This window comes from Protobothrops mucrosquamatus, unplaced genomic scaffold, assembly GCF_001527695.2.
Source record: "Protobothrops mucrosquamatus isolate PMUCROS unplaced genomic scaffold, P.Mucros_1.0 scaffold3489, whole genome shotgun sequence".
Lineage (NCBI taxonomy): Eukaryota > Metazoa > Chordata > Lepidosauria > Squamata > Viperidae > Protobothrops > Protobothrops mucrosquamatus.
In genome coordinates, this window is record NW_015389462.1 from 20872 (window position 1) to 82180 (window position 61309).

The 61309-nt window shown below is 46.8% G+C and overlaps 1 protein-coding gene across 1 annotated transcript; it reads right to left on the minus strand.

Moving 5' to 3' along the window:
• Positions 1–10002: 10002 nt before the first annotated feature.
• On the minus strand, positions 10003–30943 carry TTLL10 (tubulin tyrosine ligase like 10). Its single transcript, XM_029286377.1, has 14 exons — positions 30879–30943; positions 29118–29704; positions 24404–24493; positions 22337–22426; positions 21614–21782; positions 20702–20820; positions 19562–19676; positions 18596–18681; positions 17392–17563; positions 15637–15808; positions 13951–14091; positions 13226–13342; positions 11680–11773; positions 10003–10856 (listed from the first exon to the last, which is right to left on the minus strand). Exons 1-14 carry the CDS (start codon positions 30941–30943, stop codon positions 10003–10005), a joined length of 2871 nt encoding a protein of 956 aa, XP_029142210.1.
• Positions 30944–61309: the final 30366 nt, after the last annotated feature.

The window sequence follows — 61309 nt, forward strand, 5'->3', positions numbered from 1 at the left end:
GCCGGTTTCCTTCACAGGAAAAGTGTCGCTTTGTGGTTTTTTTTCACAACGGCGGCTTACGCCTGGTTGAGCTCGACTTGCTTTCCCCTGTGTTATAAATAAATTTTTTTAAAAAAAGTAAAATATGGAGAGATCGGTGATGAAATGTTGGTGCTGAGCTGTCAGCCCTACTCAATTTTTTTTCCCCGTCTGTTTCCACAAAGGCCCGCTAGAAACGGCATGTGCGCCAAAACTTCGCCGTCCGAAATTTCCGTCTTTATTTCTCTTACTTAGACCGAGGGCTCCGGGAAGTAAGAGCCTGTCGGAAGACTTCAAATACCGTCTGCGCCTGTCTCCCCGGCCACGCTCCAGGAGGGAGCAAAGAGGAGATAAGTAAGGACCAAGGATGGATTTCAGAGGAGAGAGAGAGAGGGGGGCCCATCCAAAATCAAATCTAGTGGGATACATCAACCGTTCCCCCTTTTTTCACAACTTCACTAGTTCCACCCGGGTCATTTTTTGCAGGATGCAAACCCTGTCCCAGCGGTTATTTTTCCCTCGGAGGAAAGGAGAAATGTCGTCCTTGGACCAAGTATGTATTTACTTCAGGGAACCTCACATGAATGGGGGGGGGGGGTTTTGAAGGAAAAGGGTCTGGGGGTCAGCCCTTCGAGGTAGGCCAGGCTGAGAAGCCACCCCTGCGGGGACTTCAAAGGATCCTCGGGGCTAAGCGTGGAAAAAAATCACCCAAACTGGAGTGGTTTTTTTTTTTATGCATTCTTGGCTCTTCTTCAATAAACTGAAACCTTCTTTCTAAAGCGTTCGCCATGTTTATTCCCAGCTTGGACTGAACCCCGATGAAGACTTTTCTTTCAAAGCGTTTTACAAGCTCGCTAAATGAAAGAACACCAAAAAACAAACCCAACCAGCATCCTTGGCTTGGGTGGGACCCGTTCAGATATGCATCTTGGCTTGATTTAAAAGGGAGGTTTTACTGCTGAGAAGGAAACGCAGCGGGGTGCAGCTGCTCCTTATGGGCCTAGAGGTATTCCGCGGTGGCCCGATTGCAAAGAGAGGCCGGGATAAGGTGGGCGCAAGACGTGTGTGAACGACGAAAGGAGAACGTGAGTGAAATCTCAGTCCTACGAAAGGGAAAAAGCGCAAGGAAGAAGATTTCCACCTGTGTTGTTTTTTTTTTAAATCTCAGCGACTGTAAGACCTGGGGACTTCAACTCCCAGAATACCTGAGGAATCCAGGAATACCTGGCTGGGGAATTCTGGGAGCTGAAGTCCATAGGTTTTTAAATACCGGTAGCTAAGACTGAGAAACACTGATTTAAAACTACCCACCTTTGGGCTCTTTGTGATACGAGACAGGGCGAGGAGCAATCTCTGTGAAATGTCTTTTTTTGTTGTCGTTGTTCAGTAACGACGCCCGATCCTTCGTCTTTTTTTTTTTATTTCGTAGTTGCACAGCCAGCGGAAGGGAAATCCTACGATCCGGCCACCGAGACGCTGACTCGATTTGCGACCAGCCGTCCAGCGGGATTCCCACCCGGCACCCTCTCACGCAGCGCACTCCCTTTCCAAAAGAGGCGGGCGTCTTCACCACAAAGCTGGATTCAACTCCGATTGTTGTGGCTACAAATCCAGGTAAATACCAGGCACGTGTGTGAAGGCGCAGGCAAGTTAATCCCCCAAATTTAGAGAGTCTGCAGGGGATAGAATAATAGAGTTGGAAGGGATCTTGGAGGTCATCTAGTCCAAACCCCCCTGCTCAAGGAGGAGACCCTGTACAATTTGACACAAGGGGCTGTCCAGTCTCTTCTTGGAAGCCTCCAGTGATGGAGAACCCACAACCTCTGGAGGCAAGCGGTTCCACAGGTCAATTGTTCTCGCTGTTAGGAAATTCCTCCTTAGTTCTAGGTTGCTTCTCTCCTGGCTCCACATTTTCTTTGCTTTCTCTGAAAAAAAAAAAAGATAAAAAAGGGGAGATTCCTTAAATTTTGAGTTTGCTGTGGTTCACTCCTCCCTAGCAGTGAGCGCCATTCATTTTAAAACGGTCCTCTGAAAATTTCATTGGGCTTTCCTCTTTTTTTAAATTTTTTTTAAAATTTATTTTTTTAGGATTTTTATGGATTCTCATCACTGTTCTCCTCCTGCTGGCCACAGCTGGGGTCTTGGTCTTCCTGTTCTTTCATCGCAGGACGAAGAAAAAGAAACTGGAAATCGCATGCAATGAGATTTATGCTGTCGCCTGCAAGGGTGAGTGTGGGGCTGCCACCGACAGGCCGGTTTAAAATCTGATTTTATTGGCTTCGAGGGACTCCCTTTATGGGTTCACCTGGCTGAATATAAGCTGATGAATTGCATCCTTTTTGATTTAAAAACAGCTCTCCCCTTTTTATATGATTAATACGAGGAGGATGGGGTTTTCTTGCAGTTGGCTAATTGCTTTCTAGTAAAATTTGTTGCAATTCCAGCCAAATGACCAGAAGTCCTCAGTTTACAACCACGATTGGGACTGGCAGTTATTAAGTGAGCGACACCCAATTTTAAGACCCTTTTTGCCATAGCTGTTAAGGAAATCACAGCAGACATTAAGCAATCTCGTTTCCCCATTTGACTTTGCTAGTCAGAACTAGCTGGGAGGGTCATAAATGGAGATCACGTGATCCTGGGGATGCTGCAACCATTGTACACAGGTGCCAATTACTAAATGCTCAAATTTTGATCACTGTGACCGTCGTAAGTGCGAGGACTGCTGCTGCTATTCCTCCGCTGTGGGACATTTGTGCATAAACTAGTCTTGCTGCCATCAATATAACATCCAAGTTCCCAATTTTTTTCCCCTCCAAGTCTTTTTCCATTAAACCCAAAAGAAAAGGTTCTGTTTTTTATCTTTATATTCGCTTTGAGAATCTTCTGTATTAGAATTCTGTGAGTCCTATTTCTTTGCTTCATCATATGTCTGCCATAAACGATAAAAAAGGCCCTTCTTTCCATTTGCATTCCCAACAAAAATTGATGGAGTTAGCAGAGCTGGCTAAACAGCTTGATTAAAGGGAAAAAAATACAATTAATTCTGTTTCTATTTGGCAACGGCTTGTGGACTTCGTGCTTGTGGTGGGAAAAGAGTGAAACTTTGATTTTTGGGCTTTTACCGTTAAGTTTGTTGTTATAGAAATAGTTAGTTTATGCTATTATGTAAAAGTAAAAACTCGAGGTTTGGTGTTATTTATCTTTTTCTACTTCACTCTTCCCTTCCCTTCTCCCTCCCCTATTTTTTTCCTACCATTTTCTTTTGCATTTTATATTATAAACTAAAACGACATAACTGCAAGGCCCTTCAGAGGGCTGCTAAACAAATGGGTGTAATTTGTAGTTTCATTACACGCTAAGAAATGTTTCATTTCAAATTATGCTTTCCTTGCCATTTGCATACCACATTTGGAGTTGTCTTCTCTGAAATATAATTTTCTCCCCCTTCTCCTTTCAGATAAAGAGAGCGATTACCGAATGCCGATCCAAGAACAGGACGTCGGCGTTAAATCCAAATTTGTTCAGGGGTGACCTAAGAAAAAGAAGAATTTTTTTTTTATTATTTCTAAATCAGAAACAGCTCAGAGTTTATCTGAGTTTGTTTTTCAATCAATGCCTTTCTTTTTCTGAATGAATCAACCATCTTTTCCGTATCTTTGTTTCCGTTTCTCCTCCCTGATTTTGTTTGAGGGTTTTTGTTTTTTTGTTTTTTTGTTTTGGTGGTTCCTTTGAAGAATCTGCCTGGATTTACATAATTTTTTTCACAAGCCTTCTTTGTTTTAAAAAAAGAATGTGAAAAAAACGTGCTTGGAAATCATTTCATTCTTACGTTTTTAGTCATTCGAGGATCACAGGAAGTACAATAATAGCCCCCGTGTCTGGCCTTGATTTCGTAAGAAACTTGTGGTCTAATCAGGAATCTAAGAATTATAACAAGGAAGTAACATGGGCCCAGCTGATATCGTGAAATAATTGTGCATATAATTATAATAATATCACAATAATAATTATTAATCTTTGTTGTTCGGCTTCTAATAATTCAGGCTGTAAATAAGAGCAAATAGCTGTTATTTTCAATTTATGGTGCGGAATGCAAGAGAATTCAGTTAAAAGCAAATAAGCTTTGGAAATATAATATTTTAAAAAGAGAAGCTGGCAACGGATATTCTGCTTTTGTAAAAGCAATGCAGTTAACTTGTAGTGTTGTTGTATTTTTTTTTAAGTTGAAGACTCTTCAACTTTTTTGTCTGTTTCTTGAAGGAAACATTAATTTTACTCCCAACGAGGGATCCTCAATTAGAGCCACTGAGTCCCAACGGCTATTCAGAGGATTATATTGGTGCATAAAATGCCAGGTTGGGGTCTGATCTTGTAAAATACCATTTTACCTTCCAGTCAACCCCTTGCTTTGTAGTTTGTTTGTAGATAGAGAAGATAGATGATAGGTAGATAGAGGGATGGAGAAATAGAGAGATAGACAGATTAGGTAGGCAGGCAGGCAAAGAGAGAGAGAGAGAGAGAGAGAGAGAGAGAGAGAGAGAGAGAGTAGATTAAATAGATGATAGAAGTGATGATGATGATAATGATAGATGATAGAGACAAAGAGGTAGATAAATTAAATAGATGATAGAAGTGATGATGAAGATAGAGAAATATAGATAGATCGAGATAGACAGATAGATGATAGATAAATAGATGATAGACAGACAGATAGATGATAGATAGATATAGATATAGATAGATGATAGAGACAAAGAGGTAGATAAATTAAATAGATGATAGAAGTGATGATGAAGATAGAGAAATAAAGATAGATAGATCGAGATAGATAGATAGATAGATAGATAGACAGATAGATGATAGATAGATGATAGACAGATAGATAGATATAGATAGATAGATGATAGAGACAAAGGTAGATAAATTAAATAGATGATAGAAATTATGATGATGGAGATAGAGAAATAAAGATAGATCTAGATAGATAGATAGATAGATAGATAGATAGATAGATAGATAGATAGATAGATAGATATAGATAGATAGACAGACAGACAGACAGACAGACAGATAGATAGATAGATAGATAGATAGATAGATAGATAGACAGACAGACAGACAGACATAGACAGGCAGATAGATATAGAGAGATGATAGATCTGGAAACTCTGATTTTCAGATTCACAAATCTGAAAAAACATGGGTGATTTTGGTGCTCCTCTTTTTGAATTTTGAAATGATCAAGGTCTTCATGAACATTGATAACAGTTTTGCTTTTGAGAATTTTTTTTGTTTGCAAGTCAGACTTGGGGGGGGGGCAAAGTACATCTAAAAATAGGATGAAAATGTCACCCAATGAACGTCTTGGGAAGTTTGATCCAGCGGTTAAGGCACCAGACTGGAAAGCGGGAGACTGTGAGTTCAAATCCTGCCTTAGGCATGAAAGCTGGCAGGGTAACGTTGGGCCAGACCCCTTCCCTCAGCCCAGCCCACCTCACAGGGCTGTTGTGGGGGAAATAGGAGGAGGAAGGTGTGTTGCATATGTCTGCCACCCTGAGTTATGTGTAAAAATAATAAAGACAGGATGTAAATTGTAAAGCTTTCTGTGTCTTTTTTTTTGTTTGCACGAGCGCAACGGCTAAAGCACTTTGGCTAAAGCCAATCTTCTTTTCACTGATCGTCTGATTTCCAGTTGCTTCTGGAAATGCCCCAAGCAATCCTAGAGTTTGGAAATGACCTCACAGGTCATCTAGTCCAGCCCCTGTGATGCAAGAAATTGGCTTCCCCAAATTCTCCGACAGATCAGCCCCCCGCCATCGGTTTCAAGCTTCTGAAAACTCATCGCTTCCATAAGGTCACTTGGATAAAGAAAGACATTAAATTACTGACTGGCCTAAATCTAACTTCAGAGAATGAGCTTAGGGTCCAAAGATAAGTCAGGAAAAAAAATACCTCCGCGTTCTCCCTGCAAATCTGTTTTCCTCTACCAAGTTTCTAAGAGAAGAAAGAAAGAAAGAAAGAAAGAAAGGAAGGAAGGAAGGAAGGAAGGAAGGAAGGAAGGAAGAAAAAGGAAGGAAGGAAGGAGATGGAGGGAAGGAGGGATGGAGGGAGGAAGGAAGGAAGGAAAAAAAGGAAGAGAAGGAGGGATGGAGGAAGGAAGGAAAAATAGGAAGGAATGTAAAACGAGAGAGGGAAGGAAGGAAGGAAGGAAGGAAGGAAGGAAGGAAGGAATCTATGGATTTGAAAAAGATGTTGGTCTCCTTTCCCAGCTTGAGTTTTGATTTTTCAACCTAAATTTCTCTGACTTAGCAAAAGGCCATTTCCCCCTTAAAAGAAATCAAGAACCATCCAACCGGTTCGTTTCTTACAATTGCCACAAAGCTTTCCCTGAAATCTGATGGGCCATTTCCTATTTTATAACAATTTCCTCTTCTTCCTACTCCTCTTTTTTTTTAAAAAAAGAAAAGAAATGTAATGCTCCCTTCGAGTGGGCTATTCTGTACAAATCTGAAAGAATATTTTGAAACGTCAAAACAATCAAAAAGTGGAATATATACCGAAGAAGATAGAAGCTCTCTCTCTCTCTCTGTGTGCATGTGTGTTTGTGCGTGTGTGTGTTTCCAACAATTTTCACAGCCCCTTTCGCTCCTCTGATGAACGACCCACAAAGTCATTAAGCAACAACCTTCAGATCGTACCACCTGATGCCTTTTTCAGAGACAAAACAGAAACTCATCCTCGAAAAATCTGCATATGAAAGAGACTTTGCAGATTCAGAAATAGCTGTGGGCATCCGGGCTTTCTACCTATAGCGGTTTTCATAATTCGGTTTTCGTCATTCTTTGCCAGGCGTGAGAGAGGGGGGGGGACTTTCCCCATTCAAAGCTGCTGATGCTGGTAAAACCTATTATGCTTTGCTGCTTTTCTAAGCCAGAATTATTCGGGGACCTGGGTTACAGTTTATCCTAGCTCAGCTCTTCCAAGGTCTGAATCCAGTTTCGGACTAGGATAGGACCGAGGATATCTTAGGAAGGGGTTAAGAAAGGAGAGGTAATCCTTACAACCATGTTGGTCTTCAAAACGGTCTTGGGAAGCCAAGACTGGACAGCCACTTGTCCGAAATGGTGTAGGGTTTCCTGCCTGAGCGGGGTGGGTGGGTGGGTTGGACTAGATAACCTCCAAGGTCCCTTCCAACTTTTATTATTATTATTATTATTATGGATCGTCGCACAGTCAGCCAGATGTTCAGACTGGATTTGGCATTTTTGTCTACCTATGGAGTCCTTGTACCAAAGACCTGGGATAGGCAGATGTGGATGTTTGATGGTATTAACAGATATTGTTGCAGGATGGAAGCAGTTCCTAGTAAGGCCGCCTTTTGCAATTGACGGATGGCGAATGTGTCAATGCCGATGATGGTGTCCAAGTGTCGCTCCAGTTGTTTTGGGATTGCACCCAAGGCACCTATGACTATTGGTAATAATATTGGTATTGTTGTTGTTGTTGTTATTATTATTAAACTGCCGGCTCAAACAAGGGAGAATCTGTCTTGCGATGCTGCCAACACAGGGAGTCCTCAGCTTACGGCCACAATTGAGCAGAAACATTTCTGTGGCAAAGCGAGCCGTTGGTTAAGTGAGTTTGGCCCCCTTTTTACGAATTTTCTTGCCACCCTTGTTAAGGGAACCACTGCAGCTGATCAGCTAGCAAAACCCGGTTGTGTGAAGTGAACCTGGCTTCCTTGTGACTTTTCTTTTCTTTTCTTTTTTCAGCTTTTCGTTTTATCAGATAATACATTCCCACAATCTCCCACCCGGGCACTTTTCGATAGCGCCGGGGTTTTTTGTTTTTTTCCAGTTTTCTTTCTAACCAAGTTAAACAAGTCAGCTCGGAAGTCACAGAAAGATGACTCAATCAGTTTTCCTCAAGCACGCTTTTTTTTGTTGCTCCAACACGTTTCTTGAGATGGGTTGCATTTTCATGCATGCACACAAACCCCCCTTCTATCTGGGCTTGTTTTGTTTTCAAACGTGATCCCCATGTTGCCAAAAGGAAACCCTCGCTTCCGAAGCCACACCGGGGCCGAAGCAAAGACCCTTCTCATCAAATAAACAGTAAGATCAAAAAAAAGAAAGAAAGAATGGGGAGGGAGCTTTGATTTTTGTGTCTCCCTTTACGAAACCAGACAGACCTCGATTAATGAAGTCTTGTTTTGCTCTCCTTCGGGGTGATGGAAGGGTAGAAAAAGGGAGATTTGTAGAGGCAAATTATTCTGTTTGCGACTGTCCTAGCTTTGTATATGAGAACGGTGGCCTTGTGCGAATAAAAAGCAGAATTTGCATAAATCCCCAATCCTGGATTTAGTTCCTTGGTGTTGTGGGGTAATGAAATTTAGGGGAGGCCAGGAACTTCTTACCGTCAAAATGGGGAATTGTAACTCCCATCAGCTCGGAAGGGTGAAGGATGAAGGCAGTTAAAAGTTCAAGAACCTCTTGACCAGGGGTCTTCAAACTTGGCCCTTTGATGACTTGTGGACTTCAACTCCCAGAATTCCTCAGCCTGGCCAAAGGGCCAAGTTTGAAGACCCCTGCTCTTGATGGCTGTAGCTGCTTGACTTCATCCCTCCACCAAAGATACTCAGTGATGGTGTAAAGGATTCCACCGGTGAGATGTGAGCTAGAGTAACAGCCATAAGTTCTTTAGTGGGAGGCCAGATCTCATGGAAATCTGATTTGCAAAATCAGATCCCACAGGGAAACAGGCGGGAGAGGCCGGGAAGACTGTTGAGCATCCCGGCGGTGCCACCATCCTGCAAGGATTGGGAGGGAGGGCTGGGACCGCCGGTTGTGCGAATGCCGTGGGCCTCTCAGTTACGCCTGGCTGGGCATCCAGGAATCGTCCCTAGCGCATAGGGAGCATGCTGGGAGCATAACGCACACCCCAGGTGAAGCTTTTGGGAAGGGTGGGTGGAGGGGCCCAACCTCTGCCCAACTCGGCAGGATGGGCTGTAGCCTTTGGAAAGCTGACCCGAAGACCTTTTTCGGTGGGGGGGAGTTGAGAATGAGGCAGAAAAACGGAAGCCGCTGGAAGAGAACGACCAAGAATTAGAAGACAAAGTTTGTCCTTGTGGTGGGTCATCCCAAGTCCTGTGTGCTTAATGAAGCACATGGTTGTGGCCACAGGAAGGGTCAAAAAGCCTACTGAAAGAAACTGGAGGCTGGGCATTTCGACCCCAGTTTAGGATGCAGTATATTATTATTATTATTATTATTATTATTATTATTATTATTATTATTATTATTATTATTATTATTATTATTATTATTATTATTATTATTATTATTATTATTATTATTATTGGCTGTGTATTATTCATGCATCACGGGCTGGCTGTGTGATGTGATTTCCCCCTAGCACATCATCACCTACCCAAAGACCTCAACCCGGTATACCTTTCTGAAATGTTGGGATGTCTCAAATCCAGAACCGGAGTGTTGGAAGGGGCCCCAGAGAGATCATCTAGTCCAGTCGAAGCTTTGAAACCACCCATTATTTTGCACTACCTTGGGACGATGGGAATGGTAGCCCAGCCCATTCGGGTGGTCGTTAAGTCTTGGGGGGGGGGGAGAAAAATAATAATAATGTCAAAGGGGGAGAAAAGCAGAACCCAGAAAACTCTCCGAGGCTCGAAAGATTAAAAAATAAAAATAATAAGCTATTGGCTCTTTTTTTTTTGTTGTTTTTTTTTAAGCAAATACAAGTATTTTGCCCCTGTCGTTTTTTTTCAGAGACCCGGAGAGAGACGCAGACGCCGCGTGCCCACCATCCCCTGCCAAGAAAGATGCTGGAACACCTCAGAAAGAATGTTTCTTTCTGCCTTCTTTTCCTTCCCGTTTTTGTTCCTTTATAAGAAAAAAAAGAGAGACGAGGACTTTGGACACGCACCAGACTCCGGACACGGGTTGTGTGGGGATGGTGGTTTTAAGAACCCCGGTGGGAGACCTTTTTCTCCTCCGGGAGCAATTCCCGGCAACTGTGACTCACGGCGACGGCCCTGGGCTTGGTCTCGGCTGCCGGCAGCCTCTTGGCGGGGACCCCGAGCGGGGAGAAGGACTTGGGGAACTCCGGAAGAAGCAAGCTGTTGGGCGGCAGGCTGGACTGCAGATGGAGGGAGAGCATCTGCGAGCTGGTCAAGGCGTTCTCCCCGCCGTTGGGGTTGTCGCTGGCCGGCGGCAGCTTGGTCCCGAAGGTCTGCTGGAACCAGGTGGCGTAGGACTTATCTTTCGAGTTCCCCCGGGGCAGGTTGAGGGCCTTGCCTTGATCCTCGGCGCCCTCGGCCTTGTCCGGGGCGGCCGGAACCGGTTTGATGATGTACTGGTTGCCGCTGGTGCAGACTTGATGCCCCCGGAGGATGGCTTTGACGGAAGGGCAGCAGGTCAGGCTGGGGACGATGGAGATCTGGATCTGAGGCATGGGGAGCGGGTCCCGTCGGACGCCTTTGCTGGGGGGCACAGCCAGCCCTTCCGGAGCGCCCGCGGGCTCTCCCTTGCTGTCTCCTCGGCTGTCTGCCTTTGGCGCTTTCTCGGAGACTTTGGGGGGCGGCGGTTTGTCCGGCGGAAGGTTGGGCACCCCGGGGCTGCTGCTGCTGCCGCTGGCTCTCTCCAGACTCGCCCGGGGGGTCTTGAGGGAACAGAGGGAGGTCTTGCTCTTGGCTGGCAGGGGGAGCCCGTTGTTGGAAGCCGTTCCGTTGTAGAGAAGGACGAAGTGGCAGAGGGACTCCAGAGGGAGGAGGCTCTGGGTCTTCTGAGCCTTGGTGAAGATCTCCACGGTCAGATCTGAAAGCGGCAAGGGAATCGAGAGCAGGGTTCAGTCTAGGGAGGGGGGGGATCCTTAGGGAGAGAGAGGGAGAGTGCTGGGTTTTCCCCAGAAAACTCAACAGAGGATGGCCTAAATGGGAGAAAATCCTGATTGGAGCAAAGAAAGTCGGCCCTGGCCTGAAGTGGCTTTCAAATGCTCTAATCTGGCGTTTGGCAACTTGAAGCTACGGGGACTTCAACTGCCAGAATTGCCCACCCCATTGAGACTTAACTTATTCGCTCAGCAATATCCTTAAATGTGTCTGCGTAACGTCGAGAGAGAGAGAGACAAAGATGCTCTCCCAGCTACAGATAGTCCTCGACTTACGAGCTTTTCATTTAAGGACCGTTTGAAATTACAACGGCACTGGGGGGGGGAGAAAAAGGACTTATGGCTCTTTTTTCACACTTGCGACCGCTGCAGCATCCCCGGGGTCACGTGATCAAAATCTGGACGGTTGGCCACTGACTCATATTTACGACGGTTGCGGTGTCCCCGGGGGACATGCGATCGCCTTTTGCGTCCTTCTGACAAGCAAAGTCAACGGGGAAGCCAGATTCACTTAACAACCGGGTTGCTAACTTAACAGCTGAAGTGAGCAAAACTCATATTAACCGCTGTCTCGCTTAGCAACAGAAATTTTGGGGGCTCCATTGCGATCGTCAGTCGAGGACTGCCTTTATTCGGGGTTTTTCCCCCCCCACCCGTTTTCCGAGCAGACCCGAAAGAAATATTTTGCTTGCCAAATGCCAAGGTCCCACACCCAAGTCCTTCTCAGCCCCCCAGATTCTTGCAACTTACTCAGCGTCTCGTTCACCACCGTGGGGATCACGTTCCTCAGCGCCGTGCAGTTGGTGTGCAGGGCAGGGTTGGCGTTCATTTCCAAGAGCCACACCTGTGAAGGTAGCACTGGTTACAGTGAGGCCTACAGTATTTCCTTCCCTCCTTTTTGTGAGGGCTTATCGAAACTTCCAAAACATCCCTCCTAAATCCCTTTGAAGCATGAGCCCAGAAATGGTTTCTTTGGCTTTGTTCTTTTTGGCCCCCCAATTTTTTTTCAAGACCAGATTAAATATCACACGTGCACAGAGAAGTAATTCTAAAAGGGAAAAAAAAAGTCCAGACTGAGTTTAAAAAACAACATATTTTTGAACCAACAGTTGTGATTGTATGGTTTTCCCCTTCTTGTCCAATTTATGTCCATTTTGGGGGGGGGGGGTTGCATAGCTACAATTGCTGAGCGATCGCCTCTGGCTGGCTTCGCAAGACACCTTGAGCCACAAGTTCATGTTTTATTCTAGTATCTAATAACAAAGCTGTACTGTAGCTATGCTGACTCTCAGAGACTACTCAGTCCTATGCAATTCAATTTTCCTAGTTTCTTAAAAATAAGGAAATTGTATCTTCACAGCCACTTCAAATCTTCCAGCTTTTTGCCACACTTCTGCAAAAAAAATACCATCAAAAGTGGCAGAGAAAGAGAGAGAGAGACAGAGAGAGAGAGAGACAGAGAGACAGAGAGAGAGAGAGAGAAAAAGAGAGACAGAGAGAGAGAGAGAGAGAGAGAGAGAGACAGACAGACAGACAGACAGAGAGAGAGAGAGAGAGAGAGAAAGAGAGAGACAGAGAAAGAGAAAGAGAGAGAGAAAGACAGAGACAGAGAAACAGACAGAGACTTTTTGTCTGTTGCTTCCTAGCTAGGATTTAAGCCCCAAACTGATGTGATTTGCTGATTTATTGGATAAGGTTCTTGCAACGATTTCCAAAACTCTTCCCTGAAAATCTATTTTGTGTTTTGCCACTGGGTGACGCTGGAATTCCATCTCAGTTTCTGCAAAGTTTGTTTCATCCCAGTTTCTGCAAAGTTTGCGGGAGGGAAAATCAGTGAGATTATGATCACTGGAGAAACAGGTGGCGCCTTTGGGAAACGCCAGTCCTTCATCCCCCAAATGTCCCTACGGGACCAACTTAAGCTGATCACAGAATGGACGTGTTTTCCTGGATTTGCAACACCACACAAAAGCCACAACCAGGCTGGGTGGGATGCAACGCAAGCAGGCACCCTCATTACCCACAAAGTGTAATGAGTTCGCAGCTCGGCTAAAATTAAACGGCGCTTTATCACGGGTGGCAATTAATCCAGAATAACAAGATCTAGGATTACGCACAGATCTTGCAGGGGGGGGAAAAAGGGGGATGGGACAAGAGGGGGATTGACTCCTTGGGGAGTTTGCAAAGCGATTAATTAGCCACAGGGGAGACAGAATCTGGCTAATACGATTCAGTTTTGTGTATCTGAAGGTGTGGGGAAATTGTCAGGGAGGGGAGGGAGATCGCAGAGAGGTACCTTAAAATCTTCATCGATCAAAAAGTCGCAGCCGATGAGATCAAAGAAGCCCAGTTTGCATTCCAGCTTGGATTTGACCGAGAGAAAACACTGCAACATGATTTCTTTCATTCTCTTCTGTAAAGCACGGAAGACAAATATTGGAGGGGGTGGTCCCCAAAATCAGAGCCTCCTTTTCGAAGAAAATATGTTATCCAAGGCTTCTTTTGCGGCGAATAAATTGCTAAAGGTAAGGGGTGGGGAACCCCCCCCCCCAAAACCGCAAGATATAGAGCAGCGTCTTTCCAACTTGGCCACTTTAGGATGTGAGGGACTTCAACTCCCAGAATCCCCCAGTCAGCATGAAGTCCACACCTCTTCCAGTTGTCAGGTTGGGAAAAGATGTCTCTAAAAAGTGTCTGTTCCGTTGATTTCCCAGCCACCCACCCCCACCCAGCCCTGGAAAAATGTTCATAGAAGGGGATGAAATACAGATTTCCTACAGTCCAAAATAATCCTGGTTCATTTTGTAAATTTTAAAGTTATACCCATTTTCACAGGGAAAAGCTGGGAGTGGTTTTCTGGTTCTTTTTCCTAGGTTATTTTTTATTTTATTTCTTTTGCCTTTACAGTCTGTTTTACAAGCCTGGCCTTTTCTGGTGGTCTATTTTTCAAGTATGAGATTCTCAGATTCTTAGGCCCGGGGGAAAAAAGTTAAGTGTGGATTTGATGAACAGAAAACTTACGGTAAAGCTGTTAAGGACCCAGTCTCTGGGGAGACCTTTGGCCTGCCTGAACTTCTCGTTGACGTAGTTGTTGAAGCGGTCCATCAGCCACACCGTCTCCTCCTTGACGTGGGTGTAGATGGGACTCTTCTTTTGCACGTACTGAAAAAAAAAAAGCATTCTCCAGAAGACCGGGCAGTATGACAACGTGGCTTGGATAGATGACCTTAGGTGGGCTGCCCGGGTCGAGCCCCAAGCCTAAACAGACTCCGTTCTTTCCCCCTTTTCTGCTCTCCATTCGGTTGTCTATGCCATAAGAGTGGCTTCGCTCGCTGGCTTAAAAAAAATGTATTTTCCTTTCCCCATATTTTGCTGAGGAACTGCAACACAGCAAGAAAGGGGAGTGTGTTTTCTTTGGGTCTCCGCCTAGACATTTGATAAAACGATTTCAAACGCTGTGGGGGTTTTTTCTGAGGCTTCCTGGGGAGAGTTTGGCCAACAGGCAGGCTAGAAATCAAGGAATGATGAGCTGGGGAAGATGATTTAAAACCTCAGCTCTTGCAAGAGAGAGAGAGAGAGAGAGAGAGAGAGAGGGGAGAGAGAGAGAGAGAGAGAGAGAGAGAGAGAGAGAGAGAGAGAGAGAGAGAGAGAGATTAAATAGATGATAGAAGTGATGATGATGATGATGGTGATGACAGATAGATAGATGGATAGATAGATTTAAAATCTCAGCTCTTGCAAAAGAGAGAGAGAGAGATGATAGAGAGATAGATAGATTAAACAGATGATAGAAGTGATGATGATAGATAGATAGATAGATAGATAGATAGATAGATAGATAGATAGATAGATTTAAAATCTCAGCTCTTGCAAAAGAGAGAGAGAGAGAGAGAGATTAAATAGATGATAGAAGTGATGATGATGATAGTGATGATGATAGATAGATAGATAGATTTAAAATCTCAGCTCTTGCAAAAGAGAGAGAGAGATGATAGATTAAATAGATGATAGAAGTGATGATGATGATGATGATGATGATACATAGATAGATAGATAGATTTAAAATCTCAGCTCTTGCAAAAGAGAGAGAGAGAGAGACAGAGACACGGAGAGAGATTGAGACAGAGAGAAAGAAATCTCTAAAGAGAGACAATTCTTCAACTAGCTGCCTTTAATCTTATTAACTATTTAACTTGAGTTAAATGAGGCCAAATTGAGTTGTTGTTTTTTTCCTTTCGCTTAGGCTTCTTTGCTAAGCTTAAAAAAAAAAAAGTCCCAACGATTTTGCTTTCCAAATCCATTTCCACTTCTCTGGGCCAAGCATTCAGCCTCAGAAAAGAGAAGCAGGATCCAACTGCAGGGAAGGAAAAAATGGGATAGGGGGGTAGAATGCCAAATTTGTCAGCCACTGCTGGAATCAAGGAGATAACTTGGTCTCTTGGAAACAAAAAAGAGAGAGAAAATAAAACCCCGGCCTAACGTTGACAGCTTTTTTTTTCCAGCCAGCATTCTCTGCGGAGCACCTGGTGCCAGTGGCTGTCTTTCGCACAAAGCCGAACAACCCGTCTTGAATCGGGCTAACACAAAGGCAATAGCTCGGCCACTGCGCCAGGTGCCCAGAGACAATGCCTAGTGGGCAGAGCCAAAGGAAAGCAGGCCTGCTCCAGATGGCTGGGTTGGCCATTGACGTCCCTTTTTTTTCAGCACCTGGTTGGTCAAATGAGACGTGAGATCGTCGGACTTGGGGTCGTAGTTGAGGCAGGTGAGGCGGACGTAGCCGTGGCCGAAGAAGACCATGTAGGGCACGGTGCAGGCGATGAGCAGGTAAGAGCGGACGTCAAATTTCTTCCCCTCCAGCAGCAGAGGGCGGTCGATGTACCTGGGGTGAAGGAAAGGCAGGTGAGCTGGATGAAAACTAAGACACTGGGCACTTAGCTCCCTTGATCATGCGGAACTACACCTCCCATCAGGCTGTTCTTGCTGCTGGATCTCTCTCTCTCTCTCTCTCTCTCTCTCACATCCACCCACCCACGCACGCACGCACGCACGCACGCACGCACGCACGCACGCACCTATCTATCTATCTATCTATCTATCTATCTATCTATCTATCTATCTATCTATCTATCTATCTATCTATCTATCTATCTATCTATCTATATATATATATATATATATATATATATATATTTATATCTATCTATCTATCTATCTATCTATCTATCTATCTATCTATCTATCTATCTATCTATCTATCTATCTATCTATCTCTATATCTCTATTTATATCTATCTATCTATCTATCTATCTATCTATCTATCTATCTATCTATCTATCTATCTATCTATCTATCTATCTATCTATCTATCTATCTATCATCTATCTATCTATCTATTTCTACCCTTATCTCTGCCTCTACTCTGTCTGTCTGTCTGGGTGCCCGTGCTGCTTTCCCACAGGGTGCAATTTGTATTTTTCCACAGCAGCGACACCAAAGGATTTGTGTGTGTGTGTGTTTTTTCCCTCCCTTTCTCCCATGCAACCCCGAATATCCTTTCTGAAGGCTATAAATAACCATAAAAAAGCTTTTTCTCGAATCCAAAATAGCTCCTGAATCCAAAAGGGTTCGAGACAGCTGTTCCTGCCGCTTCAATTCGCACAACGCGGCCCGTCGGCCGCTTGGAAGCCCTCCTAAACTTCCCAGATAGGAACGATCGAGTAATCTCCCTCTTTCTTAATAATCATAATAATCATAATAATCATAATAATCATAATAATCATAATAATAAAGTTGGAAGGGACCTTGGAGGTCATCAGGTCCAACCCCCTGCTCAGGCAGGAAACCCTATACCATGTCAGACAAATGCCTGTCCAGTCTCTTCTTAAAAACTTCCAGTGTTGGCGCATTCACCGCTTCTGGAGGCAGGTTGTTCCACTGGTTAATTGTTCTAACTGTCAGGAAATTTCTCCTTAGTTCTAAGTTGCTTCTCTCCTTGATTAGTTTCCATCTGTTGCTTCTTGTCCTGCCTTTTTTGCTTTTCTCTCCCCGTTTGTCCAAAGGCTAATCCCACGGCCCCATCGGTGACATCAAAATGCACAAAACCCCCACAACAAATAATTTTAATAATAATAATAATAATAATAATAATAATAATAATAATAACAACAACAACAACAACAACAACAACAACAACGACAGCCAGAGTCCCCTGGGGTGAGATCGGCGGTTCTACAAATTAAACATTTCAGAGGTTGTGGGTGCTCCATCACCGGAGGCTTTTAAGAAGAGACCGGACAACCATCTATCTGAAATGGTATATAGGCTAGGCTGCCCAGGAAGAGGGCCCCGTCGTGTCTCTGTCTGAATCCCCGCTTTGGGCTTTAGCTCAAGTCCAAGAGCATCCGAGGTCGCTCACCAGCCGGGAGCTGGATAGCCGGGCGGCTGCGTGGCAGATTCTCTACCTTTGGACGATTCGTGCCTGAGGCAGTTTGTAAGGCAGCTTCCTATAGCCGGGCTCGTCCTCCATGCCTTGGAGTTTGGCTTGCAGGCTTCGGATCTCCGCTTGGCTTTTCAGGAGAAAAATCCCTCGGCCCTGGTTGGAGCTGGTGGGCTTGCAGATCCAAATCTGAGGTTCTGCAGAGAGGGAGGGAGAAAGAGGCTTCAGCTGCTAGCCCCAGGTTTACAGCCCAAGGGTCAACATCCAGCTCCAGAATCCAAAGGAAGCTCCAGGTTCATCCCGTTTCCGAAAATCTTAAAACGTTTATTGAATACACTGCGGGGTTACGCCGGACCAAAACTCACTCTGAGGTTCCCACAGCGGTTCATAGACTTAAGCAATAGTTTTCCCAGGGATTACATCTTACGTAATTCCTATCAACAAGTCCACTTGCTTATGGTTCCGACAGATGAAACTCTTCAAAGAGCTTCGAGGCATTGTTTACCTTAAAGAATCTTTATTCGAGTAGCATAGCATCGGCACGTACATAGGCCAAGCCAAAATATGAATTCCTCTCCCCTGAGCACATAGTATCAAAGCACAATTCCCTCCTCCAATTAACAGTCATAAATCACATTCTCCAATTAGTTTGAAATGCAGGCTTTCCCCTCCAGTTCTCCAACCCGCTATTTCTTATCATCTCTTATTTCAATAACCTTGGTTCTCACACTAGGATTAGTATTGTTATGTCTAATTAAACTCCCATGCACATTCCTCCTCCTCCCCCCTCCAGTATAATCTAATTCTAACTCTAATTCTAAGAGTAAAACATAAGAAGGAAAATGGCTGCATCTCCATAAGTTGTCAAAGCAAGAACATCCGATGTTAGCAGCGTTGACAACAAAATGCTGTATGTCGAAGGCTACCTGTGCATTCTTTCCACCCGTGATTTCATCTTCTTGTAACGAGAGACGTTGGGGAGCAGAGCAGGGCCAGCTGGGCCGTTCCACACGTGACATACGCCTGGGACATCACAGGAGTCGCGACATCGTTCAAGCCAATGACGTCACAACGCAGGTGACGTCGTTCGCTTGACCGGGCCCGTCCCTCCGTGCCACATTTGAATACCGAGATCGCAACCTGCTCCTGTCTTTCTTGACAGAACCCACTGTTCGAAATAGATTCATTATCTTGAAAAGGGAGACAGAATAAATGGCGTTGGGGCTCACCTCTGTACATTTCAAAGAAGACTTCTCTCTCGTCTTTGGTGTCCAGACGAAACGTCTCCGGGAAAAAATCTTCCATTTTTAGCAATCTGCAAGAAAGGGAAAGGGGAGAATTTTTTAAATAATAATAATAAGCTCACACAGACTTGTTTTAATGAATTTACAGGCCAGCCATCATTTCTCCCACGCACACTAGGGATTAAAAGATACCCATGACTCCTTCATATGGACTAGCATCCTTTCTCAATATAATTTCTGCTTGCTAGAGACAGCACTGTGCTTTCTGCTGAGAACAGCGTGTAATCTCAGCCCAGCTGGCCCCAAAGTGGCTGAGCCACAGATTTCAAAGGGAAGAAATTCGTCGTTTGCCTTTTGAATCACAGTGTTGATAAAAACAGAATTACAGAGCTGGAGGGGACCTTGGAGGTCCTCTAGTCCACCCCCTCCCTCGCTCAAGCAGGCGACCCTATAGCATTCTGGTTAAATGGCTGTCCAGTCTCTTCTTAAAAGCCTCCAGTGGTGGAGCACCCACAACTTCTGGAGGCAAAAACCCTTCCACTGATTCATTGTTCTCACTGCCAGGAAATTTCTCCTTAGTTCTAGGTTGCTCCTCTCCTGGATTAGCTTCCATCCGTTGCTGGTGGACATAATTTCGATATAATGTTTTGGACATCACTGGACATAATTTCAATACAATGTTTCACCCTTCATTAGCAAGCTTGTTTATTCTCATCCTGTGGATTATTGAGTTTCGACGGTAAGTTATTTTATGCAACTGTCAATAGCAAACTGGGCAAATACATCAACGGCGATCAGACATTAGGGAAATAAGCCTAGAACTTCAAACTTTTCTCTTTGAACTTCATGGACGGTGGCATCCTTGGCAGTTCAAAGATAATGTCAAATTGCTTCTCCCCCCTTCATCCAGGAGGATTATCAACTGTAGCCTGTTACCTCTGAGGGGCCTACCTGGCTGCCTGGCCAATTTTCTTCATCACCCGATCATATTCCCTGAGGTTCATCAACAGGCCGATCTTTGTCGTCAGGATCTTGTTGTTTGGGATCTGGTAGAGAAGCTGCTCTCCTGAATGGGCAGAAAAAAAAAAACAGGGGCTCAGGCAGCAGAGGAGATGGAGAAGGCCTTAACGGGCAGCCCTGCTTAATGACCGGTCGCTTAATGACCGCTCCAAGTTACGATGGAGGGATGTGATCTGAAATGAAGATGTTCCCTAGATGGGTAATGGAACGCCTGCAAGAAAGCCGCCAAGCTCAGAGAGCACCAAGGAGCCCACAGTCCTCCCCCTCCACTGCCTTCTAGCACTGATGATGTTACCTAGTTGGGCAATGAAACGTCTGCAAGAAAAAAAACAAAGCTCAGAGAGGGCCAAGGACCCCACAATCCTCCTCCTCCCTGAAAATCCCACTCCCTTCTAATACTGATGATGTTACATAGTTGGGTCGTGAAACATCTGCAAGAAAACAACCAAGCTCAGAGGGCACCAAGGATCTCCTCCTCCTCCTCCACCACCACCCCACTGCCTTCTAGCACTGATGATGTTACCTAGTTTGGTAATTAAATGTCTGCAAGAAAATAAGCAAGCTCAGAGAGCACCAAGGATCTCCTCCTCCTCCTCCTCCACTACTACTACTACTTCTTCTTCTTCTTCTTCTTCTTCTTCTTCTTCTTCTTCTTCTTCTTCTTCTTCTTCTTCTTCTTCTTCTTCTTCTTCTTCTTCTTCTTCTTCTTCTTCTTCTTCTTCTTCTTCTTCTTCTTCTTCTTCTTCTTCTTCTTCTTCTTCCTCCTCCTCCTCCTCCTCCTCCTCCTCTTCCTCTTCTTCTTCTTCTTCTTCCTCCTCCTCCTCCTCCTCCTCCTCCTCCTCCTCCTCCTCCACCCCACTGCCTTCTAGCACTGATGATGTCACCTAGCTTGCTAATTAAATGTCTGCAACAAAACCACCAAGCTCAGAGAGCACCAAGGACCCCCCAGTTCAACTCTGAGCTACAGATATATTTTTTTTCTGTCCGCCCCTCTGCTCCTTGACCTCCAGAAATTCTGAACCCGCCCTTGTTCCTTCCAGCTTGTCTTGGCCTTGGAAAGCTGGCCCATACCTTCTCGGAAGTTGCAATAGGTGTCCCGAAACTTGGTCTCGCACCATTTCAAGACGTAGTCTTCCCTCCGGTTGTCATAAATCCGTTGCCACCCTTTGCTTTTGCAGTAATTACTCAGGCTGCGAGAGAGGAAGAAGATGGCCTTGGTACAAGGTGGCCAATAACCCTCTAGAGCAGGGGTCCTCAAACTCGGCCATTTGAAGGCTTGTGGACTTCAATTCCCAGGATTCCTCTCTCTCTCTCTCTCTCTCTCTCTCTCTCTCTCTCTCTCTTTTTCTCTCTCTCTCTCTCTCTCTCTGTCTCTCTCTCTCTCTCTGTCTCTCTCTCTCTCTCTGCCACTTTTGATGGTATTTTTTTGCAGAAGTGTGGGAGTTGAAGTCCACAGCCAGCCATGAAGTCCACAAGTCCACAAGTCTTCAAGTGGCCGAGTTTGAGGACCCCTGCTCTAGAAATAGAGGTAGTTCTATATAAGCAAGACAGTTGTTCATTGAGTTGCGCCCCCTCCTCTTTTTTCCCCCCAAAGTTGTTAAGCGAATCGCTGCAGTCATTAAACGAATCCGGTTTCTCCCACTGCCTTCGCTTGTCGGAAGCCGGCTGGGAAGATCGCAAAGCGCCACTCTCATAAATACACGCCAGCCGCCGAGCGCCCAGATTTAGACCGCGTGATCTAAAACTCGATCGAGCTTCAGCACAAGGATGACCGGCGCGAAAACCCATCGGTCCCTTTTTTTTGCCTGCCGTTGTAAACTTCGGTCGCTAGGCTGTTAAGCCGAGGGCCACCTTTTGCTGCCTACGTTCTGGGTCCCGCAGCTGAGAGGGCTCCGCAAAGGCCATCTAGCACAACCCCTCCCTGAGGCAGGCTTCCTCGCTCAAGGGTTGGGGGGGGCGGGCGGGCGAGGGCTTTCTGCTTACGTCTCAACCCCATTCGCTCCGCCGATGTAAAAGAACGGCCCGGATGCCGGGGCTTCTTCGTTTCTCCTCTCGTCCAGGTGACTCATTCGGAGCGCTGCCTTCAGAATGGCTCTGGGCTTCTTTGATCTGAATTCATAGGTGAATCTCCCTTCGGCTATTTTGGGAAGCCCTGGAACGAGAAGGAGGGCGGGTGAGCCCTCTTGGGTCCAGCTAGGCCAGGAGTAGGCAACCTTCATAGGTTTTGGCCTCCAGCCCCCTCATCATCTTTTGCTGCTCTGCTCTGCCCTCTTTCCAGAGTCTTCTTCGCATGTTTTTAAGATCGCGGTGGCCAAAACCAGATGCAATATTGAGAGTGTGGGAGACGCAAGGCTTAATGAATCAAGGGTGTCATTTGGGAGGGAGATACAGCTGGCAGGTATACACTGGAGGGCACAACTACTCTTGCACCACCCACTACGCAGCTGAGGGCTCTGCTGTCTCTTATCTGACCGTTCCCTAGGCCCCGGCTTCCCAAGGTCATTCTCACATACCATTACATCAACACAGCCCACCTTTTCCCCAAATATTAAGTGGCGCCAGCAGCCCACTAAGGCTCCTTGAAATCTAAGCAGGGGGGGGGGCTCTTCCCCCCCCAAAAAAAAACCTACACTAGAGCTGGACTGGAGAGATTTTGGCCTCTCCTTCTGTATCAGAAGGGGATGATGGGATGCATCCAATTCCTACCCTTTTGCTTGTATGTCTTCCACTGCTTCAGTGCCTGGCTTGGAAAAAGAGCGCGGTATTTCTGCCTCCTGTTTTCTACGCCCTTGGGATCTGTGGAAGAGAAGAAGGTTAGGGCCTGCCAGGGGTGTGTGCACGGTCTCTCGTACATCAAGTCAGAAAGAAGAAAACCAATCACAGAATCCTACAACCGGGAGGTCCAGAGAGGTCCTCTAGCCCAACCCTTTTCTCTCTGAAGGAGAAAAGCGGAAGAGGCAATTCACCAGCCCCAACAAAGCAGAGAAACGGGTCCGGCTTGGCATTCAACCAGCATGGATTGATAGCTAGGCAAAGGGGCAAATTCAGATCCAAATGCCGGGATAGAAAAAAGAGAGACGTGACTCATTGGGCCAAGCTGGGGAAAAAAATGAAAAAAGGGCGAATTTGAGGTCCTGGTTGGCAACGATAAGCCCCTTTCCCACCCTCAGTTTCTTATGGTCTGGGAACTTGAAACCGGCTTTGGCTCAAAGAGCTTTGAAAACAGTCTGCGAGCGGAGTGGGGTTGGGGGACCCCCGGTTCCAGACACTGCTGAACCCTCCCAGTGCTCATACCGGTGGAGGCTGCTGGGTATTGTAGTTCAGTATTGTATCTGGTGGACCAGCCACTTCCGCTAGTGCTGTGTTTTTTTTTTCAAACTTGGCAAATTTAAGGTGCGCGAACTTCAACTCCCAGAATTCCCTAGTCAGCATGCTGGGATTGAAGTCCAAAAATCTTCTTTTGGCTGGTCTAAATTTGCCACCAATTTCCCCTGGGATCTGTACTTTTTAAGCCAGCAAAAAGCTTCCTTTTTTTATTTTTTTATTTTTTGGGCCGCGTCTTTCCCCTCCCGGATATTTACAAAAAATGCTAACGAAACAAAGCAGCAGCTTTGAGGCGGTTGTTATACGTTCCAATTTGTAGGTGGTAATTCCAAGCCTGTTATTTACAGCATTCGAATTCCCGTGATTCTGGATGGTTTTCCCAGCTGTCTTTATAATACCCACACAGCAATACGCCAAGTGCAATTATGGCTTAGTTCTCTGGGGTTTTTGTTTGGAGGGCACAGATTCCTGGTCGGAAGATGAAACATTCTCTGCCCTTTGAAATCTAGCTTTTCAAGGAATTCCTCTTTTCCTTGAGCTGCTAGATTTCTCTAGCTTTTACACAGTGGCACCCCAAAAAATCTTACTGGTTGGGGGGAAAGCTGGAAACAATGAAGAGAAGGAAACTAGCTCCAGGTAGCCCTCAATCTATGACTACAATTTTGCCCAAAGTTTGTTGGTAAGTGGGACAGGTGTTAAGTGAGGTTTTTTTTTGCCCTGTTTTACAACTTTCCTCGCCACGGTTGTTAAGTCAATCACTGCAGTTGTTAAGTTAGTAACCCGGTTGTTAAGCGAATCTGCATTCCCCTCAGTGACTTGGTCGCAAAAGGGGATCGCGTGAACGCCGGGACACGGCCACCGTCATAAATAGGAGTCAGTGGCCAAGAATTTTGATTAATGTCACAACGGAGTTCCTGCAACGGTCGTTAAGTGTGAAAAGGGGTCACGAGTCGGCTTTTTCAGCGCTGTTGTAACTTCCAACGGTGGACCGGCAGAGGAGGAAGGAGGGATGGTTCTACGCGCACACAGCTGCATTCGCACAAGCGGCGGGCCTGTGCGCCAGCCCCTCGCATGAACGGAGCTTCGTGAGCACGCGCCCACCACTTCTGCGGCCCAGTTTCAAATGGGGGGGGAGGGTTTGGAGACCCCTGGTCTAAACAAAGCGTTGTAAGGCGAGGACTACCTGTGGTCTCTTTCGATCTGTGGATTCACTCCAGCTTATCCAGTTCCCTTTTCTGAATCTACCAAAAAACACGCTCATGTTATCCGCTCATATGACTGGGTTAATGTGCAGTCATTCCGCTCCTTTTAGGCCACGTGCCCAATTCCGCTTGGCTGAAAAAAGGAAGTCAGGCTCACCTCCTTGTGGATGAGTTGGGTTGCTTTGGACCTTTGGATGACTCTGTCCCGGCCGTCTTTTGGGCAGCTTTGTCGCCCGATGGGCCTCACCTGCTTCGTTGTAGTATGGGAACCAACGGAAGCCTAAACGGAGGGCAGCTGCTCTTTCATTGCCATCCAGCGGTCTTTCGCTCATCCATCCTGAAAGCCAGACCAGCCTCGGTCAGCAAACGCCCAGATTTTAATCTGGGTTTTCCCTCCCGGTTGCAGTCCAGAGGAACCAGCTCCACCACGGCATCTGCGGTGGAGGGACTCTGGAACTGGACTCTAAAATCAACCCTGCAAGGTCCGCCTTCTCCATGCGGAGAAGGCACCAAGGACAGACACTGAGACCGGGGTGGGGTGGGGTGGAGAGTTAGAATTTTAGGTCACGCCGGTGGGGTGATTGGCAGGCGCAAAGGAGAAAATGCAAGCTGTCAAGGAAGGCTCCCGTCATCCGGGCCAAAGGTGTCTAACGGTTGAACCACGGCAACTGGACCCAACTTCGTTACTCATCTTAGTAACTTCACCAGTCGGAGCGAAATTAGCTAAAAGGCGGTGTTTCTTGGGAGTTTGTCACGCCAACTTTAAGTGGCTTAAGTGGGATTCTGTATCTGCCCTCCCAATGGACTTTATACAATCGTCCTGAGATGGGGGTCTTTAGCCACACTCAGTTGCTACCCAGTTGTCCCTTGGGACAACGGGCACGTGTTGATTGTCACGCCCCAGCCAATCTTACGATGGACATCCCTCCGAGGGTTAACAGTTGCCTCCTTGACTTTCTCTAACTCCCTCATCCGTTTTCAACTCTTTCCCTTTTTTGCACACCATCCCGGTGTGCCCACCACCTCTTTCCTGCCTAGTTGAGAGAGGGGCACCTGAGAAGCACAGAGGTCTTCGGAGAGTCAACCGGGGAGGGAAGCTAAGGAATTTCTTCCTGCAGACCCTGGGCTCCCAGCAATTCGGTGTGGAAACTACTTCCTGCCCTGAAGCCATACTTCTGGAAGCTGACTTGCGCCCGGGTCACAATGGAGAGGTTGTGATGTCATGCTTTGACACCCCGGTCAGTTGGCCAACAGCTACAGAGCAAGAGGCTGTAACTCAACGGGTAAAGCACAGGCTGGGCAGACTTCAATACCCAGAACGTACGAGGTGAATAGACTTTTTGTGGAAGCAGGAAAAAGATCTCCGGATCCTGAATTTGCAAAGTTGAAAGTTTTACGTTGTCTAATTTCTGTGTCTTTCAATTCTGCAAGACTCGTGAGAGCACCGATTCAACTCTTTTTGAGATGCCCACCCAACGCTTTCGATGTGGATTTGGCTCACTGTCTCTTTCTTTCTTCTGACGGAGGAGTGTCGGCGTTCCCGTTCGAAGTCGTGACTCGTACGCAGCTCAGCCGGGGCTTTGACCGAAGAGTTCCTTTGAAGGACGGAGGCTTTTCAGAAAAAAAAAAGGGTGGACAGAGATTGGATTTAAAAAAAAAATAAAATGCTGCAGTTTCAAGATTGAATTCTGACATCAGGGCAGAAGTGTGAGGGTGTTGTGGAATGAACAAATTTTTTTTATTATTATTCTGGAGTTGTTCTTTTCCTCTCTGGACTTGAATGTCAAGAAGAATAAAATATAAGGAAGAGATTGTTTGTGGAACTGATGGAGTCTGTTTTGCAGCTAAGCGTCTCCAAAGAGCTTTTGAGAAATCTGCTACAACCTCTGTGGGTGTTTGAATGCATAAGCATGCCCCTAAATCTTATTTAATCTAATATTGCTTCTTTGGATTATTTCAGTGCGTGGTTTTAGCCTATCCGAGGTTTGGGAAAGCTGGATTTTTTTCCCATTTGAGAAGACTAAAATGTTCACTAATTCTTCTGCCCCTCTGCTCGGCCAACGGGAAAAATCTAGCAACTCTCCGACTTCTAGGAAAAGAGAGAAGTGCATATTTGGTGAGAGGCTGGTGAAAAAGTGGATTTGATGACGGAAGATACCAATGGCGAAGACACTTAACTATTGCAGGATGTAAAGATGAGCATTTAACCTTTTAATGGCTCTCCCAAGGGCATCGCGGGATGGTTTTTAAGGATAATCGGCTCCTTCCGGAAAAAAGTTTGGTTTATTTTATTTTTCAAAATAATATTTTAGCAGCCGAGGGTCCCAGGAGAAGAGGCAAAGAGACTTGGGAGGATCACGGGTGAGAATTTCGTTCTTTTCATGGATTGTTTTCAGAGGATGGTGGCTTATGGAGTTTGTGACAGTGCGAAAAAAAAAGGTGAGTTGCATTTATTTTGCAGGGACTCCTGGACTTACAACAGCTTGTTTAGTGACTGTTCAAAGTTGCAACAGCACTGGAAAAAAAGTGACTTATGGCCGTTTTTCACACTTACGTCCACTGCAGTAGCCCCAGGGTCACGTGATTAAAATTCCAAAATTCATATTTATGACGACTGCAGTGTCTCTGGGAGGTCCTGTGATCCCCTTTTGCGACCTTCGGACAAGCAAAGTCAACGGGGAAACCCGATTCGGTTAACAACTTTGTCACTAACTTAAAACAACTGCAGTGATTTCCCTTAACAGCTGTGACAAGAAAGGTCGTAAAATCGGACAGCATTCACTTCAGTCTCACTTAGCAACAGAATTTTGGGCTCAGTTGTGGTCGTAAGTTGAGGACTGCCTGCACCCTCTTGTTTTCCAAAAGGAGAAAAATGGCGCTGACATTTCAGGCTCTGCTTTTGCAAATTTCAGGGCCCTGTCTCCAGGGAAGGCTGCAGAGCAGACCTGATCAGAAATAAGGAGAAAATTGGGGCTGATATTATGCTACTCCAGATATCCATTAGTTGCCAGATACGATCAGATATCTTTATTCAAACATCAGCTCTGCTCCATGCCTATAGACTGCTTTTGCCATCTCAAATTCCTTTTATTGTCAGGGCTGCAGTAGGACAATTAACAATTGGCAACGCTACTCTGTCAGCACAACAAAATCACAGGATATTCCCCTACCTCTAGCTCAGCAGCCCCCAAACCTTTGGGCACCAGGGACCGATTCCATGGAGAGAGGTTTTTCCGTGGACCGGTGAGGATGTGGTTTCGCGTGCTGCCTGCATCCCACGGATGAGGCTTCGCTTGTTTGTGTGGACCGGTTTCTGGCGTGGCACAGCCCGGTGCCGGTCTACAGACCGGGGGGTTGGGGAATCCCTGCTCTAGCTCATATTTTTATAGCGTACAAATATTTAGGTATTTTACCTTCCCCTGTTCCACTTAATTTGCTCTAGTGATGAGACTGAGTTTTGCCTCCAGCCAAATTGCCTGCTGAGGAAACCAAGGTTTTATAGGTCTTTCCCCGTCCCTAATTTTTTCTTTTTATGAGATTTGCCAGGATGATTTTACTTTGACAACATGCTTGGTGGAATCTGGGACAAATTTTACTGCTGGTATGAGTCAAGAAGAACTGTTCGGGTTTTGAGTTAAAGTTTAAGTTTGTGGTATATAAAATTATATGTTAATATGTAGAGAAATAAGCTTGAGATTGTATTATATAGGGGAATATATGTATATATTTATATAGAGAGATGTATATATAGAACTTTAAATATGATAAGGAACGAATTATTAGGATTATGTATACTGGAACGTCATGTCATGTCCTTTTTTTGTTTTAATTGTTTTATTAATAAAAAACTTTAAAAAAAATAAAAAAATAAAAAAAACATGCTTGGCAGAGAGAAGGGGGCACTCCTCTCTCTTTGGCTGGGCTGCCGAATCAAATCTCTTCGAAATGCGGTAGTCCTTGACTTACGACGGCAATTGAGCCCGACGTTTCCGTTGTTAACCGAGACGTTTGTTAAGGGAGACAATCTGTGCACTATTCAGGGGGAAAATGCAGGTGTCGCCAGGCTAAAAACAAAGTAGCCAGGGAGAAACCAGGGTTTGTTTGTATTTTTCCTACCAGCTGGGTTTTCCTGTGGTTGGACATGAGAGCAAAAGAGGAATGCATTGAACGTTATTAGGTCCTATATGGGGATGAGCAGGAGGTGAACTACCCTTCCCAGCAGCCCCTCATAAACCAACAGTAAAAATAGGGATGCTGGGAGCTGTAGTTTGCCAACATCTGGAGGCTCAGACAGGCCCACTTCAGGGGTTACAATTGTCAACAGTGCTCAGAGGATCCCGTCCTTGTTGAGGCTTCCTTCCTGGAAGCTGCCCCTCTTCATTTTCCCAGAATGCCGCACTGCATTACTCTAGGGCACTGTGGGCATCGGGAAGCTTGGAGGGAAGGAATGCATGTCTTATTTCTCAAATGTGGAGAGGAGCTGCGCGGGATGAGGATGTGGTGGACAGCAGGTCTTCTCCTAGCTCAGTGATGGCGAACCTTTTAGAAACCGAGGGCCCAAACTGCAACCCAAAACCCATTTATGCATCATCGGCTGCCAGGTGGGTGTGTCCAGTGTCTGGGTGTGGCCAATTGGGTGGGTGTGGTCCATTGGGTGGGCGTGGCTGTGGTGGTAACGGCAGACTGGGTGGGATTAAAAAGTTCAATCAATCAATTCCAACTTTGCAAGATCTTTTTTTTCCCTGCGAGAAGTTGAAATTGACTGATTGATTGAACCTTTTTTTTTTTTGCACATGGTGGCGGAGGCCTAAAGCGAAAAGGTTTTATAAAACCCAGCTGAAGGCCTAGGACTGGGGCGACGGCGCGCGTGCCCACAGAGAGGGCTCTGAGTGCCGCCTCTGGCACCCGTGCCCTAGGTTCGCCACCACTGTCCTAGCTGGAAGGAAAGCTGTCTGATTCACCTGGGGCTACTGGCGGAGGTCCATCAGGGCACAAAACGCCTCGCGTTCTGGACGTCAGGTTCTTGTTCCATTTTCCGACGTGGCCCGACATGGACTTTACCTTGCAACTGGAAGGGGAGGTCTGGGTCAAGTCTCCGACTGAGTCCTCCCCCCGGCCAGGAGGGTCCTGGCCTTGATCTTCTGGGAGGGTCTTCACAGGATCCGCCTCGCCCCCTTCTCTCCGGGCCTCTTCCCCCTCTGCCACAGCCTCGCCGAAGCTCGGGGCTTCATCCCGACCTTGGCCGGACTCTACACCTTCATCTGTTTTCCCCAAGGTTATCTGAGGGATCTCCCAGCCCAACCTGGGGCGCACCTGAAGGTCCAGGGCTCCCACCTGCTCGCTGCTGCTCAGTCCGCGGGTGCTGAGAGGTGCTGCAACGGATGCCGTCCTGACTGACGTTCCTTCATCTGCAGGTGGCGAGGGAGGACGGCTTTGGGAAGGGCCGGCGTCCTCTTCTGCAGGTTGGTCTTGCTCGCTCAGCGGGTAGAAAATAGATTTTTTCTCCACGACCTCCGTTGCCGAAGCCCACTTGTGCTCTGGACAATGGCTGCGGGGGAAAAGCAAGGGGAAACGGTGTTTTAATTCGAGATTTCTCCCAACTTGAGGGAGTCAACCGACTTGGCGAGTTCTTTCGGGATTGGCGTGTCCCCCCTGGGGGTATTGCCAAGTTTTCAGACTTGCAAGAGATTTTACCCCATTAGAAATGAGCTGGGTTTAACTAAGGTGAAAACCAAGCATGATTCGGAACGTCAGCAGCTGCTAGATATTTGACTTGAGTTCAAAGCCGAGTTTAAATCTGAGTTTGGATTGCATTGCATTTTTTGGCGTGCTGCAGCTGGCAAAAAAAGCCAGCCGCGGTCCTAGGCTGCATCACCAGAGGGATAGAACCAAGGTCGAGTGAAGTGTTGGTACCACTTTATAATGCCTTGATAAGGCCACACCTGGGATACTGCATCCAGTTTTGGTCACCCCGATACAAAAACAAAGATGTTGAGACCTTAGGAAGAGTGCAGAAAAGAACAACAAAGATAATTAGGGAGGCAGGAGGCTAAAACATGCCATGAAAGGTTGCAGGAAATGGGTCTGTCTAGGCCAGGGGTAGGCCACCTTGGCTCTTTTATGACTGGTGGACTTCAACTCCCAGAATTCCTGAGCCAGCCATGCTGAGGGGAAAGGGAGAGGTTTCCAAGCTGAGCCCTGCTGGCTCAGGAATTCTGGGAGTTGAAGTCCACGAGTCATAAAAGAGCCAAGGTTGCCTACCCCTGGTCTAGGCTAACAAAGAGAAGGACTAGGGGTGACATGATTAACAGCCTTCCAGTATTTGAGGAGCTCCCACAGAGAAGACAGGGACGATCTATTAACCAAAGCATCTGAGGAGGACAAGAAGCAAGAGATGGAAACTAATCAAGGAGAGAAGCAACCTAGAAACAAGGAGAAATCTCCCGACAGTGAGAACAATGAATCAATGGAATGGCTTGCCTCCAGAAGTTGTGGGTGCTCCTACACGGGAGATTTTGTAAGAAGAGATTTGTTCAGAATGATGTAGGGTCTCCTGCCTGAGCAGGGGGTTGGACTAGAAGACCTCTAAAACCCCTTCCTACTTTGTTATTCCAGTAAAGCCCTTTGGATTTCTTGAAAGCACCAGCTGCCACCTGTTGCTCTTTGGGGAGGTTGCTTTGACCCCTCAGCAAGGAGAAAAACACAAAGATCTGAAGTCTAACCTTGACTCGGCGTGCCCTACGTGCTCGGAGAGCGCTCTAGAGGGCGTGTTTTTCAGATCAGCCATCCTGAAACTTGACAGGGCTTTTGCAGAAACGCTCGGCTGTCTCCTGAGCCCGGTCTCCAAGCATCCAGATTTGGACCAGCCGTGTTTTCCCCCGGTGAGGGTGCAGGCAGCCTTGGGTGCTGTCAACAAGAGCCCGTTTCCTAGCAACAGTTGCTTAGGAACCGTTGCTGGTGCCGGGGAGGGGGGGCGAAAATTCCCGCCGGGGAAGTCGGAGAGCCCGGCAAGGTGGAGGTGTGTGAACCTTCGCTGCGGGAACCGGAGAGAGCAAAGTCCTTCTCTGGCTTTGCCCCCTTTGGGTGTGTCTCTGCCTGTCTTTTTGACTTTCCCCACAATGCCCCACCCACCCGGCGGTTATCAGGGGCATTGTGGGAAATAAAAAGACCAGCAGGGCTCTTGCGATGCTCAGCTTGCGAATGAGCCATGGATGGTATCCATGGTATCCATCTCTAAAGAGGCAGGGTGTATAAAACAAAAACCTTTTGTACAGGGGTGTGACCCTGACATCTTGTGCCTCTTTTCCATGTGGTTATTTTGCTTTAGTTTATTTTCATTTACAGAACTATATTTATGTACTATCTGACGTCCAGCAATTCTGGAAGGGATTTAACTCCCCGGCTTGAGCCGAGAGGCATCCGGTTAAGCTAGAATTCTGGGGAAGTGAACTGCAGACCAAATCTTTGGAAACGGAAGAGGGACTGGGCAGGTCATCCTCAAGTGTGCTCTCAAATAAGACCAAGAGGAAATACAGGTGGGGAAAAAGGCACCTTAGGAAGGAAGGAAGGAGTATCGCCTCCTATTTGGAACTCCCTTGATGTGAAAAAAAAATACTCATTTCAGTTTAAAAATCTCAGATAGCTGATCTGTTCCAGAGTGATTTTTTTGTTTTTCCCAGTGAAAGATGATAGATAGATAGATAGATAGATAGATAGATAGATAGATAGATAGATAGATAGATAGATAGATAGATAGATAGATAGATAGATAGATAGATGATATATAGATAGATAAATAGATAGATATAGGTAAAGATAGATAGATAGATGATATATAGATAAATAGATAGATAGATATAGGTAAAGATAGATAGATAGATAGATAGATAGATAGATAGATAGATAGATAGATAGATAGATAGATAGATAGATTAAATAGATGATAGAAGTGATGATGATGATGATGATGACAGACAGATGATAGATAGATAGATAGATAGATAGATAGATAGATAGATAGAGAGAGAGAGAGAGAGAGAGAGAGAGAGAGAGAGATAAGAGGTCCCCAACCTTTTGGGAACCAGGGACCCGTTCCATGGAGAAAGGTTTTTCCACGAACTGGAGGGTGCGTGGTTTTGTGTGCTACCTGCATCCCACGGATGGGGCTTTGCTTGTTTGTGTGGACCGGTTGCTGGCATGTCGCAGCCCAATACTGGTCCACGGACCAGAGGTTAGGGACCCCTGAGATAGATAGATAGATAGATAGATAGATAGATAGATAGATAGATAGATAGATGATAGATGATAGATGATAGATGATAGATGATAGATAGATAGATAGATAGATAGATAGATAGATAGATAGATAGATAGATAGATAGATAGATGATAGAGACAGAGATGGACAGAAAGACAGACAATTTGGCTTGCAGATATTCTGTTTGTAAGGTGGACCGTGCCTGAATCTCACCCCTCTGCCTCCCACCAACCAGATGATTATTCACCGCTGCCTTTGTGAGTGGCAAGCGCTAAACGGCCCCGTTCAGGCGAGGCCTTTGAAATTGTAATGACACCTTTGGATTTCAAGCTGCAGAGGAAGGCCCGGGTGGGGGAGAAAGGAGGACTGGCATATCTCAAATTGCCAGGAACAATGGTGGGCGTCAAGCATTTCCAGAGGCGCCAGCAGAGGAGAATTACATGGCGCCGGATGCCAAAGGAATGACAATGGTGACTTTCAAAGGGATGCCTGTGAATACACACATGGAGACACACACACACACACACACACACACACACACACACACAAAAGTACACTCTCTCGGTCCTATTCAAGGATCTTTTAGTTGAATGGTCTGCAATGAGGCAGGGGCTGGCCTGAGCAAAGATGGAAGATTTTTTTTAAAAAAAAAACCAGGTTGGTTGCCTTTTTAAAATATATATATATATGTAAAACCAGTTTTTGATTGTTCCCCTCATCTGCTTCTCGCTGCAGGACTTTCATCTTCGGTCACAAGAGCCCCAATCTGTAGGCATCCACTCCCAGAATTCCCCAGGCAGCCTAGCCCTTGCTGGGAATTCTGGGCTTGGTAATCCACCTGTTTTGAGAACCTCCAGGATGAAAAAAGCTGGATTGGGCCATAGGGGGGGGGGAACGCCGTTCTCCATCCTCCCTTTTGACAGATATCCCTCGGCGAGACGGGCGGCATGTACATTTAAATAACAGCTAAATAAAAACCTGGAAATCCGTACTCAATAATCCTCTGATGGGGGCCACCTGACTGGATGTGGAGCCCCATCATTTTTTTAAAAAATGTTACAGAGAGATCGGAGAGCAGACACCTCCCAAGAGATGCTTACCTGACACAGATGCCCTGCAGCCACGTCTCGATGGACTTGAAGTGGTATTCCACGTCTCCGTAGGAGCCGGAGACGAACTTGTAGGAATCAAAGACCTGGACTCGGCCGCGCTTCCGTCTGGCCCCCAGACTGCGTTCTCCTTCCCCCAACCAGATTTCCACATGGACAATGTCGTGGGGTTGCCTCTTACCTGCAGAGGAGGGGGCACGGTAACACCTGGGCAGGTAGCGCTGGCGATGTTACCTAGTTCGGTAATGTTTGAAATGGTTGCAAGCTCAAAGAGCGTCAAGGACCCCACACCTGGGCAGGTATTTAGGCTGTTAGCAAATGCAGGGAACAGTGAGAAGAGGTTAAATGGGGCGGGGGGGGACTTCCTTAATTTATATCACGTTTTCTCTCCAGGTCTTAATTGAAAACCTCTTTGAAGGAGAGAATAAGATTCAAATCTGTGGTGCTCTGTGTCCTGCACCATGAAATGGTTGAATTAAGAGCAGCCAAGATATTTCTGCATTTGAAGCGTCTTAAAATGGTGATGCTAAGAGTTAAATTTTCTATCCTGCATAATTAAACTGCAGTCTTTTCCTAAAGATTGTCTGAATTTTTAAACGTGTTGTTCTCATGCATTGTGTTAGCATTTTAATGTTTCGTACCAGATAAAGTTATTTATCTATCTGGTATATATCTATTTCTCTTCTTTTATGAACCCTGTGTTGTCCTATCCCGATTAGCAAAAGGGCGTCATCACCGTCAAGGCTAACTTTTAAGCGGAAAAATCTTTGGGCTTGATCTGGAGGCCTCTGGCAGGCTATCCAGGTCTTTTTAAGCACCGGATCTTGCCCAAAGGGATCGCAGGGAAGGAAGGGGGTCCCGCGGAAGGCATTACGTTGTGGATCGAAGTAAACTCCCGAGATGAAGATGAGATCGCCGGGCTTCAAATGGTCCTCGCTGGGTAGGGTCACAGGAAGGGTGTCGTACTGATAGGCTTGGTTGCCCGAGCCCAAGTAGAAACCAAAATCGTCCGCCAGGTCGCGCACTGCTCTCCGGATGAGCCCGCAGCAATCCAGGAAAAGGGGAGATTCGTATTCAGGGCCTGGGCATGCGGAAATTAAAGGGTCATCAGAAATCTGGGCCTTGGTACCATCCCAGAGGTCAGGTTATCCTTGGGTTGGGGGGCTGCCAGGACAAGGATTAAAAATAATGGGAGTCCTCGGCTTACCACAATTCGTTTAGCGACCATTCCAAGTTAAAACCGCAGTGAGAAAAGGGGCTTATCAATGGTTCTCATGCTTTTGACCTTCCCAGCATCCTCAGCTCACGTGATCAAACTTTGGGTGCTTGGCACCTGTATTGATGGATGTCACGTGATCATCATCTGCAGCTTTCCAAGCTGGCTTCTGATGAGCAAAGTCAATAGGGGAAAGATGGATTTGTTTACTGACCGCAAACCCCTGCCCCCCCCCCAAAAAAAGGTCGTAAAATTGATTCGCTTTGCAACTGCCTTGCTCAGCAATGGAAGTTTTGGACGCAAGTCGAGGACTACCTGTATCAACCAATCATGGTAGTTCCTCCCCTTAGTTAAAGGGGAGAATGTAAGTAATTTTGCCTCTCAGGACTAGTTTTTCAATCAACTGGTCTTAAAAGGTTTGGCAATGGCAGTCACACACACACACACACACACACACACACAGACACACACCGTCTTGGGGAGTGGCGCTGCCAAATTTGGAGGGCACCAGCTTTGGGGTGACTGACCAAAGGAGAAAACTGAGGGAGGGAGGAATTGCTTATATGCATACTCTAGCTAAGGAGAAAAATAGCAAAATGCAGGTATGGCCACAGTTGAGCCCAAAATTGGTGTCGCTAAACGAAACATTTGTTGAGTGAGTTTCGCCCCATTGTACGACTTTTCTAGCCCACGGTTGTTCAGTCAAGCCGCTGCGTTTGTTAAATTACTAACAGGGCGGTTAAGTGGATCTGGGTTCCCCGTCGACTTGGTTTGTCGGAAGGACGCAAAAGGGGGATCGCAAGATCCTCAAGTAGGAACCGCTCGCCCAGCCTCCGAATTTTGGTCACGTGGCCTGCAACGGTCGCGCGTACGGTCGCGAGTCCCTTTTTCCAGTGCCGTCGTAACTCTGAACGGTCACTAAGTGAACTGCTGGTAAGTGTGCCTTGGAAATGAGATGGACACTTTTCTGCAGCGGTGGAGATGGAGATGCCCACCCCAATTGTGCCCGTGTTATGGGCATCACCGTTGGCCTCTTTTGACTCTGGAATACGGTTTCTTACTTCCAGGCTGGTGGTATTTCTTGGCGTAGGGCGTCCCAATGTAGCGCTGGGCCTGCTGGAGGAACTTCATGCGCAGTTGCCACCTGTCCTGGGGCTGCTGCAGCCTTCGGGCCAGCATCTCTTTCTGGCGCCGGAATTCCTCCTGCAGCCAAAGAGAACGATGGGGGAAAAAGAAGCTGCTTTTGAAATGTTGGCCTCTCGTCATAACAGCAAAGGAAGGAGGAGAAGGAGGGAAGAGGAGAAAAAAATTGTTCCGTATCCCCGTTAAGACGTGTTTGATAGATAATTAGGTGCCATCAGCTCCACGCAGACAGATGTTTCTCCCTGAGGATCTATCCTTAACCATCTCTTTGTTGATTGTGTGTTGATTGCAAAGGGGGGTCAGAGGAAGAATCAGAACCAGGGAGGCTGGGATTAATGATCCGTGTCTCGCGCCTGGCATTTTGCAGCGGGGCTTTAGAACAAGCAGCAAAACTGGGGCCTGCGATTACCAACTTGGCAGGAAGAATGAGGAAAAGAACTTGGGACTGCCTTCCCGATCACTTCCTTCTCTTTCTAGCCAGCCACAATCTTGGGTGGGGCCACCCTCCCCTCCCCTGACCTCATCCCAGATGCCAACTAAGCGCCCAAGAAACGGGCACGGGCTTGCCTGCCGCCGTGGTTCCTGCCCAGAGCCGAGCGGCTTGCAAAAGGTGGAAAGTGGAGTCCTTTTGGAGTAATGGGCAGAGCGGTTTACAGAATTTGTTACTGACTTTCGGAATAGGGCTGGGCGGTGGGGTGGGAATTCTGTCATTCTCCCAGAAGGCTTCCGTTGGAAATACGGATTGGCCCTTCGGACGGGTCTTTCCTAGCGGGTGGAAAGGTTTAAAGCAGTGGTTCTCAACCTGTGGGTCGGGACCCCATTTGGGGTCGATCGACCATTTCATGGGGGTCGCCAAGCAAGGCTGTCCGCCATTTTTTTTGTCCGCCATTTTTTCCCCTTTTCCGGCGGGTGCCTTACCTCCCTTGGGCTGGGCCAGCTGGTGGTCGGCCTGCTCCGTCTCTGCCGCTTGCCAGCTACACCTCGGCCGGCGCAGGGGGCAAAACCACGCATGTGCGGCGCTCCCGGGCAGGGAAAGTCCTCGACTTATGACCGGTTGGGTAGTCCTCGACTTACGACCGGTTTAGTCCTCGACTTACGACCGGTTTAGTCCTCGACTTACAACCAGTTGGGGTTGCGGCATTAAAAAGGTTGAGAACCACTGGTTTAAAGAGAGAACGAAGTGGTCCATATGAAGAAAGAAAAAAAACACAAAAACGGTCGGTGCGGACACTGCTAATGTAAAGCGGCAGCTTATCCGACCTAATCTTCGCTCCGAACCATGAGGACTAGAGCCTTGCTTGGCTCCAGTGAGATTAAACAGCCAGATCATTTTTTTTTCTGAGCGTTACTATCTGCCAGCGGCCGGTGTGTGTGTGTGTGTGGAGAATCGTGACAATATTAACTCTGAAGCTGACAAACAAGAGAAAGTAAATATTTACAGGGGGAAAAAATATGAATGGGAAGCGAGGAGACGGATCTCCAGCCTGCATCCAGCGCAGACGTCCAGCCTGGAAAGCCGGATTAAATAGCGAGAGTTAAAACAGGAGGGCCGATCAGGAATGGCGTCATTCTCAAAAGGGGCCTGGCTGGCATTCCTTAAAGTAAATCATTGGCACGGCTCAGTTCGGATTACCAGCAGGCCAACAATGATATGTTGGAAAAGAATGAAAGGTGGGGGAATGGCCCATTTCTCTCCCCGGACTTATTAATCTCTGGATGAAAAAAAGCCCACGGCCACAGACCCTCGGTTGCAAACTTCACACAGCCTCACACGGGCTGTTTTTGGGGAAAGCCAGGCCAGCCATCTGGAGCCATCTGCGCCGGCAAGCAGAGAGAGGCTTTTAAAATTATTTTTAAAACTTGCAAGCAAAAACTGCCTGCTGCCGAGATTGGAGACGGGACGCTGGGCTTTGAACCGCTGGGCTTCCTTTGGGCTGGGTCCCCGAAGCAGGCCGAGGTATCGATGGAGAGTTTCCCACAGTTCCTCAGTGGTTAATAACTAATTGCCAGCCCGTGTTGACTTAAAGCAGACGGCTGGCTTGTAAACGAAATTAACAGTTGGCGAGGACCTCTCTCCCTGACCTCTCGTGTAACAGTGGTTTAATGTTTCTCCCCCGGAGACCTGGTCTCGGTTTCCCAGGTTGGTTTTCCTTCTTCCCACCAAGGGGTGGAGACCGAGCCTTAGAGGGGGGGGAGAAGTCCTTTAACTTTTCTGCCCATCTCGGTTTACAAAAGAGGCCACCATTCTTTGCCAGGCTTATAGGATTCTCCACGGAGGGTTACCTGCCTCCAGAAGCGGTGAATGCGCCAACACTGGAAGTTTTTAAGAAGAAACTGGACAGAAATGGTGTAGGGTTTCCTGCCTGAGCAGGGGGTTGGACTAGATGACCTCCGAGGTCCCTTCCAACTTTATCATTATTATTATTAATTAACCCAGTTTTTGATTTCAGCCTGAAATGGATGAGAGGGCTGTTCTGGGCAAGAAGACCCACGCATTCGATCCCAGGGCCAGTCTGGGAAACATCCCGTGGTGAATGATTGGCTGGCATCGTCACCCACGATCGTGGTTTGTTTGAACAAGGGAGTCAGGTTCAGTCAGGTTCCCACGGCGTGTTCCCAAAGCCACAGTTTGCAAACAGAGCACCGGAGGTCAAGGCAAGGCAGCGGAGAGTGACAAAGGGCGCTTCGTTGGGCACGAAGCAAGGGGGGGAACCCGCTTGGGATGAAGCCGCCATGGCGATGGGTTCAAGGGAGGTGGGAAGGGGTTTGCCGGGGTTGGGATCCAACTTCCCAGCGAGCTTTTGGGGGCCACGGATGATCCAGGAAGGGTGGTCCGTTTGAAGGGGTTGCAAATTCCTTGGGTTCCCGTTTTGAATCCAAAGGTGTCTAAATCGCAACTTGTGGGTGGAAGAGACTTGCCCCAAAGGACAAGTTTAGAAGAACTGGAAAAGGGCAGGGGGATATCGGCAGGGCAAACAACGAGTGCAAAGTCTGTTTAGGGGTGAATAACAGAATAAGGCCACACTTGGAATCCTGCATCCAGTTTTGGTCACCACGATGTAAAAAAGATGTTGAGACTCTAGAAAGAGTGCAGAGAAGAGCAACAAAGATGATTAGGGGACTGGAGGCTAAAATGTTTAAAGAACGGTTGCTGGAATTGGGTCTGTCTAGTTTAATGAAGAGAAGGACGAGGGGGGACATGATAGCAGTCTTCCAGTATCTCAGGGGCTGCCCCANAATGAGAAGGAAGTTTCTGACATGAACAAAATGCATTTCCACCAACGTAACAAGAATCTGGGGTCGTTCCAAGCCGAACAGCCTCTGGTTGAGTCATATCCTGGTGTATTTGTAGTCCTAGTTGTGAATGTGAGGTGGCTGTAATTTTAGCAGTGATTGAAAAAAACCAGGTGTGTTTTTCGACCTCAACAGCATTCATTCGTGGTCCTTATCTAACTGAATATACTTTTTCCCCCATCAGCTTTCTCCCATGAAAACTACATACAGGTAGTCCTCAATTTACGACCACAATTGAGCCCAAAATTTCTGTTGCTAAGTGAGACAGGGGTTAAGTGGATTTGGCCCCGTTTTATGACCTTCCTTGCCACACTTTTTTCAATGCTGTTGTTAACTTTGTGCGGTCACTAACTGTGGTAGGTCCAGGACTATCTGTATGAAGAAAAAAAAAATGAGCCCGTGACGGATGTGTTAGATGAAGATCAGTAAGTCCCAGGTTCAAATGGCCATTTCAGCAGGCTGCTCAGTGGTCAACTCTGGACAAGTGGCTATCTCTTAAGCCTGACCTACCCCGCAGGGTTGTTTTTTTGGAAAGGGAAAAGAGAGGGAACTCCCTTTGTGAGCTCTGAGAGAAGAGATAGAACATTCATGCTAAAAAAAAAAGAGAAAGAAAGAAAGTATGAACACATGTGATTTGAAGTACAAATGGAAAATTATGAGGTGGACACGCCTGACTGCACTGTATTACAATAGTCCTGCCAATCAGCATGTCTATGTTCCTAACAAGAAGAAAAACAGCATTTTATGTTGAGGGTTGTTTTTTTTCATTTGTTTGTTTGTCTGGGCGTGTGTAAATAATAATAAATAAATTCAGAACCAGATTAGAAATCTACGTCTTTTTATTAAACACCATACAAACGAGACACGGGAGACTGACGGAGGGAGGGAGGGAGGGAGAAGGAATAAAGTCCCGACAATTTTTACAGCCTTTCTGCCAGGAATGTAAGTCAAGGCTGACACGTTTGATTTGTAAGGTCTGGGAGAGGAGAGAGGGTAAAATATGGTTGAGGATCTCGCCTGGCGCAACTTTTGCAGCTGTCCATAAGGAGGGTGGTAATTAATTGTGAGCAAAGACACAAAAAAAGGAAACAGGAGGCTTTTATGATGCCAAAGGCTTCCTCAACCTGACCGACCGCCCACCCTTCCCAAACTGGTTGGGCCGGAGGTTTCCATGAGTCACCTGCAGGGAGAGGATCGCGTGATTCAGGATGCTGGAGGTCCTTTAAGGTAAGGCACGGAAAAGGAAGAATGTTAGGATAGACGGCAAAGTTTGCCGGGGTCCACAGACCGTCTTCTCCGGGGGGGGCGGTCCCCAGGGATTAAATGGTGTGGGTGTGTGTGTCTGGGAATGATGTGGGCCTTTTCCAAGGTGGGTGAGTGACAAAGGACCTAGAGTCATGGTTCCAACAGAGGAAACTCTTCCAAAGAACGTTGAGGCCTTGTCAACGCTGCTCACATCGGACATTTTTGCATTGACACGTAGGTGACACAGTCCCTGTTGTCCACCTGTCTGATTTGCGAGTGGATCTACTGTGCAACTTGCAATGGACTTGGTTGGAGTTAAAGCACCTACCTGGCTTTTGGTGGGAGGAGCCTGGGGTGAAAAGGAGGGGTCTCAAAAAAAAGGAGGGGCAGGGTTTCACCTGCCATGAAGAGACCCCTAGCAGCATTCAGAGTTTGCAAAGGTGTCCGCCACGATTCCCATCGTCCTGAGGGTGAAAAGTAGACCTGGAAAGCCTCCTGTGTGAAGCCGAGAAGAGGCAGGGACCAGGTTGACACATCCCATGAAGCCAAGAATAATTTTATGGACTTAGCTTCATGGGCTACATCTCTGGGATTTAGGTTCAGGAGCTCTCGACCTCACTTCCTGTTAATTTCTGACTTAGATGTTCTCATGCTAAGTGTGGACCATGGGCTCCTGGGAATTTGGACTCCAATCTGGATCACTCATAATATTACTATTATTATTATTATTATTATTATTATTATTATTATTATTATTATTATTATTATTATTATTATTATTATTATTATTATTATNTTTTTTTTTCTCCATGGGGTGAAGACAACGCCAGTGCAAATCGACGGCATTACCAGACAGTATTAGACAGCGATAGATTAAGATCTAAATTTGTCTGGTAAGACAGCGATCGGCCGGCAGACAGGCAGGCAGGCAGGCAGGCAGGTGAGCGCTGGGCCCCGTAGGATCACCATCTGGCTCCGGAAGGAAAGAAAGATAGAGAGGACTAGCGGCTTAGGTCCTGGTCATTCCCTTCCTCTCCTCTCCATCTTCCCCCCCCCGGGTTTCTGAGCCCCTCCAACTTCAGTTCAGGGGTTCTAGGATCTCACCGGGTCCCATCTGCTTTCAAGGCAATTTAGATTAATTTTCACTTTAAAAAAAAAGAACGTTTTATTTGAGTGAAATGCCCCTTCTTAAAAACTAAAAACGGCAGGTGCCTGAATCCTAGGGCTTTGAGTGTGATTGAAATCGGCTTTGGCTTTGGGCATGGCTGCTTGTTGTATCCCAGGGTGAGTCTTTTGAGTGTCATCTCATTTATCTGGGTGAGTGAGAAGGATCCGGTCAGAAGAGGCCATCGCTTCGTGGCAGAATATTAAGAAGGATCCCAAATTCAATTCCTAACATTTCCAGAATGGGAACGTTTGGGACCTGCGTAAGAAAACCCTGTCTCTGCCCAGGTGTTTTGCAGAACTTTATGAAAATGTTCATTCCTACGGCAACGCGGTTGAGTAACGGAGCACAACACACACACACACACACACACACACACACACACAGAGAGAGCGAAAGAGAGAATGTTCAGCAGATTGTGAGTTTTAGCAGCAACTGCAAGAGAACCTTTTAAACAAAAAAAACCTTGATTTTCCTGTTTTATAGGGCTGCCAACTGACCAGAGCAATCAAGGCCAATCTTGAGTGAAGAGCCCACTCCCCTTATGCACCCACCCCACCCAATTCACACGACACCCCCCCCCCTGGCCTGGTCACCAGCATTGAAGACAATAGCAACAGCCCTTAGACTTATACACCGCTTCACAGTGCTTTACAGCCCTCTCTAAGCGATTTACAGAGTCAGCCTATTGCCCCCCCCTCAACAATCTGAGTCCTCGTTTTATTGACCTCGGAAGGACGGAGAGCTGAGTCGACCTTGAGCCGGTCAGGATCGAACCCCAGGCTGTGGGCAGAGCTAGCCTGCAATGCTGCATTCTCACCACTACACCACCAGGGCTCAAACTCTGGTGAAGACGGACGCACTGAATGCACTTAGGACCCCCTAAGGCGCTTTTTCTTTTCCGGTGCCAAATTGGAACCGGGGCCTGGGCCTTGGGAACGCCCAAACTGCCAGCGAGGAGCGACGAAGCAAGGAACGCCACGGGCAGGAGAGCTTGTAATAAGGGACCGGAAAAGGAGAGATTGTTAAGAGGAGACCCCACCCCACCCCAAAAAAATGCCTGGGTTTTAAAAATTTAATTCCCGTCCGTTTTCCAAAGCCAACGTGCTCTGCCTGAGAGAGTTCCCCTTTGCAGCCTCCAAGCAAGGGGCTCATTCTGCATTTCCTCAACGGCCGTTTCTGCCCGGTTAATCAGTAACCCCACATCCCGGTCTCCCACTCCTTCGCACGGCGATGATCGAGCTAATAAATCTAGGAAAGGAGGAAGAGGGAAGCCAGTTTGATCGGAGGCAAAACCGTGAAGCGTTCAAGCGCTAGCTTTAATATTCCCGACTGGCACATCCGTTTTTTTAGACAGCCTGGCTACAGGACCTCAAGGGTGGGTGGGGGGAACTGAAGACTCCCCCAGCCACCCCATAATGGAGAGAGTTTCTCAAACTCTTTTATCTGGATCCAGCCTCCCCGGAAGCCATCAGAAAGATTGTGATTGCTGTTTTCCGTGCGGTTCCTCTGAATGGGAGAAGGAGAGCGTGCGAGCAATCAATGAAGAATTATGAAGGAAAAAGCCATCATTGTTAACATCATCGCTGATCATTAACGGCGTATCGATATCACGGCGGTGATGCGCGAACACTAACGGGGCCCACGCAAGACGTATTGACCGAGATCCAGACTGTAAATCTAGTGGAGGGAACCCTGGAGAAGTGGGGTTTAGATCAGGGGTAGTCAACCTTGGCTCTTTTATGACTCGTGGACTTCAACTCCCAGAATTCCTGAGCCAGGAGCCAAGGTTGACTACCCCTGGTTTAGATCTTCTCTGCCTGCTCTTCCAACGTCTTTCCCCCCAGTTCCGGTTGAGTTGGAAAGGTCCAAGTAGAGGATGGATGGATGGCCTGGCTTGGCTGACCCCATCTCTGCTTCTTGACCGAGTTGGCCATGTCACGAAAAGTGAAGCCAATCTGGATGGACCTCTGAAGGAATGACAGGCATCACCCCCAGTGATGTGTGAAGGGTGGAGGATCCCTTCCCAGAGTCGGAGGACTCTGCGAAAGAGCCACAGGGTGGGGAAACCAAACCAGGGGAAGAAGACTAATGGAAGAGGTTCTAGTTTCTTGGTTCTAGGTCTAGAAAGGGACCTTTTTTGTTAGGTCTGGCCAGGACAATCTTGACCGACACACTCCCAGAATCTCAAATGGTGGAAAACTACCCACCCAACCTGTGTTTCTAGGCGAGAGAGAGAGAGAGAAAGAGAAGGAGAGAGATGGGTGGTGGTGGCATGTGGCTCCGAAGACAAGGACGGGAGGTACATAGCCCATGTGCCCCATCCCAAACAGCTGTTTCTGTTCCAGAGGTAGCCTAAGGTGCCTTTCTGAAGATTCCTGGGTGGAAAGGTTGAAAAAGAGCCAGGTTCTGGAGAAACTGAGTTGGGCGTGACCTCAGATGACTCACTGGGCCGCTGAGCTCAAGCTGGCACTGCCTGCCATTCATCCCTTCGTCGTCTCAAAAGTTAAACAAGGGTAGGGCAAAACCTCCCCTCCCTTTAAGAAAGAACAGCAGAGCAAGCTGGGTGAACGTCACTTACTGTTACGAGGAGTGTGCGGTTGTTGTTGTTCCTTGAAAAACAAAACAACAACAGCCCAAGGGTCTATAGAGGGCATCTCATTCAAAATAATCCCTGGCAAGGTGGTCTAAGCCAAGAGTAACTTACAGCTCTGGTCACTGAGGATCAACTGAATAACTCTTCTATTACATCAGATCCCACTAATAAATATAGATGTACGCTTGATATAAATTCAACTAACTATTTGGGGCCCGGGCTGGCTTTAAACCACAATTCCGATTCTCACTGCCATCATCAGAGTTTAAGACCCTGGTAGGGGCTTTGCTCCCTAAAACATTTTGTCCCTTTTGCTGAGTTCGAGTGCGTTTTCTTTTAATTTTGATCTTTATTGTGTTCTTTTTTGCGCATAGTTTTTTTATTTAGTCTCCTTTATCTACCTCCCCCCCTTCCCACTATTCTGAGGAGCCAGAGGGAGAGTCCCTGCCCCAGATTGCCCCCCCCCTCAATCTTAATCAGTAAAAGATGGAGCAAGCATGCAAGTGGAAAGAGCATCCAGGCTCCACTGCCAGACATCTCACGCAAGCGAGCCAAGTTGCCTATCAAATCAAAGGAAACGCAACCCTGAACCCATTTCCCAGTCCTATCCTTCACCTCCTCCTGATGGGCAGTGTAATTTATTTGCCCTAGAGCAGTGCTTCTCAACCTCGGCAATCGAAAGACGTCTGGACTTCAACTCCCAGAATCCCCTGGCTGGCTGAGGAATTCTGGGAGTTGAAGTCCACAAACTTCCCGACACTGGGGACAATTAACCAGTGGAACAACCTGCCTCCAGAAGCGGTGAATGCTCCAACACTGGAAGTTTTTTAAGAAGAGACTGGACAGCCACTTGTCTGACATGGTATAGGGTTTCCTGCCTGAGCAGGGGGTTGGACTAGATGACCTCCAAGGTCCCTTCCAACTTTTTTATTATTATTATTATTACCTTCAAGCTGCTGAGGTTGAGAAGCAAGACAGTTGAACATCAGAGGAATTAGACTCTGTGCCTCTCTCGCCAGCACACGTCTTACTTTTTAGCTAGCCTCGATTCGGATCCGTGCACTTTGAAGACGTCCGGGGGAGCGTAGTAGTTTGGCTCGCTCTTTAAACATCGTTACCAGACAGTGTTAGAGTACACGGACAAAATCCAGCACTGTCTAGTAAGATGCCCACAGAGGACCATCATCTGGCAGTCCTTGGCACACCGGCAAGTTCACGAGTCGGAGGGGGGAAAAATCCGTTGCTTGTAAAACACCAGCGTTCAACTACTCTTTTCCGCCTTTCGAGGCCGTAAAAATCGTAAAAATCATAATTACCCGTCCGAGGCAGTAAAGAAAGAGCAGGTGGAACTTTCAAAAGAGGGAGGAGGAGAAGAGCAGGATTTCCAAGGAACCAAGGAATGGATTTTCAATAAAATGAAATGAGAAGGAAATCTGCAAGGCAGCATTTAATGAACCTTCCCCCATCGGGGTTGTTCGGAAGGTGGAGAAATTTCAGGAGAAGCTTTTGGCAAAATGAAGGGGTGTGTGCATCTCTGCGTGTGGGTCCGCGAGGGTCTCTCTGTGTGTACAAATATGTATAAAAATAGATGGGCCGCTTTCCAGCAGAGCCCTCTTTGTTTAGCATCTGCCAGGTGTTGTGTGCAAGCACCCCTGTAATATTGAAATATCTTGCGGGCACAGCTCAGCTGAAAAAACACGGATGGGAACATGGTTATTATGCAGCTGATGCATAATAACGTTTCCAAAATTTGGGGCTGCCCTGCTTGCAACGTGCAAGAGCTGGCCGTCTCGGCTGAGAAAGGAAACCCAATTTTGTGGGGCCGCTTTACTCAGAAGTAAACCCCACCAAGGGGATTCTTCATGAGGACTGCATGCTAGATAAGGTGAGAGCTTCCAATTTTGGCTCAAAGGTCACGTTCTCGATCCCATCTCTCATTCTTTAGAGAAGAAAAGGAAAAGAGTATTTATTTTTTTCCCCTTCCTGAATCCACCATTCCCTTGCCTGCTCCTCTCTTTCTTCTCCAGTTTTGGCCACCAGCTGATCTATTTTTTCTTCCCCCCCCCCCCAAGTGGGCTGGCGTTGAATGGGAGAAGCCATCAACATCTTTACCAGGCAGTATTAGAAACAGATAAAACATCCAACGCTGCCCAGTAAGATGCCGATGGCTTCCCAGAATGGACGTTCCGGCTGAAATGAAGGAGGGCGAGAAAACAACAACAACAAATAATTCCAAAATATCAGCCCTTGCCAAAGGGTGGGAATTTTCCCCTCTCCCTGGTTCGACACGAGGGTAGACGCCAAGCAAAGGTGTGTGGAAGTAGAAATAAATGACAGCAAACGTGGAAAGATTTGGGGTGGATTCCTACAATGGGAAGGAAGGAAGGAAGGAAGGAAGGAAGGAAGGAAGGAAGGAAGGAAGGAAGGAAGGATTTCTTTGGGTATCTGGCGCCTGAAACCCCAAGTTTTAAACCTTTTTAAACTAGACCTGTGCATTCTTCCAGACAGGAGTTTGCTTAATGCTAGGTTAAACCAAAAGAGACAGCCCAAGGTGTAAAGCCGTTAAATCAGGATTTACCAAGCTACAGTGGCTCCAGAGCTAAGCCAGGCCTTTGAAAAGAACATGTTCTGGTTTATGGTGATATCTGAACTAGAGGTTGATTACGCCAAAAAGCTTGAAACTGCACCCATCAACCCAATTCAGCTCAAATGAAGCACTGCCAGCTTTTGAGACCCCCCCAAAAAATAGACTGGTTTTTATTTCCATTGCTACCACGCGTTGGAGGCCAGGGAAAAACGCCAAGGTAAGAGAGGGCTCCTTCAGTTGGAGCGGGCACACAAAAGCTCGCTCTTCAAACACAAAACCTACAACTTTGGAGAGGAAAACACACACACACACGTACACACAGACACGCACACCTTACGGCGGTTTCAAACCGGGTGCAAATCCGCGGGAAACCTACGCGGGAGACTAATCCCTTAAAACTGTGCTTTGCAACGATACGACAAGTTACGTGGCTAACTTATTAAACAAAGGTCAAGTTTTAATTTCTCTTTCTTTCTCACCCTCCCTTTCTCCTTCCCCAGCTCTCTCCCTTCCAGATGGAGCCAGTGCTGGTCTTCACTTCCAGAGTGAAGTAAAATATATATTAAGAGAAAAACCGAAACAAACCAGAGCAATTGGCCTAAAGGTCCAAATAAATGCCATTTTTGGTTTTGTTTTTTTTTTTTAAAAAAGGAGCAGAGACCAAGCCATTAGAAAGTTGCTTTTTCTCCGCTTGGCAAGATTTTGGAAAACAAATTGCCACGTCGGGTAGGACAAATTACAAGGGGAGGGTTTGAAGTCAGTTTCCAATATTTCTCTCCCTTTTTCCTCTGCCTTCGCACGTATGTGTGTGTGTGTATTAATTAAGGTCACAAATACTTCTGCTAGATTAGTTACTGGAAGGAGTTTCTCTCTTTTTTTAAGCGATTCACTCCACTTTTTTCAAAGTTTGCCCGAAGGAGTGTCTATTTGCTTTCAGAACCGGGATCACCTGTGCAATGCAAGAGAGAAACGTTCCCGCAGGGTCTTAAAAGGAATTAAGAGGCTTCTGTAGCAAAGGGGAAATTGTTTAACAAATGACAGGTAGCCCTCAACTTACGACCACAACTGAGCTCAAAATTTCTGTTGGCGAGGTGAGACATTCGTTAAGTCAGCTTCGTCCCATTTTACGACTTTCCTCGCCGCATCTGTTAAGCGAATCCCTGCAGTTCTTAAATTAGTTAAGTACATCTGGCTCCCCCATTGACTTTGCTTGTCCGAAGGTCGCAAAGCGTGACTCCAGGACACAGCAACCGTCATAAATGTGAGTCGATTGTCCAGCGTCCGAATGGTAAATCGCGCGACCCTGGGGATGCTGCAGTGGTCGTAAGGGCGAAAAACGGTCCTTTGGTCCCTTTTTTTCCGTGCTGTTGTAAATTCAAATGGTCACTAAACAAGGACTACCTGTATATTGATACTTTGGCTCTCTGTGGACTCATCTTGACAAGAGGGCAGGACCCCCAAAATACAACCGAAAACTCGAAAGACACAAAAACCTACCAGGAATTTTTTCTCTCCAACTACAAGGCTTAGCAGAAACTAAATTTATTCAGCTACCAAAGCCAGAAACTTTGGATGCTTAACAATCATCTCTGCCTCTGAATATGAAAAATGTTAGTAATAACCTATTTTGGACGCCTGCTTCCAAGGCGCAGCTAAATTCTTAAATTCTGCATTTGAGAATTGGCTCTGGGCTGCCCATCAAGCATCTGCTCCTTATCATTGCTGCTATTATTATTATTATTATTCTTTGTACGTTGTTCCTCCAGAGAGGAAAAATGCCCCATTTTATAGCATTAAAGTGGGCAGGATCTCCAATTGGAACGCATCTCAAATGCTCGGTCGGCAGCTAGTGGGCTAACCGGCCGTTTTGCAAAAAAAAAAACCCAAGATGGGCCAATTCCATAATTAGCGTTCTTCTCAATCTTTGCTTTCACGCATGAGAACTTTTAGCGCTGGGGAAGGATTATTATGATGTGGTTGCTATTATTCAGAAGTCCCCGTTGGGTTGACCACTAGAGCTCTTAAAGGTGTAAATCCTACTGAGTAATAGAGATTACTTCCTGGAAAAAAAGACAAAGAAAACTTAACTGCCTCTTTTGCGATTGCTCAACGGCCCTCCCTGTGTCATCAGGGCCTAGTGGTATTTTATTGTTGCTAAACCACGATTGTTCCATTCCTTCCTCTGAGCCCACCTTCTCACAATGGAACCTATTCAGTCTTTTGCGGCCGCTGAAATAAATGTCAGATCAAAACTAGATGCAGGGCCAATTCTGCCAGCCCCAGCCTACAATAACAATGCTTCGTTTGCATGAAAATACGCAAGTACAATGTTCTATTTTGAATGCCTTTCCTCTCCAAGCTGCGTGCGCTGTTTAAAAGCCCATTTTCTTCTCCAAGCAAGCATTCAGAAGCATTTTTCAAAATCAAAATCGGCACGGTGGGCGGTTTTTATAAGGAGCCCAAACCTGGTTTTGCAAAAATTAGACAGGTGCAAGCAAAGCTGGACAGTCGCAATCTTGGCGACTGCTCGGTTTTGCTTCTCCATCCTTTTGATTTGTGGGGGTTCCAGAAAACATTTCCCAAATCCTGGAAAGGGATCTGGACGATGCTTGGGGATTAAGTTACAGAAGGGAAGAAGGAAATTCTTCCTCTGTTGGCGCAAACCGTGCATTTGGCTACGAGAATATTTTCGTGGCTAACACCTCATTGGACCCATCTCTATTTCTTTTCCCCCCTTGATTATGAGTCCCGTAAGGGAGATAGGGCGGTATACAAATCTAAATAAACATAAACATAAACAAACATAAACATAAGGTAACTATCAAAAAAAGAGAAAAGAAATCAAATCCAGGCTGACAAACCGGGAAGGTTTCATTTAACCCATACAAAATAGATTGCTGCCTCTTTTTTTTTTTTAATCTCCCACGCCTGAACTGCTCCTGCCAAACCAGCATTTGCGGATTGAAAAAGTAAGAAAAACAGAAATAATGAGGAGTTTGTACCAATGGCTGTTTAAAAAATAAAAAAAATCTCTATTTTAACAGCTTGTTTGCTTTGTTTCCAAGTCTTTCTTCTGAAAGAATCTGATGGAAAGCAGCAAACGATTTAGACAGGATCCAGAAGATTGCATTGCCAGAGACGAGAAATCTCTGAATTGGCGCCTTTGTTTCCAGGTTCTTTAGCAGAAGGCACCAGGATGCGTGCGCCTTTCCAAAGGACGGAGTCTGGAGGACAAGGTTACCTGGAAGCTCCACCTCCTTCTCTCTAAGCCACACCCCTGCCTTTCTAAACTAAGCAGATCAGAAATGATTTGGAATACCATAAGGAAGGGAATCTGTTTCTGGAAACTGACTCCATCCCCAGATGTTGCTTTTTGTGGGCATGTTTGCAATTTGGGGAGGCAATTCTCGTAAAACTGGTAGCCAAATTGCTGCAGAGAGCACCCCTGAATGGCAAAAGGCAGATGACTGTTTTCTACTCTCTCAAGTTTTCCAAATTAAGGCCTTTTTTTTTTCTCTCTCTCTCCATCAAGAGTCTGAGCCCTGAATGCCAAGAGCTGGAGAAATCTCCGTGCTGCGTTCTTAATTGTGATTTTGCAAAGGTTAAGGACCATGTACAAAAGGCTTTGCCACTTAGACTGGGGACCTCTAAGAGGGCTGGTGTTTTTTTTTTCTGCATGTGGCAAATGGAAAGACCCAATGTCAAAATCTCAGACTTTGAGTAGCTGGAATTTGCTTTCAGTTCAATGAAAGATTCATGAATGTTTTAGGATCGCTGGCTCTTGAGAAGATCTTTGCTAGTTATCCAAAGAGAACTAAACTTCCTAGCTATTTTGATAATAGAACGATGACTAATTTTCATATTGTTTGGCTTTAAACAGCCGGTGCCAGTCTGATTGGGGAATAGTTATCCCAACTCTGCCTTCTATTTGCACCAGAGATTAATACCAGAGATTCTGAATAATTTCCATGTGCAGTATAATCCATCCTTCCTTCCTTCCTTCCTTCCTTCCTTCCTTCCTTCCTTCCTTCCTTCCTTCCTTCCTTCCTTCCTTCCTTCCTTCCTTCCTTCCTTCCTTCCTTCCTCCTTCCCTCCCTCCCTCCCTTCCGCCACATGCCAACACTATTAGGGATTTTACAAAAGGCAGAATTTGGGTGCTCAAAATAAACACCCTTCTGCTATTTAGCATTCCCTAGGTGGCAAAAAGCACAATTTGACAAGAAATCAACCGGTTCCTACCAGATAACAGCACCATTCTATCACTTCTCTCATATACTTTTTTTGGGAGGGGGGGGGGTGTCATTCTGTATTTTGATTAGTTTTTGTTTGAATCACTCTTCCGCACCCCACACAACCATTTCCCCACTTGGGTCCTCTTCACCAAGACATTCAGACCCATAGGCCTGAGTTAAAATAAGATAGCAATGTTCCAATATCTCAGGGGCTGCCCCAAAGAAGAGGGAGTCAAGCTATTCTCCAAAGCCCCTGAAGGCAGGAGAAGAAGCAATGGATGGAAACTAACCAAGGAGAGAAGCAACCTAGAACTAAGGAGGAATTTCCTGACAGTTAGAACAATTAACCAGTGGAACAACCTGCCTCCAGAAGCTGTGAATGCTCCAACACTGGAAGTTTTTAAGAAGAGACTGGACAGTCACCTGTCTGGAAAGGTCCAGGGCAGGGGTCTCCAAACGTGGCTGCTTTAAAGACTTGTGGACTTCAATTCCCAGAATTCCTCAGCCAGCCATGCTAGAAGACCTCCAAGGTGCCCTCCAACTCTGCTTTTCTGTTATTCTATGAACTCGTGCGTAATTCAGCTCTGCAACTGCTGTTTCTCTTGCTGTCTGCCTACAGGGCCCACCGAGTCTCCCATCCCAGGGACAAAGGGAACATGAAGCCAGCATTTCCAAGCTACCACTCTCTGTGCCAAGATGATCGGCCTGAGGAACGCCGCCACGTTCCAAAGCCAGTTCTTGAGGCCGTTTCCTGAACCTCCAACCGGCTCGGAAGCCAACAGAGACACCCACGTAGTTGCTGCTCAAAAAAGGGCCCTGGTGGGAAGGCGAAAAATCGAGCAAAGTGCAACCTGGCAGACCCTCTAAGAAATTGCCCCGGTCTCAATTGTCTCTAAAAGTACAAATGGGAGGGTGGGTGGGTGGGGCACTTTCTTAAAGTTGGCCCTTCTGCAAAGGCAAAGGGGGGGGAGGAGAAAGGAGGAAAAGAAAGAGAAAATTAAAAGAAGAGTTTGGAATCGTGCCCCCAAGAGAGGCAAGAGAAAAAAAGGCACACTGCTTTTGTTGCAGGTAAAAAAAAATAAAAAAAACCACACAGGCAAGGCATATCGAACAAGCAAACAAAGAACCCCCCCCCCCATTTTTGCCAGGGCTCTGGAAGCACGTAGTTTCCAGACATTAGGTACCCACAAAATGCAAATCCACCTGCCCTGTTGTCCAGGTGACGGTCTTTGTTTGGTTAATCATCACCCCTTTTGGGCCAATGCTTGAGCCTGGGAAGGAGGCAAAAGGGAAGTGGGAGCAGACAAGGAAAAAGATTGAGAAGAGGTGGTAACTTTCTTCCCTTTAAGGGTTTCCTTCCTTCCTTCATTTTTTCCTTCTCTTTCATGTTTCTTTCCTCCCTCCCTTCCTTCCCCCTCCCTTTTTCCTTCCTTCCTTCCTTCTTTCCTTCCTTCCTTCCTTCCTTCCTTCCTTCCTTCCTTCCTTCCTTCCTTTCTCCTTTCATTTTTTCTTTCTCTTTCATGTTTTTTCCTCCCTCTCTTCCTTCCCCCCTCCCTTTTTCTCCTTCCTTCCTTCTTTCATTTTTTCTCTCTTTCATGTTTCTTTCNTTCCTTCCTTCCTTCCTTCCTTCCTTCCTTCCTTCCCATTATTTTGAGCCCCCATTTCTGGAGCAGCAGATAGACCGCGTTCCCAGTGGCTTTTACAAAGACAGACATCCATAATCTTTCCAAACTGGGAATGCTGTGCTACTGGTTTCTGATCCAGGTCGCTCCAGGCCTCCAAAGGAATGTGAGTCAAGAGGTTAGGAAAGGGGGGGGGGAAACATGCCTCACTCCTAACTTGTTGGTTAACCTGCCCGGCTAAGTCTTAATCAATAGCCAAAAGAGGCCAAGAAGAACAAAGAATGGGAAAAGAAAGCTCTTATCTGGAAGCATCGTCAAATAAATAGCTTCTGGAGTAGAAAGGGACAGGCTGGCCTTCTTTGCTGTAGTTCTGAGGGGGGGGGAGCTTAAATGCCACTTCCCCCTGCTCATGCCTGCTTCAGAGATAGCATCTTTGCCCATTTAGATTTTTTTTAAAAAAAAATCTAATTGAGAAAGGAAAGGGGTGGAAATTTTAACGGTCCCTTGAAGCCTTTCTGGGAGACTGTCCTTGAGCACTGAAGAGGTTAAAAAAAACCAAGTCTCTTCCTCAACAAAATACAGATGAAAACCCCCCCCCTTAAAAAAAAGTCATTAAAATCTTGTGCTTTCCTACATCCCCCAAATTCTTCCCCAAATTACTTATTAACCACTTTTGCTACCGTGTCCAGCGTACGGCTCCGCATTTAACCCTACCAATGGCGCTTGGCGGTTCCCATTTTTGCTGTGATTTGATTTTTTTTTCACAAACTCACGAGCAAGCAAGGTCCTTCCCAAAACAGAGTCTTTGAGATGGAAAAAGTCCTGCAATCGACATACGGAGCCATCCGAGGTTCTTCTGCAGACCTAGGTTTGGCCCCCTCCAAGCCAAGGAGACCACGAGCCGTTTTTGCTGTCGTCCCCCTCTCTCTCTTTTTAATTATGATTTCATTTCGAAGTTTCTTTGAATGGCCACTGCTGGGTTGATACGCTTGCTGGCGAAGGTTTTTTTTCCTCCCGAGCACGGGAGACTTTTAAACAAAGCAAGTCTCGCCTTTGGAGTCTTAAAATGTGCAATTTTCCCCCCCTGCACCTGCTTGGCATGAAACCTGGTTTCGTGTCAGAGGACCTAAAACATAAACCTCATAAACAAGACGTGGGGATCGCCCTGCAGAAGCTGTTGCTGTTTACAGCTTCTTGAAGTTAGTCTATTGGGTTGGGAGAAATGAAGCCGGAGGGGAAATCTAACCCAGAATAAACTAGATTTTTTTTCCCTGTTAAATAGAGAAAAGGTGGGGTGAAATCCATCTAACAGTCAATCCTGCAGGGATTGACTTACGTGCTTAATCTTACTTCCCATTTTCAGGGTAGGGTGATCAAACGTTTCCAACATAAAAGACCAGCAGAGGCAGGACAGGGGAAAAAAAACCAAGGATACTTATAATCCAAGGAATAAATGGAAGAATTTCCTCTTTTCTGGTGGCCTGGGGCGGAGAGGGTGACCTCAACAGTCTTGAAGACCTTGCAGAAATCTAGAGGTTCAGATTCAATATTAATCTGATTCCAAATTTGATTCCACATTTGGAAGAAAGAATGAATAGTGTAAGCACCATCCAAACAACTAGATAAAAATCATTAAGGAAAAACATCAATGTGGAAACGTGCTTGGCACGCGTTCAAATCTTTGCTGGTTCACAAACATTACAATCCACCATTGAATCGGTTGCACAAAGCCCGGATCAGCCAGTAAAAGGGTAAATAGGGAGCATAAAACCTGCGTGGAGGTATATAATCCAGGTAAACAAACCTTCGTTTGTCCCCAAATCTTCCTCTCTTAATTGCTAACTTTTATTTTTCTGCTTAATTTCTCTTTTAAACAGCCAGCATTCTAAAACCTCTTTGGAAAGACCGGCAGCCCGTGTATAAGTTGCCATTCTGTTTGTTAAGTAAACGGCGGAGGTCTGAAACATCTGTTTATTTTATGAATTTACTTGTTATTTTTTTAAGTAAGTTTTTTTTAAAAAAATAAATAAAATAAATAAAGTCTGAAAAACAGATTCGTGTCCAGGATGCTGCTGGAAACGTTTGAAACTCAAGAGGGCAATTAAAATTAACTGAGATTTAAAAATAAAATCAGGAGAAATTTGGCTGTCAGTATGATTTGAGACAACTCATACTGGCCTCTGTAATTCTCCAGCTCAGGGCACATCTGAACAGTTGCACAAGGCCAGTCCACCCCCTCTTTGCTTCCTAACAAAAACTTTGCCGCCACAAAACGGTGCCACCAGTTGCAGCTTCTGTTGGCGGAGCCGGTGGTGACAAGGGACAAAAAACCTTATGAAAAACTTTTTCAATGATTTGGAAAGCATCTTTTCCTTTGAATCGTTGGTCGGGCTGCAAAACCCATCCAAACAGCATCTTTCCATTAAAAAAAATAAAAATAACAAAGCACAGCCTCCCACCCACGCAGCCAAACAGGCGAACAAAAAAATGGCTTTTTCAAAAGGAAGGCCAGGGGAGGAACTGCTCAAGGAACTACGTTGTGGTGGAGGCCAAGCAAAGGACAGCGCGACAACGTCTCTAAAGTCAACCCACTGCTTCCTGCTCCGTCCCTCGCCCAACCCAACGGTCCTTGACCCGCGGCCAAAATTCAGGTGCCTCCAGAAATCGGCCATCTTGGTTGGCCACGTTCCTCCTGAGCGGGAGGACCTCGAAAAGCCCACCTGAGGATGGGGAGAAGGTCTGGGGAGGCTTCAGAGCGGCGCTCGCCGTGCCCTGCTCCTATCGGGGGTCTCCTTCTCGGGGCTCAGCCAGGTAACCCAAGCAGAGGCAGGTTGAGTTTGGCAGAGAAAGAACCTCTCGGCCGAGCGAGAACAGGAAGGAAGGGCCTCCATTACGTTCCCTCCAACCAGGAGTTGCCAAAGGTTCAAGAGAGAAAGAAGGAAGAAGGAAGAAAGAAAGAAAAAAAAAGACCAGTTCAAAATGGCCCCTCCAGGCTGCCACAAGCCTGGAAATTGTTCACTCCTGTCTTCGGTTCCACCCAAACTCTCTCCTTTCTCCATCGTCTACAGATTCTGATTTACAGTTCAGAGGGTTCCCCGAGATCGCCCCGATAGGGATGGAAAGGATCGCCCCGATTAATTGCTCCCTTCCCCAATAATCAGGGATCTGGCCAACAGAGTTTCTTCGCAAAAGACCGAACCAGCCAAGAATGGAAAGCCGCAATCCGACAAAGATAAAAAGGCATTTCGAATTTAACCACAGTTACAAACCCCGGCCTGTTGCTTCCTTGCCACCTCCTTGTCCCCCCCCGCGGAAGGTTTTCGCCAACTTGGTTGCCCCCCGCTTGCCGCGATCCGCCAACCTGCTTTCTTTTGTCGAGATCTGAGAGAGGCTTTACCTTTTCGCCCATTGGCTGCCTCAGATTAGATTACCTGTTTCTATGCCTCTACCTGCCCCGACTGGTTTGGCTAGTTGTAAGGTGAATGTTTGAATTCATGAAATTTCAGCCCACCCCTCACCCACCCTGCCTCCCATCTCTAAGTAGACAAAACCTGATCCGCTTGTACAGAACTTCCTCCAGTTTAAGGTGGGAAAAGAACAGAGCCAAAAAGAAAGAAGGAAGAAGGAAGGAGGAAGAAAAAAGAAGTTAGAAGTTATAAGGAAGAAGAAGAAGAAGAAGAAGAAGAAGAAGAAGAAGAAGAAGAAGAAGAAGAAGAAGAAGAAGAAGAAGAAGAAGAAGAAGAAGAAAGAAAGAAAGAAAGAAAGAAGACACACCTAGATGAGACACGTATGTACCAGCCAACCGCAACACCATTGAAACTCCCGTTTTACGCTGATCCGACATACGACGCCAGTCTTCTTGCAGGAAAGACGCTAACAAAGGCAGCATCGCCGCCGAAATGGTTTGGGTGTTCAGGCCACAGGAAACTTTTTCCCACCCAAGCATGGGAAAGCCATAAATGCACCAGCCGAGCGAGTCGAGGCAGGCCTCTGGCGAGCTACTTCGGCTTTGAAGCTTTCCACTTCGCAACCCTGCCGATGCGGGACTTTCGTGGGCGAAAAGGCGTGGGGAGGACGCGGCAGCGGCGGCGGCGTGGCAGCAGGGCGGCCGGGCCTTCACCGAGCCCGCAAGATGGTGGAAGGAGCAGCCCGGTGGACTTGAAGCGACGGACCAGGGGAAAAAGAAAATCAAATCCTTAAAAATAATTTGAAATAAATAAAATAAATAAATAAATACGCGAAGAGAGGCACGGCGTCGCGGGGTGCCTGCCAGAGTGTCTGGCTTGTTTAAGCTGGAATAGGAGAAAGGCAGAGAAAGTCTAAGAGCTCCACTTACATGTAGCTCCTCGACCCCTCCCTGTGCAGGTGGATTTTCCCCGGCCGACCAATCTCTTCGCCGCTAGCCATAAACAGGTGTGTCCTGCCATCTTGGGATAGGATTGGGATGGGGGGAAGGGTCTGATATGATCTAACGGCGGACCCTACGGTGGCTTTGAAACCTGCCCACCACAAAGGGGACTCTGTTCCAGCCCTGGGAGGGCCAAAAGGGGAAGGGGGACAAAAAAAAATAAAAAATAAAAAGGACATTTATCCTGGATAGAATATGGGTGAATTTTGTGCCCGCCAGATCAAACCCCGCGTGAGTCACAAGTGCAATTCCCTTTTATTTGCTTTTTTTAAAAAAGGTTAAATGGTTTTTCCAAAGGGGAAGCTTGCAATCTGGGTGCAACGTTGGGGCAAAACACTTTTTTTTTTTTTGGGGGGGGGGGGGGAATCAAATTCTCATCCCAGCCAGCTACACCCTTGCCACAAGCTGGAAGCTGGGTAGAAAAACAGGGCCATCCATTCAGTTGCACCCATTTCTCCCTTAAGACAGTCTTAGAGGTTATTGTGGTTGATTCCTGTTTTGAAGAATGCAGGCCCTTTTTAACGGCAAAGGCCCAGATTTTACAAAGCAAGCAATCGGCTTTGACCTCCGTTGCTAGAACAGGCTACAAATGCCTTTGTTTCCTAGGATTTTGAGGCCGTTAGGCCAACTTTCTCCCAAGCTGAGAGATGGGCATGGTGCCTCTTCAATTTCTGCCTTGGAGAGCTGCCTTGGAGAGCTACGTCGCAAGAGAGCTGCTGAAGTGTTCATTAGACAACATTTATTGGGCAAAGCCCAATAAATAATCTTGGGGCCTGGTGCAAACAGTGGGGTTTCTGAGGAAAGGGAGGTCAGAAGAGGCAAGATGGCTGCTGCAGCTGAACGATCCTGCCCCAAAGAAGAGGGAGTCAAGCTGTTCTCCAAAGCCCCTGAAGGCAGGACAAGAAGCAACGGATGGAAACTCACCAAGGAGAGAAGCAACCTGGAACTAAGGAGAAACTTCCTGACAGTGAGAACAATTAACCAGTGGAACCACCTGCCTCCAGAAGCGGTGAATGCTCCAACACTGGAAGTTTTTAAGAAGAGACTGGACAGCCATTTGTCCGAAATGGTATAGGGTTTCCTGCCTGAGCAGGGGGTTGGACTTGATGACCTTCAGGGTACCTTCCAACTATTATTATTATTATTAATCCAAAGGGTGATGGGAGGCCTTCACTGCACTGCCAAATCCTGCCATTTGTGGGGGTTTTTTTAATACACACACACACGTGCACTGCGCATGCCGGCATTTCGAACACAGAGGCAGATGGCGGAACTGATGCTTCAAGGAGAACCAGTTGGGCTGCCACAAACCAACTCAGAAACAGAACCACGTTTATAATCACAACATAAATGACTTGAGTGCAGGTTCTTTTATTTAGGCTGAGCTGAGGGTGGAGAGGGTGACCTGTTCTTCTCTGGATGAGTTTCTGTTCTGGATTTGTCTCCCGTTTGCCCCCCCTTTGCCAAGAACATGTCATTCAGCCTCCTCTCTGCATTACACCCTGCAATATTACAGGTAGAATCCTCGACTTACAACGGTTCATTTAGTGACCAGCCAAAGTTACAAAGGCACTGAAAAAGGTGACTTGTGACCGTTTTTCCACGCTCACGGCCCTTGCAGCATCCCCATGATCACGTGATCAAAATTCAAATGCCTGGCAACTGACTCGCATTTATGACGGTCGCAGGGTCCCCGGGGTCACGTGATCGCCTTTTGCGACCGGGTTACTAAATTAACAACTGCAGTGATTCGCTTCACATCTGTGGCGAGAAAGGTCGTAAAATGGGGCAAAAGTCCCTTGACAGCCGTTCTGCTTAGCAACGGAAATACTGTGGTCGTAAGATGAGGACTACCTGTATTCCGTTGCTCCTGGCACAGAAGCGCAGAGCAGAACAGCCATTAGAGGAGGAGACTGCCGGGTCCGTCGCTAAATGAAACGGTGTCCTGCGTCTACTGTCTGGAAATCAAGGAATACTTTCAAAATAAATCATGCCGGGGCGTATACAGAGCGTTCCCCGAGGTACAGGTAACATCACACAATAAACAGGTATACACTCTGCTTTTTGTTGGCAACGTTAACAGGTGGCTGATCTGCTGATGAAGAAAGGGATCGTAGTTGGATCCGCAGAGGGTCTCATTCTGGAGAAAGAGTCTGACCTAATTTATAGAAATTAGGATTCAGGGAAGAGACGTGAAATTCCCAGAGTAAAGCAGAAAGACAGGAATGACAAAGGCCGCAAAACCTCTCCAGCCGTTAGAAATGGCGAGCCGGAGACTGACTTGGTAGCATCTCCAGGAGCAAATTTCAAGCTTTGGCAGCCCTTTTGAGAGGCAACAGCTAACAATCCCCCCCCCTGCACTGCAAACCAACATGGCTGTAGGGCCCCACTATTGCCAGCTCTTTTCCCAGAATTCCCTTGCATTTTTCATCAAACGCCTCCAGGTATTTGGCGACCGAACAGTCAACCCCTCTCTCCCCACCTCAACGAATCAAAGATGATTGTGAAAATAAATCAGAAGGAGTCATTTTAAACTGCAATAGTCTTTTTTTAGAAAAGGCCAGCAAATAAAGAGAGAGAGAAAGAGGGAGTGGGAGAATGGTGAGGACCAACGATATTTTATTTTCACTCCTGCACAAACGCAGACCTGCAATGCGGATTCAGCAAAGCAAAGTGGATTTATATTTTCAATAAATCCAACCCCGCAATGGAGCTACGGCCTCCGTGCGACAGGCTTTGTTTTTTTTTAAGAGTTGTTTTTCCAAAAACAGGGTCCCCAGCTTCACCACCAAGGTGTTGCTTAATGAAATGGCCAATTATCGCGGTAATTAGATCCAGGCATCTGAAAAAATTCCCAAAGGATGTAACCCAGGAAGAGGTAAACCCCAGTTGCCACAAAATCCACAACCCTTTCCCTGCTGGTTTTCTCTCCTGGAGAAGAGGGAGGGACAGAATGCTGAGAGCAAGTTAGACAGTCAAGCCGCCGGACCTCAAGCTCTGAGTCATTGCTGATAACGTTAAATTAAAAAGTGCCAGAAAATTCAGACCTGGGGATACAGCCGTGTGGTATAATATGGCCCTGCTCACTTAGATAATTTCCCCAATTCCTAGCTGGTAAAAGATTGCCCATCCCAAGTAGACTGTCCAGAATCCAAGGAAAATTAAAGGGAGCGTTCTGGTCCTATCATTTGCTCTAAGATTTAAAGGATCTTTGATGTGCTGTTGGTTTCCTATGATACAGAAGATAACTCTGTCCTAGAACGATCTCCTTTTGCACGTGGTCCTAGTGGGCAAGAACTCCAAGATCCCTCTCATAGTTACTGGCATCAACACGTCTTGTGTACAAAAGACCCCGAATGGAACTGGGAGCTGCAATCTGGATTCCGGGATCTATCTGCTCCGAATTCAGGTACTCGGTCCGGGAGAGGGAAGTGTCAGCTTCTTTTGACTAGGCCTACTTTACAGGGTTCATCGGAAGGCTAAGAGAGCTCCAAAATGCTAAGTCTCTCTCTCTCTCTCCCCCACCCCACCCCACCCCGCCTGCTGGCTCAAGAATTCTGGGAGTTGAAGTCCACAGGCAATAAAGTTGCCGTAGTTGCAGGATCTCTTGCTTGAGCTGGGGGTGAGACTAGAAGACCTCCGAGGTCCCTTCCCACTCTGTTATTCTGCATGCATTCCATCAAGTGATGCTCTGAACCAGTGGTTCTCGACCTTCCTAATGTCGTGACCCTTTAATACAGTTCCTCATGTTGTGGTGACCCCCAACCCAGTTGGCCAGGGAGGGGGGGGCAGGAAGGCCGTTCCGCCGGCTCCGCCCAGCCTGGTTGGAGCCGCAGTGGGGGCTGGTGCCGCGCAACCCCTGCCAGCCCCTCCACCCGCCTGGCTGCTCCCCCCCAGGCACCCCTCTTGTCCCGGCGCCCGCCCGAGCCACCTGGGGGGGCAGCAGGAGGAAGAAGGGGAGGAGGAAGAGGAGGGGTGTCTCGGTTCCTAAGACCATCGGAAATATGTGTTTTCTGAGGGTCTTAGGCGACCCCTGTGAAAGGGTCGTTCGACCCCCAAAGGGGTCCCGACCCACAGGTTGAGAACCACTGCTCTGAACGAAAACACGCCGGACCCCGTCTCTAAAGGAATTCTGGAAGTATTTTCAGCCCCACGGCAGAGAGAGAGAGAGAGAGAGATGCCAAAGGTTTTATCTCCACCGTCTCTGCTTTTCCTAGCTGGCCTTTCTGTTTTGGCCCTTTCTTTTTGGCACCAAGACAGCTTCAGGCCCTTGTGATGC

Excerpts from the sequence above, each read along its gene's own strand:
- TTLL10 (XM_029286377.1), bottom strand. The coding sequence starts at position 30,943 with ATGGCTGATCTGAAAAACACGCCCTCTAGAGCGCTCTCCGAGCACGTA. Across the intron at positions 22,427-24,403 it reads CCCATACTACAACGAAGCAG|ATCCCAAGGGCGTAGAAAAC; the intron begins GTGAGGCCCATC and ends TCTCTTCCACAG. Across the intron at positions 21,783-22,336 it reads GAAGACATACAAGCAAAAGG|GGCTTCCCAAAATAGCCGAA; the intron begins GTAGGAATTGGA and ends TTCTCGTTCCAG.